Source organism: Symphodus melops, assembly GCF_947650265.1.
Source record: "Symphodus melops genome assembly, chromosome: 17".
In the NCBI taxonomy this organism is placed as follows: Eukaryota; Metazoa; Chordata; class Actinopteri; order Labriformes; family Labridae; genus Symphodus; species Symphodus melops.
In genome coordinates this window covers 22252842-22324778 of record NC_136707.1, presented here as the reverse complement: position 1 = coordinate 22324778, position 71937 = coordinate 22252842, and the positions used below count along the sequence as shown (strand labels likewise).

The following is a 71937-nucleotide window of genomic DNA, read 5'->3' as shown; positions in this document are numbered from 1 at the left end:
CTAACCCAGATGAAAACTCTTCTTATCACTTTAGTCCCTCTCAGCTGGATCAGGTTGCAGATAGTGCGGTGGATTCACTGAGAGTTACTCTGGATTCAATCGACCTTCTAAAACAGAAGGCAATCAAACGACAGAGACTAGCTCCATGGTACAACTCAGAAACCCGTACTCTAAAACTAACGTCACCTCCACCAACACGAAAGAATCTTATTTAATCTGGCAGGATAGTCATAATAGATATATGAAAGCTCTACAACAGGCCCGGACTGCCTATTACTCGTCTTTTTTTGAAGAAAACAACAACAAAGCTAGATACCTCTTCAGCACTGTAGCTCTGACCCTCAGCAGCAACGATTTCCTGAGCTTTTTTGATGATAAAATTCTAAAAATTAAAGACAAAATTAGTAAACTACTACCTTTACCCGGTGCAGATTCCTCCTATAATTTGGCTTGTTGTGGAATTTTTTCCATTACCAAAGAGTGAAAATAAAGAGTGAGAAGATCTATTCAAAAAGGAACCCCAAGATCGATCTGGTCTCAACGAACATTTATTCGAAGGCAAGATAAGCGTTCGAAGACCCCTCTCTCACACGGTGAGGAGAGAAAGAGGCCCCGAGAAAAGGCAAACATGAAAACTTATACATTTCCATCACATTACACAGATCACTCCCCCATCACGCCACATAGAGCCCCTGCCCACCTGGCAGGGCACAATCTACCCCTAGTGTGAGAAAAGAGACTACATGACTATTTACCATCTCCCAAGGCTGAGAAGGAGATGGAGTCCAGTGAGAAAGCGCCTGGGTGACTCTTCCCACATGTACAGAGTGTGAGAAACAGAATAAAGGGAACAAAATGATGGGAAACAAAACACCCAATATGCTGTGCATGTCGTATTCTAAGACATTTCAGATACCGGTACATTTTATATGACAGATTCTATGAGACCTTCGTAGTACAAATGGAGTAAAATTTTCCATAACATTCCTCCCTTTTGATTACATGTTAATCACACCATATGATACTTGGGAAATTTTCTTAAATGTGTGTGTAGTCACAGCAAACCAAACATCAGTACTTACAATGACAATGTGTAACTTCATAAAGGTACAGCATATCAATATTTACGGATTACAGTCTTCTTCATCATCACTATCGCTGCTGGATTCTTACAATTCTTAATAACAGGGGAAGTCATTGAAAGGAGTTGATATTGAACAGTTTGATTCTCTGAGCTCTGGTGCAGGGAATAACACAACAAGTAAACAACAAAATCAGTAGCACAATTCCAATAAACAGCAAATTTATCATGGAAGGAAGAAAGAGCAGGAGTTATTAAGAGGGATATTACATCCTGCAGTGGTACCCAAATATGTACCTTTGGGGTTTTGACGAGTAATACAGACAGAAGGGTTAACAAAGACGTTGAGACCATTTTTTTTACATGTACACTGATCGAGATCGAACACAAAAAGCATTAGTCGGTGCAGTAAAGGTGTGAGGATCACGAAGAACATAATAACTTCCGTTACATTCTTCACCCGGGGTAAGATTCACAGTCTGAGTCTGATTTCTTTTCCAGTGAAAAGGTTGAGTGGAAACGTGTACAAAGGCGGGATAGGGAATCAGCAAGCCGTTAGAAGAAGTGGTATGGGGCAATAATCCACAAACTATGCGGTTGCTGAGTGTTTTGTGTTTCCACCTTTGGTGGGAGACGCATGGACAGGGTCTCCCCAAAGGGACCCCCACAAGGGGAGGCACTAGATAGTAAAGGCAACAGCTCCAATGGTGGCCACACAGGAACGCTCTGAACACCTCAGAGTAATTATGGGCTGGATTAGGGGCAGCTACTGGGCTCTCCAGTAAAGAGGCGGCAGTGGCTGGCGTGAATCCACGTGGCCATCTCTGCGACCTTCAAACGGTGTGGGTCAGCAGAACCTGGTTCGGACCTAACCGGCGCTTGGACTTTCAGTGGCGGTGCCTGTGGTCCTTCACAGCAACCCACTGTCCTGGCCAGAAGGTGTAGAGCTGGAACGGGTAGTGCAGCTTTCACCGCCTGGTGGAGACAGAAAGGGACCGTGACAGACTTTTGCAATATTTCAACATGCTACGTTCTAATAAAGCAGCAGATGTTAGTTAGTTTTGTGGAGTTAGTTTTGTGCTGGTTTCCCCTCCAGTGTTATCTAGATGTTCAAACAATATTTAATAAAAGTTAAGTGAGGTGCGTGCACGTGTGCGTGTACGCATTTACATGAGAACAAGCAGAAGTGCTTTTGTCCAGGGTATCTTGGTGTCTTCACAACATTCAGCCAATCTGCTTTTAAAGTGCCATTTTCACGCTCACAGCGCCACCTGACTGTAGATGGGAGGCACAGAGTGTTTTTAGCTTGAACCCCTACAGAGCACTTACTTCTTGTTCGGGCTTTCTTAGTAAAATGGATGCCATTATCACTGGAGTTAAGGTTTAGGTATGTCCCACCTTGGAATGATCTCTGTCAAAAGAGCTTTTGAGACGGCACTTCTGTCAACATGTTTAGTTGAAAATGCTTCGACACATGGAAAAACATGCAAACCACAGTTTCAAATATGTTTACAGTCAGATTTCAGAGAAGAGCGATGTTTTCATAGTGCTTCAACGTCATGAACTACGCCGAAGGGATAATGGGAGTTAGTGTAGATCAGGGGTGTCCAAAGTGCGGCCCGGGGCCATTTGTGGCCCTTGAGTGGATTTTTTGTGGCCCTTGACTTCAATCGAAGAATAAGAAGATTTTGGCCCCAGGCCTCATCAGAAGGCATATTTTGTTCTTTTTTTCTTTTTCATCTTAGCGAGGGAGACCTATAAAAGCCTGACTATTCTTTCCAAAAAATTAGAACACAACAGTTTCCCACTGCAATTAGTTATTGTGTATTACATTATTTTTTGAAGAGGTCAAAATACAAAAAGTTCCTTCCAATATTTAAAAAAAACAAACAAAAAAACCCTGTGGCCCGTGAGCGATTCTAACGCGACAATTTTGGCCTGAAAGAAAAAAAGTTTGGACACCACTGGTGTAGATCATGACCGCTTTAGATGCTAATTTGCAGGCCTCAGTTAAAGCCACTAGTTCTGCTGTTTGTGCAGAGTAATAAGATGACAGTGAGCCAGAGGCCCACACATTGTTTTTAGAGCAGACAGCGTATCCTACCCTCTTCAGTCCAATGTCAGAGCAGGAGGAGAAACCATCAATGAACAGGATTAGGTCAGGGTTAATCAGGGGTCGGTCAGAGAGGTCAGCACGAGGTGTGCAGACCTGACAGTGACATTGGGGAGGCCAAGCAAGATGGTGGAATAGCGCAATCACCTGGCAGCAGACAAGTGTCATGCATTTTGATCAAGCAAAATAATAAACATTACGAGAAACAAGGACTGTAAGATCGAAGCCAAAAATGTCACGTGAAGCTTAAACAGCTTCTTCAGCTGCTGCTACAGCTCTAAAAAAACAAAACCAGGAAGTTCCACAATCACAGGGTCAAGTTTGGATGAAAAGTAGGCCACCGAGCGGAGTTTATCACCACGCATTTATAACAAGACAGAAGAGAGAAATCCTCCCTATTCGTCCACCATTTGAACAACAGGACAGGAGGGGTCAGAAGACCCAAAGGCAGGTGGCAACTGAGACAGGGCTTGTTTTAACCAAAATCAGAATCAATTTTTATTGGCCAGGTATGTTTAACACCCAGGGAATTTAATTCAGTAGACTGTGCTCTCTCTCTACAAAATAAACATCAAATAATAACAATTTGCTAAAATATAAACAATTGCTCGAAGGAGCGCTCAGCTTCAGGAAGAAACATGCAGAGAGAGACTGTAAACTCTAAACAACTCCTCCTGAGGCTCCATCAAGGACACACAGATAGCTGCCACGTGGGCGCTCTAAAACAACGTTAGAGTCAGTCTGTCAGAGGATTGTTTGTACCATTGTTTTCCATAAACATGGTCGAAGTCGTTAGACGCATGAGAGGTACAGAGTAAGTCAGTAAGTCGCTTGAAGTCTGAGTCAGGAGCAACTTTTCTTTTGTCATTTTAAGAAGTTGCTGGGTCGATTGTCCTAACTGTATTCTCAACTCATAGATATATTTCAGTTCAAATGGGCCCATTGTACAGCTGTAACACGTGTCAGGATCATCATCATTAGGTCCATGATGACAAACCAGAAATGAATGACGTATCTTTAGATTAGAAACCCTTTCTCTAATGGTTTCCCCAGAGGCAGATATAGAATAAATCTATCTGCCACTATATCTAATTGGGGTAGACAAAATAAATCTGTGATCTATGATCACAGAATGAGTAGCCTCAAAATCAACCATAAATTTAACCAGTTTCCCCAAAATTTCTATCGTAAAAACACAGGTTCGTTTTGAAATGCGGGAGAATCAAAATAACATAAGTACCCAAAATAAGTAAATAAACAAAAGTTCCTAAAACATAAGTGAATAAACACAAGTTTCTAAAAAATAAGTAAATAAACACATTTCTAAAAATAAGCAAGTATGTTTCTAAAAATAAGTAAATAAACACATTTCTAAAAATAAGTAAATATGTTTCTAAAAAATAAGTAAATAAACACATTTCTGGCAGGGGTTGTGTTTGTAACTCTAAGTGTGTTAATGCCTCCTGTGTGTGTAACCTATGTGAATCAGTAGAAGCAGGCGCCGTTTCAACAGAGTGTAGCAGTGTGTGTGTGTGTGTGTGTGGTATCTCACGCCCCTGGGCAGGACCCTCAGCAACCGGGTTGACGTCCGCACCTGGAGTCCCAACCTCCCGTCCGTCCCCACCGGTGGCTCCTCCTTCAGCTCCTCCTCGCTGCGGGCAATCGTCCCTTCAACGGTCAGGTTGCCAGCAGTAATAACACACGTCAGAATGTCAGTCAAGGGCTCGGCCCCCTTCGCATCCGTGTCTTTGGGACAGGCCCTGGAAACGGGCAGCAGCTTATGCAACAGTGTCTCTCTTTTCTTTTCTGCTCCCTTCTCGCTCATTCACCACGTCCTGAGCGTGTAAAACGTGTCTTTGGAGCTCTCCATACCGTACACCATGACACCATGTCTGCCTTGCAACATCCATAATCCATAATGTGGTTGCAGAGGAGGCCTGAGTGACGGTTAAAGGCTTCCGTCAGGCAATGCAGGAAATCAGCAGCTTGCTTCTCTGGGCTGCATAACACTCCTGATATCAGCGCCGGTATCAGTGTTTCTGAAGAATTCGTCTCTCAGGTCTCGGGTCAGAGTAGCAACAGCAGCTTTGTATTCCAGTGTCTGTGTTATCCCAATCCGGATGCTTTGCTCTTTGGTCTGGAGCTGGCAATGTTAGGGCTGTCATAACGTTGCGATGTTGGAGAACCGTCCGCTGGGCCCTGTTGACCACAGGGAGGAGGCTGGTCGTCTGGTTCCGGCTGGTCTGGTTCCAGTGGTGGCAGGGACGGCGGCATGGGAGGGTAGGAGTCCAGGTCCAAGTCCGTCACCCTGAGGGCCTGCAATGGTGCCTGCAATGGGGCATATAAGGAGACAGGCGTGAGGTATCACTAGACCTATATGGAGGTGGGCTGAACTGGTTTTTTCTTCCAGTTACATCCCCACCTTAAACGCGTCCCTCTGCCATCCTTTTACATGACCTTTTTTCCTCTCTCTTTTGCAGCGAGAGTCTCACTGCAGTTCCACATTCTAGTGCATTTGCTATGACTCCCATATCTTTCCAAATCCTTAACTTTCACCTTTACCTTTTTCTTTTATTTATACTGTCTTTATTTATATTATTATTATTATTATTATTATTATTATAACTGATTTAAGTTCAACGAAACTCATTCTGGAAATCCATATTCAATCATCCACTCATTCGAAACATTTTTCACCGTATTTGTTTTTTTTTTGTTTGTTTGTTTGTTTGTTTTTTCCCTTTTTTCCTGTTTTCTCTTTTTCTTTTTATATCATAATATTACACAATGGACTGTCGGGGAAAGGCACTTGACACTTAGTGGATCCGGACCCCCTGTTACAGTCAAGACGTCTCTTGCTGGCTTTCCTAACTTTATAGTGCCGAAATGCTAAGGGCACTGGCTTGCCACGAGAATATTCTCACCCTTTGAACATCCCTGGAAAGTCCCCTGATTCTTCACTTTTATAGTGCTCGAAATCATAAGAGCACTGAGTCCCCCGGAGAAAATCCAGAGCTCCTAGCTTCATAAAGTTTGAAATACTAAGAGCACCTTGAATTTCCCACTGGGAAGTCTGATTCCTTTTCTATTTTTTAGTGCTCGAAATCATAAGAACACTGAGTCTCCAAGAAAAAATCCCGGATTTCTATTCTTTATAGTGCATGTAAATCATAAGAACACTCAATTTTCCCCCTGGAAAATCTCCGGTATTTCAGATTTTATTGTGCTTGAAATCATAAGAGCACTGATTTTTCCTTGGAAAGTCCCTGATTTTCTCTCTTTATAGTGCTTGAAATCATAAAAACACCCGTCTTCCCTTTCCCAGAAAGTCCATAATTATGATTTGAATAGTATCTCACCCAGTATTCTCTCGGATCAAGTCCGTTGGATCCAGGCGGCCGTAGACGCAGGAAACGAGATTCCGGCTCCCCTGTTCAAACAGGTGGACTGAGTTTTTTTTCCCTCAGGCTGGCCAAGCACCGTTCTCCCGTTCCCCTCGTGTAGCAGCTCGCTGGATCCTGCCGACAACGCCAAATTGTTGTGGAATTTTTTCCATTACCAAAGAGTGAAAATAAAGAGTGAGAAGATCTATTCAAAAAGGAACCCCAAGATCGATCTGGTCTCAACGAACATTTATTCGAAGGCAAGATAAGCGTTCGAAGACCCCTCTCTCACACGGTGAGGAGAGAAAGAGGCCCCGAGAAAAGGCAAACATGAAAACTTATACATTTCCATCACATTACACAGATCACTCCCCCATCACGCCACATAGAGCCCCTGCCCACCTGGCAGGGCACAATCTACCCCTAGTGTGAGAAAAGAGACTACATGACTATTTACCATCTCCCAAGGCTAAGAAGGAGATGGAGTCCAGTGAGAAAGCGCCTGGGTGACTCTTCCCACATGTACAGAGTGTGAGAAACAGAATAAAGGGAACAAAATGATGGGAAACAAAACACCCAATATGCTGTGCATGTCGTATTCTAAGACATTTCAGATACATTTTATATGACAGATTCTATGAGACCTTCGTAGTACAAATGGAGTAAAATTTTCCATAACAGGCTACAGAAGAAACAGTTGAAAATTCTGATCCTAGCCTTGATTGTAAACAAGTCCCATGCCCGATATGCTGATAAGTAGGGAGAAATCATGCAGGTAGCCTTCCCCATTGCAATGAGAAACATGAAAAAGTCTGCAAAGAGAGGAGAAAGAAAATACAATCGACGCGTGTGGAGTTCCACCCTGCAACCAGGAGACAACGTGCTGGTAAGAAACCTCACCACCAGAGTAAGGCCAGGATAACTAGGTAGTTACTGGGAGGAGATGGCATATGTTGTCAGAGAGAGACAAGGCTCTAATAGACCAGTATATGTAGATCAACATCACAGGGAGAAGGAAGAAAACAAGTTTTACATTGCAACTTACTCCTACTGTACGGACTGATAAAGTTAGTCAACAGCTGGATGTAAGAGCCAGGTGACATGAAGGTAACATGGAGAGAAAGGCAGAATGAGTAAACATAAATACTACAGAACAAGACATTTAGGTATTAAGCTATCACAGCTGAGAGTTGCTCTGGATTCAACCCTTTTAAAACAGAAGGCAATCAAATGACAGAGACTAGCTCCATGGTACAACTCAGAAACCCGTACTCTAAAACTAACGTCACCTCCACCAACACGAAGGTCAGCATGGTCAGATCCAAAGTGCTCATAAGTATCAGACCCTGTGGACAAAGGACAGCCCCAAAACAAAAAAATCAACCGTTCAGCACTCAGCAGCCCCACCTCACGAGACCACCTTCGACAGCTCCTCGCTGATAACCTCAAAAAGATCCCGGAGGAATCAGCCGACTGGCCAGCTCTGCGCCAAGCCATCCACAGCGCAGCTTCAAAGGCATTAGGCCGGTCGAGGAAACACCACCAGGACTGGTTTGACAGCAATTCAGCTGAGATTCAGTCACTACTCAAAATAAAACATGATGCCCATAAACCTCTCCTATCCTGCCCTGGATCTCCAACCTTGAAAGCCACCTTTAATGCAGTGAGATCTGCAACCCAGCGTGCCCTCCGGATCATGGAAGACACGTGGTGGGTGAAAAAGGCAGAAGAGATACAGCGCATGGCAGACTGCAACAACTCGCAGGGCTTCTATGATGCCATCAAAACTCTCTATGGTCCCAGGAAGAGAGCGATTGCTCCAGTTCATTCAGCTGATGGCTCGACTCTTCTTAAGGACCGATGTGAGATCCTCACCCGCTGGGCAAACCATTTCGAGATTCTTCTCAACCTCAATAAACCTGTTGACATTCCTATCCTGGATCACATCCCTGACCTACCACCAGTCGCACACCTTAACATGCCCCCTCAGTTCCTAGAGACCCGCCAGGCCATTGTGAGGCTCCAAAACAATAAAACTACTGGACCTGATGGCATTCCAGCAGAGGTATTCAAACATGGAGGATACCTCCTTACACGCTGCCTGCACCTCCTGATTTGTCATATCTGGGATTGTGAGACTCTCCCACAAGACTGGAAGGATGCTGATATTGTGGTCATCTACAAACAAAAAGGGGACAGAGCCATGTGTGGCAACAGCTGTGGAATCTCCCTCCTCTCAATCGCAGGGAAGGTTCTGGCAAAAATCATGCTCAATAGGCTAGTTAATCACATCTCTGAAGCTGCACTCCCAGAAACGCAATGTGGCTTCTGGAAGACTAGATCCAATACTGACATGATTTTTGTCTTAAGGCAGTTGCTGGAAAAAAGCAGAGAGCAGCAGGCAGATCTTTACATAGTCTTCTTGACCTCAGCAAAGCATTCGACACGATCAACTGTGAGATGTTCTGGAAACAGCTATCCAAACATCCGGAGGTTGCAGGCCTACACGAAGACCAAATCCTGCTGCATAGCTGAACTGCAATACGCTGATGACTGTGCGATTCTAGCACATAGTCCTGAATCCATGCAGCATGCCCTCAACACAATAGCCCATCTCTATCAAACCTTGAAGTTCTGGCACAGGACAGATCAGCCTGGCAGATTGCCTGTGCTCGAGCAGTATCACAAATCCACAATAAAGACCAACTGCAAAAAGCCAAGAAACGTAGGAAAGACACCAGAGGGCAGCAGGAGCTCCTTTGTCCTCTGGATTCCCCTGCTCCTCCTGCGGACGAGTCTGCGGCTCAAGGATCGGCCTCAACGCCTACGAGAAGTGGCACCAACAGCAACGCCGTTGAACCCTCCCCAATCCTGAAGCAAGCTTCATCTTCGGAAACAATGGACAGCTAATCGTTTGTTTCCCTTGTGCATTTTAATGTTTCAGAGTCTTGTGTTTTCATTAGTCTGAAGAGTGTTTCTATGTTACCTGAAAGTTTATTTCCGGTTTTCTTTTAAGTCTAGTCTTTAGTGTTACCTGTTTTATTTTGTTATCTGGTTTAGGTTGTGTTTTCGGTGTCAGGTTTTACTTTGTAGTTGTCATCAGCGTTCTGGTCTTGTGTTCTCTGCTCTGTTTCCCTCTTGTTCATCTGTACATCTGTAAGGGTTGACATGATCACCCTAATTAGGTCAAGTTTCACTCTATTGTCTCCAACACTTAATGCTAATCTGCCCATCAATAGTTGGGTACTTAACGATAATTACCCTAAGCACTCCTGGTTTCACCATATTGTCTAGGTCACTTAATGCAAATCACTGCTCCTTTAAGTTGGTGAGCCAATTTACATTCCTGCATTGACTGTTTAACGACTGTACTCACACCTCTGGCATAAGCTCAAACACCTCTGTACATGCACATGTAACTAGTTTCTAAAGGTCAGCACTTTGTTTCTAAGGCTCTTTAACTGTTTACAGGTCTCTTTTAACCAACACATATTTTTCTCTCCTCACAGGTTATGTACATTATGCTATATTAGTTTTAAGTCTAACTGCTAATGCTAACTGCACAGGTTTAACATATAATTATGTTTATTCTTAGTCACATAGGGGCTGCTAAATCTGTTTGGGGGATTTGTATACAGAGGGGAGGGGGGACAGCGGGTGTGTATTGTAACTAATGTCTTGTGTCCTGCCTGTCTGTATACTGCTACTGGATGCCTTGAATTTCCCTCGGGATCAATAAAGTATCTATCTATCTATCTATCTATCTTGTTTTGATTACCCTGATTGACCTCACCTGTCTTACTAGTCTCACCTGCGTCTGATTACCCCATGTCTATTTAGTCTCTGTGTTTTCCCTCAGTCTCTTGTTGGTTCATTATCTATGGTAGTTGTTGTTGGTAGTCTGTCTGTCTTTGGTAGTTCATGTGTGTTCTCAGCCTTTGTCATTTTGTCTCCCTGCTTTTTTTGGATTACTTTGTTTTGCTCATTTTGGATTTTAGATTGTTGTTTGAGTGAGTTTGTTTTTAGCTTTTGTTTTAATAAATCACCTTTTTTCTGCAATTGGGTCCTCCTCCCCTGTTTTCTGCCTCGCAATCATGACAATCACAGCTGATTGGAACGATAGATAAAGGCAGTCAGCCATTTCTTGGCAGTCAGGTGGCTGAACAAACGCAGACGAACAAAAGTGAAAGTAAGAGACCCTATAAAAGGACGGACCAACGGAGTTACTGTAGTATCATAAACATACAGAGGAACAAATGTAAAGGTAAGACGGTCTTTATTCTGTGATTTTATTATTTATTCTATTGACATTGGTTTGTTTTACATTTTTAAGATGTTTTCAATGATAAATCTCTTTTTATGAAGGACTCCTTCTGATCTTTCCTTTTTCCCTCTTAGTTTGTTTATTTTTCTTGAATGATGTGAACATCAAATTGTCATTTATTTAAAAGTTACTTTGACAAAAAACTCTGAAATGAACTGTTTTTAACTGATGGATGAATTTAAAGATGAATCTATGATCTACTGCATGTTTCTATAAACATGTTTAACACCACATACTGAGGTCGTGTGCGTCTGATTAAATATCAGATAAAAGTTCTGACGTACTTTATCTGAAATATTCAGCTTCATGTTTTTACTCTGCTGCAGTCCAGAGGAATAAAGAACCTTCTAGTCCACTTTATTTATCCAGCTGTGAAACCTTCTGTCACTCATAAACTCTGAATATTTTACACACCAGTAACAGGTAACAGTAATAATCAGATTTATGACTCTAACACAAATCAGTCCATCATGACTTCATCATTCATCTGCAGAGCTGTATTCATCATTGTTGTTATTTACAGAGTTTATGATCTGAATATTCTTCCTTTATTGAGGTAAAGTCATGAACCTTAACACACAACTCTTATATTTTACAGATATGGGACATTTGTATCCCAAACCACCTTCACCTTCTCGTAAGATTTTTCACATAAACAAAAATTAATTCTTAAAGAAATATTACCATTCAGTCAAACGTAATTCTTTTTAAATTGTTTAAATAGTCTGAAGTTTTCTTTCTGTATGTTAACCTGTGAATTTGTCTTTTAGCTCTTTTAAGTCAGCCATGGAGGACTCTGTCAATGTAAGTAAACAGGAAGTCAGGGTGGTGACTCTATGTGTGGTTCATCCACACAGCAGAGCGTCAATAACAATGTTCCTGTTGAACGTTCACTATTAAAAACACTGAAGTAATGAATCTCATGTTCTTCTATCAACAGGAACACTCAGGAAAACATCAAATTTCTGAATTCTTACGAACCTCGAAACAAAGAAGTCGAACATCTCAGGATTCTGCTTCATGGACCGGTCGGTGCCGGCAAGTCCAGTTTCATCAACTCTGTTGACAGTGCTTTGAGAGGCAGAATTGCAACTCGAGCTGAGACAGATAATAACACAGAGAGCAGCTACACTCTAGAGGTAAGAATAAGTGATGACTGTGGTGACTCCAGACTGAGATTATTCACCTTCTCTGTAAACTCCACCCAGTTTAAAACAAACATAATTAATGTGAAGCATGTTATTTAGAAAAAGGCTGAGGCAGCAATATCACACACAGAGAGGTGTTTTAGAAGGTATGGTGATGAATTCAACTGATCCTATAATAATGACATGTACAAAGTGTATTAATGACAAAAAGATTTAAGTTAGCTGTTTGAAGAGGGCAGTTTCTGAAAAGATTACAGATTTTGCATTTTCAACTCATGAAGAAATTGATCATTTTGTGGCAGCTTAGTTTCATTAAGATTCAAAATAAAAACATTTGATCAACATAGATTCTCTCACTGAATAAAATGAAGTAATTATGTTGTTGCTTTAGAGATGTCTATTTTAGATTTATCTGAATGATGTAAATCCTGTCTCCTTCTTCTTCACAGTATAAAACATACAAAATAGAAAAAGATCCTCAGAGCTTCTATTTTGTTTTCAACGACATCATGGGCCTTGAGGGAAAGGACACCAACGGAGTCCAGGTGGAAGATGTCAAACTGGCCCTGCGAGGACATGTGAAAGATGGTTACAAGGTACACTCCTAAAACTTTCTCTTTTCTTGTTAAAGAGCCCTGTGGAGTTCATGTCAACAAGTGTTTTAAATTAATGCAAGCAGCTCCCTCTGCTGTTGAAAGATGAAGCCAATTCAGAACTACAAAAACCTGCAGTTCCTCGAGTTTCCACCGGAGGCAGACAGCAAAAGCCCTGGGACCAGATCCACAAAACAATCTGAGAATCCTCTCACACAAAATTAGACACGTTTCCCTAAATTAGATTTAAAAATGAAGAGTGATCTAGGAACACTCTTCAACAACAGCAAGAAAGGGACCAAAACTTTCATCTCAATAACAAAGTGTAAAACCCGAATATTAAAAAACAAAACAAGAGAACCAGCTCAGAAATAAAATGTACGAGGAAAGGTTAGAAGATTTCACATGAAGATTTTCTATTTATACAAATTTACCTTTTGATTGAGTGAAACATTCATTCTGTGCATTGATAAATAATATCAGAATATCTATTCTTGTTGTTTTTAGTTTCGTACTGATAGCAGACTGACAGAGAAAGACCCGAGCTACAACTCTGATCCCTCTCTGGATGACAAAGTCCACGTGCTGGTCTGTGTCGTTCCTGCCGACAAAGTCTCTCTGTTAGATGACAAAGTCGTGCAGAAGTTAAGAGAAGTCAGACTTGCTGCCAGGGATCTGGGTAAGAACAGATATCACACACTTAGATTTACATATCAGACACTACAAGAAAAACAAACGATTAAAAGACTGAAAATGTTTCATTTCTACAGGAATTCCCCAACTGGCCATCCTCACCAAAGTTGATGAAGCCTGTCCTGAGGTCAACAAAGATATTAACAACTTATACAAGAGCAAATACCTGAAGAAACAGGTGAGTCTGTTTGGATTTGTTGTTGAGTTTCAGTTCTTTTATCATCAGATTTCATCTTTGGTCTGAGCTTTACAATCCCTGATTATCTGAAATTATTTGACTCTGACACAGGTGGAAAAATTCAACATGACACTGGGAATTCCCATCAGCTCCATCTTTCTGGTGAAGAACTACCACTCAGAATCGGAGACGTGTGACGACATCAGCAGGCTGATACTGACCGCACTGAGACAGATGGTAAACTCTGGAGAAGATTACATCAACGACACTGCTGAGGCAAACTATGTATGATGAAGCTTTACAAACGTGTGACAGAATATTTACTTTGTAGGTGGATTTCATTAAACTGACACTATATAAAGGTCACTCAGTCATAGCTGACATATTTAAAATGTGTGTTCAAAACAATACAGGGCACTCTCATTGTGGCAGAAATTATTCTGAATTAGTTTATTCCACACAAGCACCGCAGTGACAATTCATTCAGCTAAGTCATTTTGTGAATATATCATTTAAATCTCTCCACCTTTAGGGTAACTCTTCTTTTAGGTCTGTGTAGATGTAATGCATGTGTAAGACATTATATTTGAATCATAGCCAAGTGTATGTTGTGAACTGAAAAGGAAATATGATTTGATGAGAATCAAGAAATGTTTGTCTGACATCTACTGTTGTGACTTGATTTCATTTAAACTAAAAAGAAAAGAAACCTAAGCCACAGTGAGGGGCTGCTACCGGGAAATTCGTAGTTGACACGTCGTCCTTCGGCTGCTTCTCGTTTTAAATCACACATCTGCGGACTTGTTTTAGATGTATTTATTTACCACTTTAATAAAGCCACTGTTTACACGCACTTTAAGTATTAACGAAAGGAAACGAACAAAAGAAAAGGTTCAATTAATTGCCTCTAAACGGCGGTCAAAAACTGTGTGCTTCTCCCCGGTAAGCAGCACACCTGAGGAACAATCACTTCTTCTTCTATTTATCCTATTTCCACCTTACTGCTGTCCAATACGCCACCTACTGTGGCAATCAGGTAATGACATGAACACACAGTACAGAATGGCTCTAACACACCGGCCCCTAATTGAATGACCACAGACATTACAATTACTTTCATGTGTAAACAAATAGAGCCATAACTTAAGTCACATGCACATAGAGAACCAAACCATAAATAATAATAAAATAAAAAAAACCCTCAACCATTTGTAAACATAACCCGTTTTTGTTTATGTATTTTTATATTTTTCAGGTCACTATCTCATCCATGATTGCTTGTGACTTATGGTAGCAGTGCTCGCTGCTGACATAACAAAGCGGTGTCTCTCCTCCCCTTCTTCTTCTTCTTCAGTTTGACTCTCAGGAAGTTCTTCCTGTCCAGCTCCCTCCCTCCTTCCTTCTTCACTTCTGTTCCCATGGTGCTGTGCTCCCTGTCGTCATGGTGACAGATACTGTCCTGGTCCTCAGTCCCCCTGTCTAGCATCACGTCGCCCCCTTTAGACAAGGACTTCCTCCTCCTGAGCAGCTCCTGCTCTCCGCCTCGCTCGTCCAGCTTCTGCTCAGAGTGGTAGTACTTGATGTGGTAGTGGAGCAGACTGGCCTTCCTAAAAGACTTGGCGCAGCTGGCCACGGGACACTTGAAGGGGTTATGGTTAAGCTTGATGGAGAGGATGGGAGAAGGCTGATTCTTTATGACCCTGTCCAGTGGTTCTCTGCTGAACTTGTGAGTTGTTGGGAGGTGAGTCTGACGCTCCAGCAGGACATCTTTGTCAAGGTGGGCGGGGTTAGGAGGAGCTGACTGGGAGGAGTCGGCTATGATTGGCTCGTTGGGAGCTCCACCGCTGTCACTTTCATTGGTTTTGTTCTTTGTTGGTGGATGGGAGGATAAAGGTTCTGCCTTCCTCTTCTTCTCCTCCTCCACTACTTCCTTCTCCTCTGTTTCCTCCTTCCTCGCCTCCTCGCTGCTCTCCCCTTTTCGAAGTGGACCATTAACTACCCAGCCAAGTAAAGTTCGTATTGCATATGGGCCATTGTCTCTGCTGTTGATGACCTCCCATGGTTCCAATACCTTAGGGGTGTTCGTGCCAATCAACAGTTCAACATCAGCATCAATGCATGGGATCTGTACACCAGAGAGATATGGCCATTTCTGCAGTTCTCCCTGTGTGATAATGTTGCTGGTGGTCACAGGCATTTTATTTTGTGTGAGCACTTCTGGGAGACTGTAGAAGCGGTTACTGCCAAGACCAGCCACCTCCAACCCATTCAGGGTGCTTGCTGAAACGACCCTTTCCTGTCCCATAGTGCGCAGAAGGAAACTAGTTCTCCTACCAGTAATATTCAGCCTTTGCATAAGTTGCTTTGAGCAGAAAGTAGCTGTACTCCCAGGATCCAGGAATGCATACGTTTGTATTATCCGACTTCCCATGATGGTTTTAACTTGAACTGGCACAATAGACAAAATGCTATTCTCCTTTCCGGCCCCTGTATGACCACACGTTTCTGATGAAGGTTGTTTAACATGTGCAGTACCCTCAGTGTGTTCACTTCCTGTGCTGGCTCTTGTCTTTCCAGAGATATGAAGCACCGTAGGATGGCTCTGACCACAATCTTTGCAAGTTAAGCGCCTGTCGCAGTACTTGCTCCTGTGTCCACTACACAGGCAGCCAAAACACATCCCCTTTTCCATCAAAAAGTCAATTTTGTCCCGATGCTTCTTCTCCTTTAGTTTTGGACACTCCTCCAGTCTGTGCCACTGAGAGCAGCAAACGCATGGTTCTTGAATGCTTCCCTTTAAATCCGGCTTTTGCGTGACTGAGCTTGAAGTTTCATATTCCTGAGCTGCATCACTTACAGTAACTGTGGCGAAGCTGTTACCTCTGATGTTGCTGAATTTTGAGTGTAGTTTGAACTTGTCAACACTTTTTACTGCAGGTCCCCCACATACCATGTCTTGGATGTTCCCAAAAAGTGGATCAGAAATGATCTTGACCTGGCGTTCAATAAATGAGACCATATCTTTAAAGCAAGCTCTGCGATTAGACCTTTCTAGTATTTCATGTGCCCATATCCTCCATTTTTCTCTGTACTTATATGGCAACTTTGTCATGATTGCTCTCATGTTTGTTGGCATGTCCAGCTCTTTCACATATTGAAGTTCCTCCATTACGTTGCAACAACTTCGCAGAAATAGTGAAAAGGCTTGAAGGGCTACCACATCTTCTGTCTTCACTGCAGGCCAAGCCAAAGCCTTTTCTATATAGGCTGCACCAATCCTATATTGGTTTCCAAAGTGTTCTTGGAGAAGCTCTTTAGCCTGTTGGTAACCTCTGTCAGGACTCATGTGCTGACAACTCCTGACCAATTCTCTGGGCTGCCCTCTTGTAAATTGTTCTAAAAAATAAAGGCAGTCAGCTTTGCTAGCCTTTGATTCCACAGTATGTTCAAATGCTCTGATGAAGGTTTTATACTGAAGAGGATCACCATCGAATGCTGGAATGTCCCGAGAAGGCAAGGACATTAGGTTCTGTTGTTGAACCAGAGCCGCTGTGATTTCATTTTGTCGGTGCATTATGGTGCACAGGTCTCCTTGTACTGGTACAGAATATAGATGCTGTTGTTCCACTGATGCAGGCTGTATATTGTGGACTGGCAGAGAGGGGCTTTGTTCTGTGTTTCCATACTGCTTCATTCCAAATGTTTCCGGTTTCCATTTTGTTTCATCTTTGGATCCAAGGGTTTGCTGTGGGTTTCCCTCTGCAGAGTGTGTGTTACATCCAATTGAATCCTTTTGGGCTACTGTGAAGCTGTCCATTGGCATTGCATTCCATGTGTGTGGTACAAATGAGTTTGCTGCAGGATTAAATCCTTTTGAGTTTGGGTTTTGTTCTTTATTCCTTTGCAAGTAAGAATTCATTCCATCAGAAGGTGCTTGTGATTTACTGGAACATTCTGTGGCAGCTTGAAAAACTGCTAACTTTGCAGTGGATGCAGCTATTTCAGCATCAATCTCGAGCTGCTCTCTTTGTCTTCTCAGTTGCTCTTCCTGGGCCTCTAAAGCATGCTTTCCCTTTAAAGCTGCAGCTCTCGCGAGAAGTGCAGCCCTTTCTGCTTCCACTTTAAGGCGGGATGAAGCTGTAGATTTGCCACTTTTATTACTGTTTTTACCACTTTTGTTACTTTCTTTACCACTACCTATGCTTTTCCAATGAGAATGTCTACTGGCAACATTTGATATGCTGTCATCAGGGTTAACATCATCTTCACCACCATGATCATGTACCAACCATTTTTCAACCTCAGAAATGAAACCACTTTCAACAATCATTTTTGCAGCAAACCAAGTGTCTTGTTTGTCCCTTTCTTCAATGGACATTAAAGGCAAAAGAGCCACATGAGCATCTTTAGCTTCCCCACACAAAAGCCCAATTTTTTCCAATGTGTGTTTTATCTCATTTGTATTGCCACTCTGCATAAGCTCTTGAGTTACATTTCTTAGGTTTTTAATCTTACTTAATTTATCTTTTCTTACATTTTGTAACTTTTCCACCTTTGCAACAAGAGCTTTGTGTGTTAATGTAATAGACCGTTTACTTTTTACAGTTTCTATCTCATTAACATCTCTCTCTTCCACAGAGGCTGCATCAGCAGCCGCGTCTGTTTTACCGTCCATAATGTCCTTTAATTCACACCGCAACGCACCTCCGAGATGAAAGCAACGAGTTACAGTTCAGTTTACCAGTGTTAGTTTAGCGACCAATGCATTGGATTTACACTCGCAAAGTTGTGTGCACACATTTAGTATGGCCATACAGTTGGTAGCGCTACCTTTTACCTTAGAGACGGTGGGCGCCGTGATGTCGCAATCCGGATGAATGAATCAGCTGATGATCGTTGCGTCGCCAGGCAACGGTTGTAAACATCCTCCGAGCTACAGCAAACACAGGAAATCCAGCGTCGCGTCTTCCTCCATGAACGATAGCAAACTAATCGAACTAGCTGAAGCGTAGTTTTTGACTTGTGTTGTGACTTGATTTCATTTAAACTAAAAAGAAAAGAAACCTAAGCCACAGTGAGGGGCTGCTACCGGGAAATTCGTAGTTGACACGTCGTCCTTCGGCTGCTTCTCGTTTTAAATCACACATCTGCGGACTTGTTTTAGTATTTACCACTTTAATAAAGCCACTGTTTACACGCACTTTAAGTATTAACGAAAGGAAACGAACAAAAGAAAAGGTTCAATTAATTGCCTCTAAACGGCGGTCAAAAACTGTGTGCTTCTCCCCGGTAAGCAGCACACCTGAGGAACAATCACTTCTTCTTCTATTTATCCTATTTCCACCTTACTGCTGTCCAATACGCCACCTACTGTGGCAATCAGGTAATGACATGAACACACAGTACAGAATGGCTCTAACATCTACAAGTGAAGGTAATGTCGTCTTTCTCACTGATTACAAGTTTAAATGTAAAGGAATGTGCAGGCTGTCTTCTGACAGAATAAAAGCAAACAGATGAAATGTTTGTTAGTGTGTTCTGTTGATTTCGTCTGACCTCCGTCGTATGAAGTCTAAGACAAAAACATGGTCTCAGCCCTTTTAAAATCACTTGTAAAGATCAACAATAAAAGGATCGGATGAGACCTCCTCTTGTGATGAGGAAATATTAAGGAACAACAGCTCTCTCTCTCTGTCACTCTCCCAAACATATTTTCTCGTCAAAATGCTCATCCACAGCAGAATCCACAAGACATCCAACCTGATTATTTAGGGTCTCATCAAGGACTTCAGGAGAAATCTGGGAGCAGAGGAGGTTCACATGGGTCCCTACAAGGTTCTCCTGACCACTTAAAAACAGAGGTAGAGATTGTGGGCGGAGCCACTTGGATCCAAGTCAAAACTGCAAGAACAGTCCAGAGACCAACAACGACTTTGATCCAGATGTTCAAACTGTGTTGTGTTGTCATACTGAGGATAAAAGAATATAACCAAGGTGGAGAATGTAACCGCTCCTAAAATTACTCTCTTCAGGGAGTAATCATGTAATGTAAGGCATTACTTTAGAGAGTAATGTGTCATATAACACTGTTCATGACAGAATTCAACATGGGTACGGTGTCTGTATCAATGTGTTTAAAGAGAACATCTTGTCCACTTTTTCAAACAGTGCCCCCTGTGCTCTAAATGAAACATCTGTGTTTCTGAGCTTTGGCCCAAATATAACATGAATCAAGCAGCAGAGGAGGTTTGGGACCCTGTAAAAACCAGCTCTCCCTGAACGCTCTGTTTTGGTGTGTGTGTCTCTTTAAATGTTGTGGACCCCTTTTTTAAAAACATCGTTTGAATGTTTTTTAAAAAGTAAAGTCATTTTTTTGACGCTGTTGTAGGCTCCAAAGTTGTTCTGATTAAACGTGCAAAGTGCGTAATTATTTTCTAAATGAAAATCTTGCAACTGTTTACATTAGTAGTGTACATATTTTGCACGCAGATATTGTCTGATATTAGTCTTTACATAGTAATTTAATTTAAAATAAATACATATATGCTGTATATTCGACGCTTTGCTCAAAATTTTCAGTTTAAAACATGTACAAGGGGAACCTTTTTTTATACTGAATGAAATAGTTTGTTTTGTATGAAGTTAGCTAGAAAGTGAAGTCAAAGACTCTAAATTGTCAGAATTGTTTTATGTTAGAATTTATCAATCAATTCGTCATGAGACAGACCATCCAGACATTTCTTGTTTTTTGTTTGTTTTGTTAATAGTAAAAATAAATAAATAAAAATAAAATAAATAAATAAACATTTTTCTCCCTGCTCCTTTTCGAACATGATTGGATTCTGAATAGTTGTTTATATATATATATATATATATATATATTTCACTGTGAACAGTATATATGTTGACATGTTCGGAACAAATTTGAAAAAAAAAAAAAAAAAAAAAAAAAAAAGCTTTACGACTGTCAGTGTTGTTGTGTTACATTGAAAGATGTCCCCCGCTGATGTGTGGTGGGGGGATGTTTTTGGCAGTAGCACACTGACGCCGCTGTCTGATTGAGTGGCTGTTAGCGGCATTTCTGTCTTCAACGTAAAGTGATCACAGAAACAAATGGCGTGGACGGAAGCTGCTGTGTAAACTCTCCGACCATCAACACGAAGTTTCTTCTTCCGAAGCTGCTAACAAGCTAGCATCACAGACTGCTAGCTAACCCAGCAGGGAGGTAAGATTAGCCGGCTGCTAATGTTAGCTGTCAGGCTATTCTTAGTTGGGTAATCTTAAAGCGATTAGCTTTGACAGCTTTAATCTGATCGGCTTTTGTGCGTCCTGTGATCTCGCCACGCTAGCTGCCGTCTGCACCAACATGTCCACCACGTCGTTGGATAAAGAGCTTCAGGAGCGCCTGAGAGAGGCGTCTGCCATCGGGGACATCGACGAGGTGCGGACACTGGTGGAGAGCGGAGTCAACGTGAACTCCCAGAACGAGATCAACGGATGGTTAGTGTTTGTTTCCTCCTTCCTAAAGGTTTAGGTCTCTGAGCAGCAGCTCATCCGACATGTGAGGCAGCCTGGCACGCCTTTATTCTTATTTTAAAGAGTTGATCTTTCAAGAAGTAAATAAACGAGCCTGCAGATGTTCACTGATTGTGAGAACAATTTAAGTTAATAAAAGTGCATTGTTTTGACTTTACCTTAAAAGATCTATGTAGATAATATAGTTACTCTGATCTTCATCAATCTGTATTTGTTAGCATGCATTCATTACAAAGGCAATTTCAAGACTGTGTGTAAACAGAGCAGGTTCAGACCTCACTGTTATTTCAACATTAATCCAACAAGAGGAAAAACATCTAGAGGTACAAGTTCAACAAAATATCATAGTGCTGGGAGTGTACTGATGTGCGCAGACACTTGTTTCTTCCCTGACATCTCTAAAATTGGGGTAGGGGGGTAAGCGTCCGCCTTCCTTGAGAGCCAGAGGAGTAGCAGTGACGAGGAATATTACAACAAAGACTTTGAAACATCGACCCCACGTGACCTAGGGATGAGCACGAGTACTCGAGTACAGAGATGACAGTAAATTTCCCTCCCTAACGTGACCAAACGAAGGCGACGCAGCACGCGGCACAGTAATCATCTAATCTCCATCATCTTGGTTCCCACGAAGCCAGGATCTCTGTTGGCTGAATCTTTCCCTCTCTGTGTTAATATTGTGTTTCTGTTCAGCCTCAGTTGTTGCTTGTTGATCATCACACGTGTGTGTGTGTGTGTGTGTGTGTGTGTGTGTGTGTGTGTCGTCATCCCACCAGGACCTGCCTGCACTGGGCATGCAAGAGGAACCACAAGCACATCGTGTCCTACCTGCTGAGCTGTGGAGCGGACAAAGACATCCTCACGGCCAAAGATGAGCTGGCGTCACAGCTCACGTCCAAACCAGAGATCAAAAGACTTTTAGGAGGTAAAGTTTTTTTTGTCACTTCTTACACACTGCACACACAGAGGTGTCACATGCTGGGGTTGATGCTTGTGTTTTAAAAAAAACGTCTTTTTAGCTGCTTCGAGAAAATAATCCTCGTCTTAAATGTCGATCTCAACAGTTGAAGTGGAGGAAGTGCCTGAAGTCAAGGAGCCCGAGTTGCCAATCATCCCGAACTACATGTCCAACCCGCCCTTCATTTACTCCAAGATGGACAACAAGGTGGAGGCGCTCCTGGAGCAGCACCTCACGCTGAATGGTTCAGGAGAGCACAGTGAGGACGCACACAGTGAAACGCCGTCCCTGTCCCCGGCTCATGAGCCTCTCAAACCGCAGAGCCTGCTCTCTGACGGGCCCGCCTCCCCCCCCGCCTACAGCCAAGCCTCCACCGCCGAGTTCATTCCCGTGAGCGAGCAGAACGGCGTGTCCACGAGCTCGGCGTCGTCGCACAACCACGCCGCGGTTAACTGCACGGTGCCCATGGACCTGTCCGTCGAGCCTCACCTCGTCAACCACGCCGACTACCCACACGCGGTGACGCACAACGGCACCATGTGCTCGCCCCCGCTGGCCTCGCAGAGTCCCGGCCTGGGCGGCGGCGGCAGCGGAGGCCAGGCTCCGGTGGGCGGCGCCAACCCAACGATGAGCCGGCAGCAGTCCATCCCGCAGCAGCTGAGCTACAGCCAGGCCGGGGGGAACATGCCCGCCTTCCAGCCCTTCTTCTTCACCAGCACCTTCCCCGTCAACGTGCAAGGTGAGAGAGGAACCGCGTCCTTTAACACGTCAAACCTCCTGACGTACACGAACACCAGATCTACTAACAACCCTCCCGCTCAGTATCTGTGCTTTAACAGCTTCCCGCTCTGGTCCCTCTCTGCAGAGTTGGTGCTGAAGGTGCGTATCCAGAACCCCAACGCCCGAGAGAACGATTTCATCGAGGTGGAGCTGGACCGCCAGGAGCTGACCTATCGCTCCCTCCTGAAGGTGTGCTGCCGCGAGTTGGACATCAGCGCCGAGCACGTGGAGAAGATCCGCAAGCTGCCAAACACCATGCTGAGAAAGGTAACGGGAAAAGAGCTCGGACTGCGAAGGAAGCTTCCATGCTGAAAATCCAGATGTACAACTTTACGTACGAATCAGGGCCGACAGATACACAAACAGAATCTGATGCTTCTCAGGATTGTTGAATGTCTCTTTCTTGTTTGTTAAAGGCTCAAACATAGCATCGATCAGATGATCATGTCGGTGCTTTAGATGACTTTCTGCAGTGTTTGAACTCATTTCCTCACGAACTGAACGATGACTGAACTCCTCCTCTCTTCCCGTACAGGACAAGGACGTGGCTCGGCTGCAGGACTTCCAGGAGCTGGAGGTTGTGCTGGAGAAAGCCGAGGGCCTGTCTCTGTTCTCTGGGACCGGGGGTCTCACAGACAGACCCTGCTACAACATGAAGGCCTCTCGCCTCACCTACTAGATGTTCCCCCGAGAGCGCCGGCTCTCCCTGCTTACGACGGGCTCCTGTAGCTTCCCTCGAGCGACCTCTGCTAGCTGCCTAGCTAGGTTTCTTGTTCAAGCTTTTTTCAGCCTTTTGGTGTTTGGCCAACTTCCTATCTGGGGTTTGTCTTTTTTTCTAGTTCAGTAGCTGTTGTCCTCCTCCAGTCCTCCTCTGGCCCTCCTGCTGCTTTAGTGTACCCAACCAGTTCTAAGTGATTACTGATGCATGGTGTCCTCGATTGTGTGCGGCCCCCCTCTCTCTCTCTCCTCTCTTTTCTCTTTGTCTCCACCCGCTGCACTTTGTGCCGAGGCTCCAGCAGGACAACAGAGGGAGGCGTTGGCTTGTCTTCCTTACAGGCTGGACTGGAGTAGTGACTCATCTCTGTACCGGACCGCGGTCAGAGAGAGGAAGCGTCAGAGGACAACGGGGAGGATTCGTAGAAACTCAGACTCACTGAAGATCATCATCAGTACACGAGAAACTAGCACACAGCAAACGGACCTGTAGGGTGTTATCGGACACACAACCCTCCGTGTGTTTCCAGCAGAGGGCGTCCTGTACTGGCTTAAAGGGGAAGGTGATTCATCACACATGGATGGACGCGTGGCTGCTCAACTTATTAAAATCATCTTACACTGTGGAGAAGAAGAAGAAGTGATCTCTACCGTACAGATTCATGTGCTGCAACTTTAAAGCGAGACTCTCTTCGATTCCCCGTCATGAACAATCCCATCTGCTCCGTGTGTGATGTTCAGTTCAGTCGGCAGAACAACTGTGAAGTATTTATTTTGAGTTCTGCTCCCTCTCTCGCTCTAACAAAGGGAGCGCAGAGAGTCCCATCCAAGTTTGTGTACGAAGCGCACACTTGATTTTTTTTTAGCTCAACGTTTAGCCTTATTACTGCTCTTCTCTTTCATCCGTTCCACTTTACAACCAAAAACCAACCCAGCCAAGCCACGGTGTCGAACAGACGCCGCTCTGTCCCTGAGCAGCGTGCAGCCTTCTTCGCCTCGATGAAGTGAAACGCGTCAGATAAAGCAGAGGACACGAGGAGGTGAAAACCTTCCGGGTGAGCGGGCGTGCATGTGTGAACGCAGACGCTCCGACTTCTCCTGGATCATTATCCGTGCTAGCCCAATATGAGATTTTCCACGTGAAGTCGGAGTTTTGGTTTTTACGAGTGTCTCGAACATAACTTGATTTGATCTCAACTTGAACACAAACTCTTTGTATAACTCTGTTTGTGATGCTAACATGTCGTCTGTTTTTTTTATGTTTTGAGCCTGAACAGAGTTTTTGTTGACTGACGTGATCCTCACACTCAAACTGTGTGTTAACACTAAACCGGGCTTTGACAGGTCAAGAGGTCATGCTGCTTTCATCGACACTTTATATTGCTTTGAATTAACAACGCTGGGAATCATTCATACAATCAAACTGTTTGTGACCCAGTGCTAACTGTTTACTCTTCCAGTTCTACCTTAAGCTCTTATTGTATTTCTATGTTTAATGATGTTTTTTGTTTTTTTAATTAATTAATTTGTACTTTTTTTTTTTTTTTTTTTTTAACCAGCTAGGCCTGTTGTGTTTGTGTCAAAAAGTCTTCTATCATGCGAGACAGAGTGCAGCGAAGGGATGAAAAGTACCGAGATGCTGTTTGATGAAGCAAAGTGCAATGAGGGAGGGAGGGAGGGAGGGGGGCGAGCGAGGGCGAGAAGGTGTCCCACGAGCGCAGAGGAAACCCAGAGTGCTTCTTTTATGCTCCCTGCTGTGTTCGATGCTTTATGAAGTTGTGCTAACGACGGGAGGTGGGCGGAGAAGGCGAGACGCCCGTCGGCCTTTAAGTTGAGCCCCGGGCGAGTGAGAGTAGCATGTTTGAAACCTTTTTATAAAACCCTCTTCTGTTTGTGTCGGAGGGAGGGAAACTAACGTTGTACATGTCGGGGTTGCTTATTCTAGAGAAAGCAGAATTCGACTTAACCTATGCATTCAGAGTCAGATATTTTTATATACAGTACGTTCTGTGTACTTGTACAAATAACCTTAGGCACTGTTAAAGTTGTGTTTTTTTGTTCTTGTATCTGTCTTTGATAAAGCATGGTGAATCACTTCCTCTCTACCCCTTTTTTTTTTTTTAATCATCTCCATCTGCCCGGCTTCGATCTTCGTTCTCACTGTCACTGAAGGGACCAGCAGCGTGTTTTATGTCGCAGGTTTTACTTCCTGTGTACCTGCTGGTTTGAAACGGGACACTTGGAGTAAAATCTCTTAAAGTACTCACGATGTGTGTTTCAGGTTAAAGCCACTAGAGGGAGCAGGAGAGCAGATATTCTCATGAGAGGAGCCACACTCTGCAGTATCAGAAGCTTGAACACCTTTTTTTTTTTGCTGCTGATTTCATTGAAACCATAAAGAAGTATTTAAAATCCCGCTCTTTGGATGTTTCTTTAGTAGAGATCTGAAATGTTCTGCCTCCAGGAGGCCTGATGAGTTCAAGTAAGTAGGGTGCTAAATGCTCCTTCTGGCCTGATGCTCTCATGTGTCCACTCCTTCAGATCCATATCATCTATTTATGCCTTTATTATAGAGATGGGACAGTGGATAGAGAGGGTGGGGAACGACATGCAGGAAAGGAGCCACAGGTCAGATTGGAGCCCGGGTCGTTACTTAAGTCCTCTAACATTTTATTTTTTATCTCACGGTTGAATTTTGTGCTCTGCTACATTTTCTTAATAAATCATAAATATTTAAAATAGATGGAAATGTGTCAAAAAACACACGTTATAAATATCCAGCTGTTTGAAAGCGCCCCTCGCTCACTAAGGCATCATGGGTAATGAGCAGGTTGTCATAACGACATTATTTAGCCTCTTTTTTAACCTCTCTGCTCCGTTTTTATCGTCTTCTTCCGTCTGTAAACAGACATTAAGTGAACCGGGACTACAGTCACCTCTGAAGACTGTAATACGAGATGGTAACCTAGCAACCGTCCGCTGTCTTAGTAACGGTTTGTTCTTCTTAACTACAGTGCGTTGCTAGGCAAAACCGGCCAATCAGAATCAAGTATTTAACACACAGCTGTGTAATAACACACTTCAATGTAACCAGAACTTAAAGGAGAGGAGGAGACGAGTGATAAACGAAAAATTGATTAAATTGATGATTAAATTGATTTGTGCAAACTTTCACAAGATAAAAACGTATCAGTTCAGGTTCAGATCAGGTGTTTTTGATTAGAAACTAAACAGTTTAGAGTGTGACACTGGAGAAACGATCAGCGAGAGGGATTTGACGTCTTCTGGAGAAACTTGAAACATTGACTGAAATAATGAGGAGCGCTTCTTAACTCAAGGAAGTGATTTAAGGACAGAAATGTAGATCTATTTGCTCAAATATGTCACTTGTGAAAAACGACACCTGCAGCTCACAAACAGTTTCTGTGTGTTCGTTCGTCTTCATCTGCTGTATAATAATCCTCAATGTCTCATATTTAACGTCGGCTGTTGTTCTGCCGTCCAGCTGTGGTTTCGTCTGCGGCCCCTTGATTCACATTTGACCTGCATCTGCACAACAAGCCGCCGAGTTGTACATCCTGTTATGAACCCAAGAAGACATTTTGTTATGTTCTCTCTCTGATATAAAGAACATAAACAAATTCAGTTATGGTCGTACTGACACACTCGTGGTGTCTGTGAAATGCTTAACCTCTTCAGGGAAATGAATACAATAGAGTTCATGTGGTGAGCAGATGTTCAGACGCTGCGCTCGCTTCAGACCCAAATATTGCATAATTAGAGCAGCATTGTGTTAAAGTGAAATGTGTGTTTCAAGGGACTGAACGTGGAGCAGGATACATTTCACTGAGCGTCTGTGGATCTGTGCATGTCTGTGCGTCGGCATGTAGCGTTGTGTGTCTAGACTGCGGCGGCTGAGGAATCAGCTTAGGGCCCTGCTGAGGCTGGACGTGTCTCTCTCCTTTGTTCCGCAGTGAGACACTCATAATAAGCTTAGTATGAACAGTCATAACACCTTCATTGTTTTGAGCCAGCTCCACCGGCTTCCCAGGCTTCAGGCGAGGTCAAGAGAAGCCGTGGACCCGCATGGTCAGAGACCTCTAAGAGCCTTTTAGAGATGAACGCAGAGGGCGACGTTCCTCACAGGTACGTGCCTCGGGCCGCTCTGCTCAGCCTGCAGACCCTGGTACCGAAAGTGTTCACAAATCCAATATACAGAGCTACTCATTCACAACACCAACGCATGCACGGCGCTGCAAAGCCACTGAGAGAGACTTATGGCAAACAAAGATGTACAGTAGCCTGCATAGTCAAACAAACCGTGTGACCTTGGACTTGACGTCTGAACAACTTTTACCTGCGGCGCTGCGAATCAGAAAATCACAATCAAAAACATGATGCTGGGATTTTTTTCCCTAATTAAGTCAGTCTCATTGTTGCTCGAGCTACGCAGACTCAACACAGAACTTTAAATGATTAAATGTCCAGTAAGATCATTTATTTTATATTGCTGATTGAATGTGTTCAGCTGCAGCCAGCAGGCCCGTCTGAAGAAGTGATGAACAGCACGCAGAATGAAAGAGAGGCTTTGTGCACAGTGAGTGAAACATCAAACAGCTAAAAGACAGAAGAAGACACTACTGCACATGTTTGTCCAGGAGAGGATCTGCAGAGTGTTTCAGGTTTGCCATAATTATCAAACTTATAAGTTCACCACGGTAGCTTGTAAAAATGTTTTTGTCGTCTGGCAGAAACTTGAGGATTAATATCTCTCTCATTTCTTGTTTAGCAGCTTGGATAAAGCAACATGTTTAAACATCTTCTGGAGTCTCCAGTGGTTGCGTACCATCGTTGAGTGCGTACACATTGGGGGCAGAGTATCTTCTTCATGTCCATGTTAAGTCCAAGTTCTGCTTCTCGGTTTGTCTGCTGACACAGACACGAACAAAGCAACGGAAGTTCGCCTTTTTTTTTTTTTCGGTGGATTTTGATTTTATAAAATAGAAGTAAGAATTTTTTTTTTTTATGATTTAAAAAGATGCCTTATGGAGAAACTGGGGTTTGTGTCATTTTGTGTCCATGTTGTCCGTAATGTCCAGCTCTTCTCTCAACATTTTAAAAGAACGCATGGTTCAGTAATTATCGCTTAAACTGAACAGGATTTCATCTTCCTATCCCAAACAGTAGTTCTGCACTTTCCATCTGTTTTTAGATTATTATATATAATGTTTTGTTCCGTTTTAAATAGATCAACATGTTAGTCAATATGAATCAACAATTATTATAAAAAATGTTCATTTGTGTTTAAGGTTTAAAAAAAAAAAAAGTGAGTCGTCATGAATCACTGAAAAAAACAAACTTTGACAAAAAAACTGGACAAATCCTCGGAGTTGAGTTGTTTTGATCCGGGCTCAAAGAGAGGCTGAGGGCTCACAGGGAAGGTCAATGTCAATGTCTGTTTGCAGACAATACATGCGTGGAGGCGTAGAGAATGTCGGAGCGCCCTGCGTGGGGTCCCTCGGGTGGCTTTATTCAATATGTGTCACGCCCTGCAACCCCGAGTGTCGGCTATGCTGGGAATGCAGGGTCTCAAAGGGTGAAGGTTAGGGGTGGAGGGCCGGAGGGGGCAGACACTGAACACACAGCAGGACTGATGTGAATCGCTGTGCAATTGATAGTGCACATACGTGTTGTTTTTTGTGTGTGTGTGTGTGTGTGTGTGTGTGTGTGTGTGTCAAAGTTTTTAAACGCTGTCAGTGTCTCAAATGTTCCTTTTGTGCCCACATGGTTGATCACACCTGTGTGTGTGTGTGTGTGTGTGTGTGTGTGTTTGGAGAGGACTCACAGACAGGGACTAGACTAAGACTGCAGGGTTCGGCCTGCAGGAGCGCTGGGCCTCTTTGGCTCAGCGGGGCGTCAGCTTGGGAAGCACAGACTCACATTTACACACACACACACACACACACACACACACACACACACACACACACACACACACACACACACACACACACACACACACACACACACACACACACACACACACACACACACACACACACACACACACACACACACACACAGCTATACCTCGAACATGGCGAACTGGCATGTTCGTCTCAAGCTAAATATGTAGCATTTTAACACCTTTAACCCAGGTGTGTTCATGACTGATTATCAGTCTGCATCTGAACTGTGGTTAATCCTCTGTTCCTCTTTTTTCCGCCCGTGTTCACAAACAGACATCAGACATGTTTGTTTTCGAGCCCTCTTCGCAGCAACGCTTCCTGGAATTGACTTTTGGAGAAAGTCATTTTTTTGTCACAGCACGATAACAAGCTGTCTGTACTACATGTCAATATTTTGATAGCAGGGGCCTGCGAGGCCTTCAAGCGTACTTAAGTGTCCTTCCACGTGCAGCACATTATGTCCTGACGACTTAAAGTTGGTGTGAATAAAATATGTTGGTCTGAATTATTGTGAAGTATTCTTTGTCTTTGTGATGCATTTAAACACACACACACACACACACACTGGTTTGTGTTTGTGTCAGACTACAATGAAACAGCACACTGACAATAAAACAGCATTAACCAAATGTTTGATTCTTCTTCTCAGTGTGACAATAACAGCATGAAATATGAGTCTACAACACATCCCATGCTGGGGGGGGGAGGCGGGGGGGGCCTTCTCTTTGAATTGATGAGCCGAGTGGTCAAGTTGCACGCCGCATGTACAGAAGCTACAGCCCTCATTGTAGAATACAGGACACAAACACTACGTGGTCATGCTGCTGCATTAGCTACATTTTTCATATTTAAAAAGAACATATTTGCAATATAATAATCAATAAGCAATACATAAATATGACTGGAACTGACCTCATTGTATAATACAACTTCTTCTAATTGAACAGCTGGAGTGTTAGAGTGTTACCTCACTGCACAGTTGGACTACTTGTGACCCTGAAGTTTTACAAGATAAACCTTTAGAAGAGAAGGACGAGAGGAGCATCTGACTCTACTGTGCTGTAATCCAGAATATAACTCCAAGCATGTATTCTAACCCTGCGTTTTTCATTGATCTTATATTTAAAAGCACTTTCAGTAAGTTTTAGTAAAACCTTTTTAAAAGCTGTCTCACTTTCAGAGCAGCAGGCAGAGCAGAGCTGAGTTTGGCACCATCTGCTGGAGAGAAACATTTTGTTCAGATGGACACTGGACTGGACACAGTTTGGATGTTTTGCTCTTCATGTTTTTCTTTAGTTTTATAAATTTATTTGATAAATACTTTTTTTTCTCTAAACATAAATATAAAACTTTTTTTTTTTAAAAACAACACAGAGTGAACTATAGCCTGAGTCCTGTATTCAGCAGCCTGGATCTTGTTTTCTGTTTTTATAATCTGTAAATATTCTTAATGTTTATTTCTTGGATGTAATTGTATAACACATTTACTCCACAGTTCTTATAAGAGTAAACCTGAGTAAGTCCCCCCGTGGCGGACTTTGCAAGCGAAGGGTTAAGGCATCCGGCGCGTAACGCACAGGTGTCCCGCCAGTCCTCTTATGAACGGAGTCTGCATACTGTTGGAGATTTTTTTTTTTTCTTTAATTAAGTTGATCATAACTGTAACTCAGCCGGGATTTGCTGTCCGACTAGACAGGCCACTGTAATTCATAGATCTTAAGTGGGTTTGCTCAGCGCAGCCCTAATCTCTTGCTGCTATTAAACGTGGAGCGACTAACCTGGAGAGCTCTCCACACCGAGACCGGTCCGGCGCGCTCCGCTCAGCGCTTTGTGAAAGCTGCATCTGATTCCAGTAGATACTGCTAGTGTCAGTGTAGTATAACGATTTTCGACTTTTTGAATCTTACTGGATTTGCAGGATTAATATCTTCCGCTCTGTTACGCGCCGGATATGTGGTGGATGCTGTTTCCCCGATGGATTTGGTTTTTTCTGGGACATTGTTTTACTTCACTCCTTTATATGGACAGCTCCCGCGTGAGAGCGATGCCCTTGTCAATGGGCTCTGTGGCAAAGTTGGTGTACTCTCACGCGGGTTTGTGCCCAAATGACCTGAACCCGAACCTGTGGGTGGATGCGATGAGCACCTGCATGCGCGAGTGTGAAACGGACCAGGTGAGGTGACGTGAAAGTTACAGTGATGTAATTTGTTGCTGAAGGGGAAACAATTTATAGACAATCAGTTCAAAGCAGTTCATCCAAGTTTAAGCTGTTCTTGTCTGGTTTATTCTTATCTTATATAATCTTATTTGATTAAATTATATTAGCGGTAAACTGTATCATTGGTTTAGGTCTGATTTCCTTTGTATTGGACAATTGCAAATTATTTTGTACTCAAATCAAATTACAGTTTCTTAGATTACATTTTACTCACGCTTAAAATAACTGAGTGAAGCAAATCAAGTAAAAGTAAAACTGTGTTCATCTTGTATAGTCTCAATTTAAAGTGGGATTTCTCCATTCCCAGTGCAAAAACAACACATGAAATGAATCTGCAGCCAGGTTCTCCGTGTCAACATAAAATGCAACTGCACATTTTGGATGTAATGTGGAATCATGACTGTCAATATCATCGTCAGCATTTAAACAGAAATATAACAAGTCCAACAGGTGGATTCTTGTCGGTGTAGTCCAATCAACGAGTCAGTTCCTCATCGTTGAGGGAGAGCTTGGTTCTCCTTTTTTTGACTTTTTGTTTTTTTTTGTTTTACACAGTAACAGATGCTTAAATCTACTCAAGTCAAATTACTGCTAAAAAAGACCAATACACACAAAAAGTTGCAGCTACAAGAATACATGTAATTCATGATTTTCCACCCCAGGCTGGGTTTGAATAAATAAAGCAAACAAAATATTTTTTCCAGAGTATGTAAAGTTACTTTTTGTGACAGCCATTTTTACTTATCGATAAGTACGACAAAAAAGGATTTCATAGAGAACCTGAAACTACAAACAAGTTCTTTTCTGTTCTCGTTTCTTTTCCAACTGCAGGACTGCGAGTCATTCGAGAAGTGTTGTCCGAACGTCTGCGGAAACAAGAGCTGTGTGGCGGCTCGCTACATAGACGTCAAGGGCAACAAGGGCCCCGTTGGAATGCCAAAGGGCGCCACCTGTGACAAGTTCATGTGCTCTCAGCAAGGCTCCGAGTGCGACATCTGGGATGGTCAGCCTGTTTGTAAGTGCCGGGACCGCTGTGAGAGAGAGCCCCACTTCACGTGTGCGTCTGACGGCATGACTTATTACAACAAGTGCTACATGGACGCCGAGGCCTGTTCCAAGGGTATCTCTATCTCTGAGGTCACCTGCAGGTAACATGTTAAGTATTTTAGATCTCTACTTTTTGTTTTTGCTGTGAAGAGGTAAAGGTGTCTCGTTTTAGCGCTCATGTTCCGTTTGTTAAATGCTAACCTTTTGAGTAATTCATTTCTTGCTCACCCTACCTACAGGTACCACCTGACCTGGCCAGACACCAGTCCAAACCCAGAGGAGACCACCTTACATCCCACCACCGCCCTGCAGACCACCCTCCCAGCTGACATGCAGCTCCCCGCCATTCACAGCGGCCTCACCCAACAGGCCGTGTTCGTGGGTGAGACAGCGAGCTTCCTGTGTGAGGTGTCTGGGAAGCCCCGCCCAGAAATCACCTGGGAGAAACAACTCAAGGGCAAAGAGAACACCGTGATGAGGCCGAACCACGTGCGGGGGAACGTGGTGGTCACCAACATCGGTCAGCTCGTCATATACAACGCTCAACTTCAGGACGCCGGCATCTACACGTGTACAGCCAAAAATGTTGGAGGAAGTGTGTCGTCGCACTTCCCCTTGGTGGTGATCGGGAGAGAGGCGAAGGGTAAGAATGCAGAAGGGAACAGCACCAACCTGCCATTTCCAGCTGAAGAGTGCCTGAAGAGTCCGGACACAGACGACTGCGGAGACGAGAGCATTAGCTGGTACTACGAGCCCAAGAGGAACAACTGCTTCACCTTCACGTACAGCCAGTGCAATAAAAACCGGAACCATTTTGACGCCTACGACGCCTGCATGCTGTCGTGCGGAGGAGATCTGGCAGCTCCCTGCAGCCTCCCGAGCCTCCAAGGGCCTTGCAAAGCCTACGAGCCTCGCTGGTACTACAGCAGCACCCTGAAAAAGTGCCAGAACTTTGTGTACGGCGGCTGTGGCGGCAACGAGAACAACTTTGAGTCCAAAGAGGCCTGCGATGAGATGTGTCCCTTTCCGAAGAACCACAACTGCAAGATTTGTAAACCTCGGGGGAAGATGGTCACCAGCTTCTGCAAGAGTGACTTTGTGATATTGGGGCGTGTGAGCGAGCTGACGGAGGAGCAGGAGTCCGGCCACGCTTTGGTGACCGTGGAGGAGATCCTGAAGGACGACAAGATGGGTTTGAGGTTCTTTGGGAAGGAGCCCTTGGAGGTGACTCTCCTGAACATGGACTGGAACTGCCCCTGCCCCAACATCACCACAGCCACCGGGCAGCTCATCATCATGGGGGACGTTCACAACGGGATGGCCGTCCTGCAGCCCGACAGCTTCGTAGGCGCCTCCAGCACTCGCAAAATCCGGAAGCTTCGCGAGATCGTCCACAAGAAAACCTGTGACTTCCTGAAAGATTTCTCTGCCGTCCAATAGAGTCTCGAATTCTCTCTCCGAGTCTGTCGTGTTGTTTTTTTTGTTGATTAATCCGCGCTCCAGTGACCTCATCAGTCCGACTGACTGCAAGATAACCCGAAAAACTTGTAAGTTAACTTTGACTTTTGAAGTTTTGTGTCTCGTTTCAGGAGCTCTTTTTCCTTAATTTGTTCACGCTGGTCACTAGATCTCGAATCTCCTCACAAATCCCTCGTAGTCGTTACTCCTCGCCATCATCTCACTGTCCAAATAGCTTTCTTGTAATTGGAATCAAGCGTAGACACTTTCAATGGCTGCACTGTCTGGAAACGTCAGGACAGCATTTATTCTATATTTAATCTCTGTAACTGCTCACCAAACTTGTATTGATTCAGTTTCCTATCTTTAGCGCATACTCGTGTAAAATCTCTCGAAACAACGCCGTTTGAAGCCTCAGTGTATCTCTAATAAGCTCTCTGGTTCCATATGTTCTACATCAGGAGTCTTACTTTACAATACAGAAAATGTTTGTGAACTTCTGTGCTTTGTATTTATTTTCCTTGATTTGTTTCTGATAGGGCCAGAGCAGATATATTTTTATGTTATCTATTATATATTAGTGTGCATTGAAAACCTTTATTGAATACGAAGCATAACGAATAAAGCTGATTTAGACAATACTAAAGATGTCCTGGCTTTGTCATGTTGCAGTGCTGCTCATGTGTGCAGCGTCTCTCTCCTGATGCGAATCCGACGTCCTTCCATCCATGTCCTCCACACACACACACACACACACACACACACAGGGCCGAGTCTGAAGCAGGTCAAATTCCGGCCCAGCTGTGGTGGCCTGCAGAGCTGTGTGTTGTGTTGTGTCTGGGTCTGGGGCCCTCACATAGCACACACCCCACCAGCCATCCACTGGCCTTGGGCGGCCCCTTTCATGTGCAAGAGGCCGGGGTGAGAGGGAAGAGGAGGAGGAGCGGGATGTCGGCTGATTCTCTCTCTCTCACTTTCAGTTGGCCACATCTGTGCTAAAGAGGCTTAATGAAGGAGAGCGAAGCAGGAAAAAAAAAAAGGTCATGTTTGAATAGAGGGAATGCTGATCCTGAATGAACGTAAGTCTGGATGAATCTTGATGCTTTAATTATGTAAAAAAAAACACAAAAATAAAAGGGTAAGAAATGTTCAGCTTTTCATGCTTAATCCTCGTGGATACGAGATAAAAGCAAGAAAAGGTCGAGTTAACAATAAAGACTTAAACGTATGAGCTGCTGCGTACCATGAGAGAAACAGGAAACAAAGCGTAAGGATCCAACTGGGTTAAAGTCCCCCCTTCCCCCTCATGCCTTATATCCCCTTCTCACCCCCTTCCTCAGCCTTCGTCCTAAACTCTCTGCCTTCTCAACCCAGCAGACAGCCCGCCTTGGGCGGCGACCTCTGACCCTGCTAATGAAAAAGAGGCCACTGAGGAAAAGGCCACTTTCATTAAAGCTGTCGACAAGTGTTAAGTGACTGGCCGAGCTCCACACAGACCCCTTGATGCTCCGCACATCACAGCCAGCCGCTGATTTGAGTATCAAGTTCACTTGGAGACCACCAGCCAGGCAGCCTGCCAGACAGACCATAATAATAAGCCAGACAGCACAGACGCAGAGGGGGGGAACAATGCCCTCAGTGACACAGCATCATAAAGGAACTCTATGTTCATCGCGATGGAGGACTTTCTTTCATAACATCGAAGAGACTAAAGTGATCATGGCAGCACTTTGGATGTTTCCATGATGTTAAAACGTGCACACTAGAACATGACAGGGAATGCCTCTACAGTACTCTACTGACTCCTGCAGCATTATGGTCACTTTTCCAATGAGGATCAAAGTCAGAGCTGCAAACATCGAGTCGGGTGTGGCGCTACAAGTAGCCTCAAGATGCTAAACAACATTATGGGTACATTTCAAACACACACACTCACTCACACACATGAATGCACCTCTTCAGATGCCATGAGACATGTGGGATGCAGTCACACCTCCACCTCTGTGACATGAATGACTCGCTAATAAAGCTTCAGAACTTTTTAATACAATATATTTAAAAGGATGCAATCTTTTGGTTTTATTATCCGTACTGCTGAAAAGGGAACAAACACAAATCTATTTGTGAGTCCATTACAAGTTGCAAACTCCTGCACACAGTCTGACCTGCACGAATATACAGTATGTGCAACGTAGGCCGCGTGTGTGCAGGTTTACTTACAAAAATAAAAAAAATGACCATGACATGATGGCAGACGTGGTATCGAAGCATGTACACTGCCTTGCATCAAACTTTAAAACTCCATTACAGTTTAAAGTGAACAATAACAATGAATGAAACCATGTCACATAAGCATCTTCTTAAAGGTGCATCATGGAGTTTATGTGGAGAAATGTGCAGATTCATACAGGTTCATAACTTTAAACAAACTGTCCTCAGAGGAGAACGTGCTCCCTGTAATGCTGTTCAAAGAAACTCTCCTGGTCGCTTTTTTAGCTCCAAACAGTGTTCAGAGAATCATTTTTTTTACTTTGAGTAAAGTTTGTGTATTTAGTTCAGAAAATACAACTTTCAAATTTCACAACAAAGTCTACATTAAAAAAAAAACAAAAGAAAAACATGTTTTTTTGTGCAGCAGGTTGTCCACTAGGTGGCAGCACTATCCTTAAAAAACGATCACTGTAAAGTAGTTTATTCATTTATTCATTATGGATGTTTCTGTGTTTTCTCTTCATAAGCAGCTGATTATTAAATACATCGTGTTGAACATTCAAATGTCAGATTATATGAGATAAAATGAGATTTTTTTATGCATCTCAAGCCAAGTTATTAAAATCTTTGGTGCGAACACAGACCATCAATTATGTGAAATCCAAATGTATAAAATGTAATAGGTTTACTGGATATTCATTTTGTGATTTAAAGGAGTTTTCTCTGCGACTCTGCAATTTTCTTTGCTGGAAACATCTTTGAGTTATGTCGGCCGTTAAAAACACAAGTTACAGTTCAACTCAGTTTAAAGATGATTTTAATCAGTCTCCTGTGTGTTACACAAACAAACACACACACACACACACACACACACCTACACACACACACACACACACACACACACAGTGTCACTTGCCAAACTGCTCCCACAAGCAGTCAGCCAGATGGTCTGTTTAAACCCAATGCAGTGTATGTGTGCTATACTCTCATATGTTTAACCTCTCTAATTCTCTCTCTCTCACACACACACAAACACACAAACATATACACACACACACACACACACACACCACTCACCAACAAGCACGTGTGCATTCACACAATTTCTAAAGCATCTTTACAGGCCACAGCTGGGCTGTAGTGTTGGGTTTGGATAGAAAACAACCAGATGGGAAGGGATGGAGAGAAACAGACTGCAGGAAGACAGAAAGTCATAATTCACTACGATGAAATGAAGAATACTGGCACATGACTTTCACACACTCTATAAATCCATACATGCACATGCACAGACTAACGCACTGAGTGCCTGCAGTCAGAAGATTTATCTGTCACTGTGTGAGGAGCAAGAGCAGGAGGAGGATTTTCTGCAGTGACACAAAGGACGTGCATGTTGGAACTGAATAAGAAAGTTTAAATATAAGACAAAAAGAACGACCTCACAAACCACTAATGCACTGCTAACCTGTTAACACTGGTTGACAGAAAGCGGTTCGAGGCTGCAGGATGATACCGAATAAAAGCACACGTGTAAGTCCAGAAGAAGGAAGGTAAGAAGTCAGAGGAGGAGAAGAGGAAGGAGGGGAATATGAGGGGGGCTGGGATGAGTGAACGACGAAGGCAGAAAGGTCATCGTAGCATAAGGAGGGTGTAAATTGTCCAGAACATAAAACTGCTGCTGAGGACTCTAGAGGATTCTTGTTCCCCCCCTTTATCTTTGTGCTCTTCTAAAAATAGAAGCTGCTCAATGTAGGGGAAAACTAGGACGCTGTTACCTCTCATTCCTACACACCATCCTCCTTATTTCCACTATATAGAAAGACAGACACTTGCTTTATGTTTGCTTGTGTCACTGCTCACGGGGTCTTTAAGTTTGGTTCACCTCAGTGTGCGATCGTTTTCTTCTCGTTTGTTTTCATTGTTGCACCTCTGATCTCGACAACATTGTAAAAGAAGGAAAGTAGATTTTACAGCTTTAAAGTTGAGGCTGATGATTATCCACCGTGACGCGGGCCTTGACATTAATATAAATGTGCACGTGCAACACAAACACACAGTGCACTGAATAAAGAAAAGATGCATTCAAAGTATTTTCCCTCCTCAAAGTGTGCCTGAGGCTTTCAGTTTGTCAAATTTAGACGTGCTGTCGGTGCACGCAGGCAGGCTGTCTCTTTAATGAGACGTCTCACCAGCAGCCTGCTTTTGATTCATGTCATACACTCGCTGGTGCATGCACTCAGCCTCCTCGTCTGTTTATGGAAAAGTCAGATTGATTATTGAGAACAATGCAGAAATAATCCTGATACAACTGTCTGTTTCGTGTGGGTAGCCTGTTGGTGCAAAAGACTCAAAGCACTCGTTTAGAACTGGATGAAACAGAATTACACTCGAAGCCTGTCATTAACGCGAACGATAAGGAAGCAGAGAGACAGAAAATCCAAACAGAAGTGACTCAACAAGAGATAGAGTGCAGGGAGGGGCCAAAGAAGACACCGAGGGAAGGGAGGGGTGCAAGGATAAAGGATGCTCAGGACATAATGTTCTAATCCCAAACAAACATCACACACAGCGACTCAGAGGTTTTACTTTTTTTTTGGGATGGGATGAGGGGTTTTTTTGTCCCAGTGTGACCCAGCAGCATGTCAGCAGAGATCAGCTGCTGCTGCTGCTGCTGCTGCTGCTGCTGGAGGAGGAACGAGAAACATCCAGGGTGACTGTGCTGAGCGAAGTGTATCAATGTGAAGAATCTCCTCTGGGAGGCGAGGGGAAGGACGCCGGAGCTATTAGTGACGCCGGGACGACTGTGAGCGTTTTGAAATTTGAAGTGATGATGTTATCAAAGGACCAGCGTGCAAAGGATGAGAGAGACGACCTTCTTACTGCAAATATCTCACTGTTAAAGGAAAGAGGCCTGCACATGCTGCTCCATCTGATTGGTTCATTAAGATACAAACAGAGCTGAAACTGCTCAAAGTTCAGAATCACAATAATTCATCTACTCCTAATAATCTCCTTTTAGCTGCACGCCAAGGTCAGTGGCGGGTCGTTTAATCCCATTGATGTATAACATACTGTATATTTATGACATGAAGGAGGTTTGCAGGACACGACTGCGCCTGTGCTGTTTTCACCCGGGTTGAAGACACACAGACCACATGGCCTTTCAGTCACTGTAAATAGCAGCGTTGAGCTGACGGCCGTGATGACATCACAGCCTGCAGTTGCTGTGGCACCTGAGAGGCCAATAGATGCACGTCTCAGCCGAGATGCTATGAAGCTCTGCAGACACTGGAGGGAGTGCTAGACTCACGTCTGTCAACGTGACTCTTGGACGTGAAACATAAACTTTAAAAGGAGTCAGAAACAAGTCCAAGCTAACGTTCTGTGTTCTTTAGAAGGAGGGAAGTAGTGACAGCAGCATTTAGCACGGAAGCACTGATGTTTGGGAAGAAGCTGTTTACTTGTTGGATGATTTTTTTGGGGGGGGGGGGTTTCGTCTTTATCTGGACAGGAAAGACAGTAAATGTGGTGAGAGAGAGCGAGGGAAGACGTGCACCAAATGTGTCAGGATCAAGAATCGAACCTGCGACCTGTTTGACGAGGACTGTGGCCTCGGTTCCACTCCACCAACTGTGACAGGAGCCTCAGTGCCTGTAAGCAAGGCACCAAACCCCCCCCCCCCAACAACTCATGGGCGCCCCCTGTGTGCAGCCCCCACACTGTGTGCGTGTGTGTGTGTGTGTGTGTGTGTGTGTGTGTGTGTGAGAGAAGCAGGAGGAAATCCACTGAAGTAAATATTGTGCATGCGTTCTTTAGATTAACCCTTTAAAGTAGCAGGGTTGGGGTTAGTTTTCCTGAACCTTCCTCTGTTACTGTTTCAGCATGTTTGGTGTCTGAGTAATGTTGGCCCTTACATAACAAGTCACTCACTGTTAGCCTGTTTTAGCACAAGGGTCCACGGCTAGTTGAGAAATATGCACGTCAGATACTTCCCTTAGTAAGTCATCGTCTCCTTAAAATGATAATAATAAAAAGATATAATTCATGTAATGATACAGTTTACGATCTTATTTCTTATCAATAGCTGAACTACCATAATCTCGTCTGATAATCTGTGACTGACACATGGTCGATTATGCGGTGACCTTTGGTTTCCAGCATTAGAAATAAAGTCCTGAAGGAATGTGTGACGGCGACAGTGAGCCTCGGTTCACAGAGAACATTGACTTACACAGAACGAGGGTTTCCACACACTTAAACACACGCTCTTCATCTTTACTGTGCGGCCTTCTTTCAAGAGAAACATTACATAAGTGTTCACTGCTTGAGATGGAAGGAAATGCCCGGGCCTGTCAGAGACAGAACGAGAGAGAAGTCGCAGTGGAACTATTTTTGGATGGCTGTCAGGTTCTCCACAGTTTTTGCCTCTGCGCCACGAAGGAGTATGAATATTAATCAATGCTTTTATCATTTGTTATGGAAAGACTCCCTCAGAGTTTGAATGGAAGGAAAGACATAAATCCTTTTCTCCCTCAGCCACATTACCATATGAGGAGAAAACATTTCTCAAGGAAAGAAGGCAGAGGGCTCGTTTGAAGATAAAAGATGACGTGTGGAGGAAATGTTCGGCTGCACGGCTGAATAATTTCTCCTTTCACGTTTGTTTAGAGAGGGGATGATAAGTCATCAACAGGTAAAAAGGTACGATAAATGATGTTTTCCACAGATGGGCCTCTGAGAGGCAGGAGTGTCTGTCAGTGTGTGTGTTTACTTGACACACATGTGTGTGTGTGTGTGTGTGTTGGCTGCAAAGCAAACGCCTCTAAGCTGGCTACAGCCGAAATCCTCACGTGCAGCTCACGTCTAATCAAGGCTTGTGAGTGTTTGTGTGTATTCACGTGTGTGTGTGTGTGTGTGTGTGTGGCAGATCCTGACGTCACGCTTTCATCCTGAGCAGCTTAGACAACATGTCAGTGTTATTAAACATCCAAATCACATGACACCTGACCTCTGACCTTGGTGATTCCTGCACTGCACAGGCTGACAGTGAGTGTGTGTGAGTGTGTGAGTGTGTCGTCTGAGCAAATCCTTTAGCAGAAGCTGCACAAGGAGACTGGCTGATCTGTGACTCACATGAAGGCACATATCACACTTTATGCTTTTTCTAGAAATATATTTATCCTCTTTGTGATGTGATTCTGTCCATGGCGGCGTCAGGGCTCTTCTCCCATACGGCGTTCGTTCATTCTAATATCTCTCCTAATGTCTCTTCAGAGCCTCAATCGTCTTCCTGAGCAGCCATTAGTTTCCTCCTCCAGCTGCAGTCGACTCTGACGTGCCAAGTGATGAGTGTTCATTTGGAAGGAAGAGTAAAGAGGAGGTAACAAATTGTTGCTTTTAAACGTAGCTCTATGCTCTTCCTGCGTGGAGGTGTGTGTGTGTGTGTGTGTGTACTTCTTATTAGGTACATAATAGCAGATGGCACGTGCTGTTGTCTGCCAAAGCTTCCGCGTCTCACTGTGTCAAACACACACACAAACACGGACATATGCAAACACATGCAGAGTCTATGAAAATCCCCCTTGAAGGCTCATATGCTCAGGATCTTTCCTACGGATGGAACAGAAGCTCAACGTGCTGCTGAAGCTTTTCTGTTTACCTGCAGCCCGACGAAATGATTAGGACCACATTCTTCCACTTCTGTTGTTGTTGTTGAACAAAGACAACTCAATGCATCCGCTATAGGCCCTGGCTTCTGTGGGAGAATAGCTTCGACACTGATTTCTCTTCCTTCAGTCCACGTGACATTTCTGAAGTGGGAAGTTGTAAATGGCTGCAGCAGTTTTGGATGTTGTTGTTTTTTTCCCTTCACGTTAGGGGATTGTGCTAAATAGCACAGCTCCTGAGGTCAAAGGTCAAACTCAGATTCTCACAAGATTAAAGACGCAGTATTCAGGAAAGGAAGGAAAGCCTCAGCGTACCGGTTCATAACTTTGAAACAAGGCCGTTATACAGTCTGCGGTTTGTTTGTTTTTACCTTTACAGGCGTGGATTCGCTCAGCTCGACTTCATTTTGGTTTGTTCATAATTTAAAAGGGATACTTCACCCATTTGCATGAAGCTGTGTATCATTAGAAAACTGTGAACCTCTACAGCCTTACTTATAATGTATCCGACTACATCCAGAAGGTCTGAGGACAACTTGTCCCTCTGATCACAGTACACTTCTACACACACAAGTTAAAGACTTTTTAATAGCTGATGATTTTCTTTTGTTTCCAGAAGAATCAGTGATGTTTTAGCCCTGACATAAAGAAGAACTAGTGGCGTCGAAGGCCGACTGTGGTGTCGTCTCACGTCACCTCAAGACGCGTTTTTTCTAGTCCCAAAAAGTTGCACTTGAACGCACCGCACAGACTACAGTCGACGGCCAACCGCCACGCACGTTCTTTAAAGCGTGAGAGGAAACAGCCAGCAGGCGGCGACAGTCCAGGTGCAGGTGATGCAACTAGTATTCTGCAGTGACTTCATTATTTCCGGAACTTTTCAGTTTGGGCTATTTGTGTGTGAGGCCCATAGTGACAGGTGCGGTGTATTATTGGGTTGGCGAGTCAGTTTGTCTCCCGACTGTTTTAAAGATAGAGGTGTGGCTAAACCATTAACACTGCTCTGCATTCATGGGATACTCTTTATGTATTAAAGGAAACACACGCGTGTTCACATAGATCCTTAAAACACTCTAAATGTGGCCTCAATAACAAGCTCACGTGCTCCACCGTGTAATGAGTTTTACAATCACACAGCCCTCGTCCTTCAACCCGGGGGTAATGCTCATGTGCTCCTTCCACCATCACACTTCCAGCATCCAGGCTTTAGTGTGATACACACCTCACTAACCCCTGTGAATCACTCGCATCCAAATGGCCTGCTGCACTATTTGCATTCATACAGCTGCCATAAAGTGTGACGTATGGGCAGTTTATAGCTTCACCCTATGAATAAATGATGACCAGTCCCCTGGAGCCAACCATCCCATGCAGGTTATATCATAACATGGGTGCATGCGTGTGTGTGTGTGTGTGTGTGTGTGTGTGTGTGTGTGTGTGTAACAGCTGTGAGAAAAGCCATGAGAGGGGAGTTGATCTCCTGCTCTGTAAGCTCTCATGTTATGATGTCTCTCTCCTAAAGCATGCTTCAAGACAAGGCATGCACGCACAATATACTATATATATATATATACACTCAACAAAAATATAAACGCAACACTTTTGTTTTTGCTCCCATTTGTCATGAGATGGACTCAAAGATCTAAAATTCATTCCAGATACACAATATTACCATTTCTCTCAAACATTGTTCACAAATCTGTCTAAATGTGTGATAGTGAGCACTTTTGCTTTGCTGAGATAATCCATCCCACCTCACAGGTGTGCCACATCAAGATGCTCATCAGACACCATGATTAGTGCACAGGTGTACCTTATACTGCCCACAATAAAAGGCCACTCTGAAATGTGCAGTTTTGTCTCACAGCAAAATGCCACAGATGGCGCAAGCATTGAGGGAGCGTGCAATTGGCATGCTGACAGCAGGAATGTCAACCAGATCTGTTGCTCGGGCATTGAATGTTCATTTCTCCACCATAAGCCGTCTCCAAAGGCGTTTCAGAGAATATGGCAGTACATCCAACCGGCCTCACAACCGCAGACCACGTGTAACCACACCAGCCCAGGACCTCCACATCCAGCAGGTTCACCTCCAAGATCGTCTGAGACCAGCTACTCAGACAGCTGCTGAAACAATTGGTTTGCATAACCAAAGAATTTCTGCACAAACTGTCAGAAACCGTCTCAGGGAAGCTCAACTGCATGCTCGTCGTCCTCATCGGGGTCTTAACCTGACTCCAGATCGTCGCCGTAACAGACTTGAGTGGGCAAATGCTCACATTCGATGGCGTCTGGCACGTTGGAGAGGTGTTCTCTTCACGGATGAATCTCGGTTTACATTGTTCAGGGCAGATGGCAGACAGCGTGTGTGGCGTCGTGTGGGTGAGCGCTTTGCTGATGTCAATGTTGTGGATCGAGTGGCCCATGGTGGTGGTGGGGTTATGGTATGGGCAGGCATCTGTTATGGACGAAGAACACAGGTGCATTTTATTGATGGCATTTTGAATGCACAGAGATACCGTGATGAGATCCTGAGGCCCATTGTTGTGCCATACATCCATGAACATCACCTCATGTTTCAGCAAGATAATGCACGGCCCCATGTTGCAAGGATCTGTACACAATTCTTGGAAGCTGAAAATGTCCCAGTTCTTGCATGGCCAGCATACTCACCGGACATGTCACCCATTGAGCATGTTTGGGATGTGCTTGACCGGCGTATACGACAGCGCGTACCAGTTCCCACTAATATCCAGCAACTTCGCACAGCCATTGAAGAGGAGTGGACCAACATTCCACAGGCCACAATTGACAATCTGATAAACTCTATGCGAAGAAGATGTGTTGCACTGCATGAGGCAAATGGTGGTCACACCAGATACTGACTGGTTCTGAGTCCCCAGACCCTCAATAAAGCAAAAACTGCACATTTCAGGGTGGCCTTTTATTGTGGACAGTCTAAGGTACACCTATGCACTAATCATGGTGTCTGATGAGCATCTTGATGTGGCACACCTGTGAGGTGGGATGGATTGTCTCAGCAAAGCAAAAGTGCTCACTATCACACATTTAGACAGATTTATGAACAATGTTTGAGAGAAATGGTAATATTGTGTATCTGGAATGAATTTTAGATCTTTGAGTCCATCTCATGACAAATGGGAGCAAAAACAAAAGTGTTGCGTTTATATTTTTGTTGAGTATATATATATATATATATATATATACCGGTATATATATATATATATATATATATATATACACATATATATATACCGGTATATATATATGTATATATATATATATATACATATATATATACCGGTATATATATATATATATATATAGTACAACATACAAAATAGCACACTTTGTATATTCAGCCATAAAAATTCAAAGGTTCATTCCTGAGGCATATTTGCATGCAAACACGCACACACATGTAACAGAATGATTAGAAAGAGATTACACAGACTTCAAAACATGCCTAACCTCAGAAGTAAAGAAAGAGGGCACACACACACACACACACACACACACACACACACACACACACACACACACACACACACACACACACACACACACACACACACACACACACACACACACACACACACACACACACACACACACACACACACACACACACACACACACACAGGGAAAACATGGGAGGAGATATGCAGCCCTGAGGCCAAACGACAATGGAAGACATGTCCCAATATGTGGAACAAAAACAGAACAATCTTCTAGAACATATGGAAGGTATACATCAGTAGGTCTCTGTTGCAGATAGGTCATTAGGTGGAACACTTTTCTGCTTATCAATACAAGTCCCCTCTCTCTCTCTCTCTCTCTCAGATCCATTGTAATGCAGCACAGAGCACCCCACACATGGCCTTTACAAAGGCTGCTTGTACTCTAGTAGACCTTGGGCTGGGAGCCTTTGTAACGAAAGTCTGTGACCTCACTTACTCCTTTTAGTACACGGACACACACACATACACGCACACACACACACACACACACACACACACACTTAACATGCTCCCCGGGGTGAACACATAGAGGTGTGCTGTGTAAAAAAGGACATCCGCTCCCGTGTAATATTGTTCCATTTACAAACGTAAGCTCATGCCCCGTGGCACATACACCAAGACACACATACATAACACACACACACACACACACACACACACTCCCTGTGCCCCAATCCAGCTTTTCACAATGCTAATGGCCTTGGTGCTGTGAAAGCACAGAGCAATAAACACAATGCTGGCCCACACGGCATGTGAGTGTGTAGGCTGCGTGCTGAATGGATCTGTATGTGTGTGTGTGTGTGTGTGTGTTCGGCGTGGGTGTGTTTGTGTGTGTTTGTGAAGGAGCCAGGCTTTGTCACAACACTCGACACAGAGCTTCCAGAAAAGACCACGTTTCAATATGGTTTTGTAAGGATGTGTCCGTTGGGGCTGAAAGAGGACGAGCTGTTCACTGACGTTTAGTTTGATCTCTGCTTTTTATTCTTCCGTCCGTCTTTGGACTTTGAGATATTTCAATATTCCTACTTAAACTGAACTCATGATTCCTGGATAATGTTTGATATTTACTTTTCTAAAGAAGGGACAAACTCTGCTGTTAAAGATGGCAGCCAACGTGAGGATGTCTGTAAAATGCCCGACGTGCACAAACACATGCTGCTAAAAAAAAAGGCCATTCTTACATTAGAAATGTAAATGTTTCCAGCCTGGTGCAAATAACGATTACAGCTCATGTCTTTATCGACACACACTAAACAGGGTGACTCCTCCGTTGACTGACAGGAGGGCACATGTAGCCACTTGTCAGGATGATTAAGACCCGCCTCAGTTCCACCTCATGTTGAGTAATAATGAGCGTTAAGGCTCTGACAAACCAGAGAGATAGTTTGAGCGTGGGATCGCGCTCCTCGCACTGGTGTTTGTGTCAGACTCTGTTTCTACCCGTCGGCTCCCATCAGACGTTTTTTCTGGCCGAGTCGACATGTTGAATTGTTGATTGGCTATTTGGAGGTTTCATCCATCTCCAGCTCTCGACACAGGTTCACCTCCGCCTTCCGCTAAAAGATCAAGGGCGGCCATTTTCAACCTTTTATCAGACATTATTCTCCATGAGTAGGCCACCTGTAACACGAGTGGCGAGCGAGAGCGGCGTGAAATTGGTCCTCTCGTATCATAACAAAGGACTACCGCCCCCTGCTGGCATGGAGAGTTATTCCCTCTCACGTTCGTGGGCGTGTGCCGGTCGTCTGCGTTCTAGTGCAACTTTTTGGCGAGGACAACAAGGCGTCGTTTGACTCTGATAAACTGAAATACAGTCAACTGTTATTATTAATCAGGTCAATCGGCTCGGTTGTTGTTTGACTCGACAGCTTTAACTGCGTGATTATATTTATATTTAGTCATCTGTGATTTATTGATTTTTCTTTCCATTTTTCTTCCTGCTGTAAAGCCAGAACAAACACCTGGGAATCAATAAAGGCTTATCAATCAATTTAAAAACAATAGCAAGATGTCTTTATCATCACCTTTCCAACGCGATGTTTGTGTTTGTGTCTGATTAAACTGTTCAAGGTGTTTCTCCTGCTGGGAACAATAAGGTGACTGTACTGACATCTTCGATCAGATCACTGTTTTATACGCATATTCAGCACACGCATCACCTTCATCGTGTCATTGGCTAAAAAAAAAAAAAAAAAGTATTTTCAAGAGGAATCTGAAAAACGCCAATGAGCGTGCAGTTTTTTCAGTCTGTCCACAATCGAGTGGACAAACCCTTGACCACACAGACGTGTGTAAAGCAGCTGTGCTGGCAGTTGTCAGTGTAGTAACCAGAGAGAAGAACAGAACAGAACTTCAGCAATAATGCCGCAGTGGGTCCGTCGTCTGTATGTGTGTGTGAGAGAGAGAGAGAGAGAGAGAGAGAGAGAGAGAGAGAGAGAGAGAGAGAGAGAGAGAGAGAGAGGCAGAGCCTGCTGAGCCAGGCCTCTCATTATGTGCGATGTAATCTGAGCTTTCGGGGCCTGGGCTAGCCCTCCGACCGCGCTGAATGGGGGTCGAGCACCGGCCCCCACTGTCTTTCCTGTGCTTTCACTCTGCTTAGCTCGGCAACTCTGATTATAAACCGAGAGGGTGGGGCGGCTGTGTGGGGCCTGCGAGTGGCCCAGGTCTGGTTGGATCACGGTGGTGAAATGTAGCGCTGGGGTGGGGTGTGATGGCTAACTTAGCGGGTCGTTTATCTACGCTGGATGGTTGATTAGAGTTTGCAATTAGTGCTATAATATGAATTCTCCCTCACAGCGTCTTAAAGGGATACTTCATCCCTCTTCATACATGAAGCTTTGTATCATCAGAAACATGGTAGTAGTGTTGAATGGTCGTGAATCCAGCCCTCATTTTGCCCTGAGACGAGAAAAATGTGTTTTTCTTTGCTTGAAAGTTTTCTTCATGTGATGCAAAAAGCGTCATATTACAGCTTATCCCTTTAAATGCAAAAGAAAGTGGAGTGGCAACATTTTGGCACTGGATCTCTGTCGTATGAAAGTGTAGAAAGATTTCCAATATAGTGTGTATAAATATATATTTAAAGGTGGATGATGTGCTGGAGAATCCATACATTTAAAGGCCATTGGAGACAGATGCTGTGACAGTGTGTAACAGCGTCCTGCGATGCTGAAGTTGGCCGAGCACAAGCAGAGGAGCACAGATAACCTTGAGTTACCTCGGTCTAAATGACCGCTGTACTGCACAATAGAGATGATTAATGCCCACTTTCAGCACCACATACACACACACACGTGTCCGTGTCACATCACGTGCAGCGTACGCGTGTCCACGCGTGTGTGCGTTGTTAGGGTGACCACCTTGTCCCTTGGATGTAATGAGGCAAAGAGAGCAGCGTCCCATGGCTCGATCTGAACTTGCTGCTCGGGCATTAGCGAAGCACAGCAAGCACACCATTCGTCGTTTTAGCTAACAGTTGTCTGAACACTTAAAAAAAAAAAAAGTCAAAATAACCCATTTATGGCATGAAATAACACATTGATTTCTGAAACACTTCGAGCTCGTCAGGCGGCTCTGTTTCCACAGGCAGAGGTGGTAAGTGATCACTGCAGGGGAGGAGTGTGTGTGTGTGTGTGTGTGTGTGTGTGTGTGCTCGCTCTTGTATAATTTGCCAGGTATATATGTGTGTGCGTCTCTGTGTGGAAAGGGGGCGTCGTTTACCCAAGGGGATCTCTCTGCGTACCTTTATGTGCTCCTGTGTTTACTCTCTTCCCGTCGTAATTGAAGGAGTGACTCAGTGTGGCGCTCTCCAGGGAGCAAATTATTAATTTGCAAGCCTCGTCTGCCAGACTGCAGTTTGAGGAGGAAAACAGATGCACTGAGAAACAAAAGGGAAAGACTTTGGGCAAGTTCTTGAGTGGGTTGGATATTTATATGAATCCTTTGACTCGTTTTATTCAGAGCGTTTGTCGTCTAAAATAGGAAGCTATTAGTTGTAACATGAATATCCCCCCCCCCTCTCCCCCCCGTCCCCTTGGCTCCTTTTCATTTGGGTTTTTTCTCTGCCTTTTTCTCGATTCTACCTCTGTATTTTCATGTGTTGGAGTGAGAGAGGCCTGGTGGTTGGCAACCCACACTGCTTGTGAGTCAGCTGAATCACTTACACTTGGCACAGCCTGTCATTAGAGAGAGAGAGAGAGAGAGAGAGAGAGACAGAGAGAGAGAGAGAGACAGAGAGAGAGAGACAGAGAGAGAGAGACAGAGCGAGAGAGAGAGAGACAGAGACAGAGAGAAGGAGAAGCAGGCCCATGACGGAGGGGGCAGAGTGATAGTGACCGAGCGGGGGACGTGCTGAAATCCATGTTCCTGGTATGTGATGGGTGTCCCTGTTGAAAAGATTGATGTGCGAGCAGGTGCGACGCTCACAGGACAGGAAACAAGTAAAAGGTCGTGATTAAAGCAGCTGGTCTGGGCGCCAAAACCTGACCATTAGCATATGTCCGAATATGACAACAAGTAAACATATTCTTTACAGATAAGTGTGAGGAAGACTGTGGTAACAGTGGAAGTATATCAACTAAATGATGTTTGTGTGACATGTTAGTCCTTAGATGTTAAATTAAAGCTAAACGGGATCTTGTATTAAAAGTAATACACGGAGAATCTCCCTCCAGGTATTCTCCTGTTTCCTCTGAGATGTTGGTTGGTTCACTTCCATCCACGACGACACAGATTTGACTTTCCACGTCTTGTTTGCTTCATTTAACATTGTTTGTCCTTGGCGTGTGGGAACGTAGTCCCAGAGGAATCGTTTGTTTCTCTTCCTTTGTTTGTCTATTAGGATCGACATCAGTCTTGTTGGTCGATCCCAAATGCACTTAGTCTGGATTAATGAGCCCGCTTTAGAGAAGGAGTGCAACGTAATGATGTTTGTGTTTACATGTTGTTTTTAAATGATTGAATTAGAACACATCAGCGATAAACATCAATATGGTAAATATGCCAGAATCAGTACAACAGCATGCCCAAACCCTCATGACTTTATCAGACACCAGATGAACAGATGCAGTGGTTCAACATTCGTCAACACGTCTTTTTTTCCCAGGCTTTAAAATTTAAAATCTGCTCCTTCTTTCATCCTCACATCGGCTAAACGTCCAGTGTCCAGCAGCAGAAACCTTCTGACTTCAACCAAAAAACAATACAAAAATAAATGCAACAAAAGGACAATGTCCCGTTCCTCTGCACGTCTCCCACAGCGCCTCCTCTGGTGAAGCACATCCAGACACCGTTAGAAACCCAAAAAGCATCGAACAGCCAAGAAATGTGCGGCTCATTCTGCGCTAATGGAAGGCTGCTTTCAGTTTCCCTGCAGCTTCCAGCTCTAATGACCAGCACAGGTACTCTACATGCTAAAGCACTGAGTGCATATCCATAATTACAATTTCCCGTTTTCTCTCGCTCTGTGGTGTGCACACTGACAGATTGAGATCATGCATGAGCGCTGACTCACACATCAACAGTGGAAAAAAAAAAAGACGTGCACTTATAGTTGACCATGCACACACAGAGACCCGTGCACGATTTCCCTACTCAGAGTGCACAAAGCTTATTATATCCAACCGCCCACATCCCTCCTCTGAGGAGACACTGCTTACATTCATAGCCTTTGATTTCTCTCCGGCCTCAGCTAAAAAAACTTCTCCTGACCACAGAGGAGGGAAGGGAAAGAAAAGCGAGAGTGGACGCAGAGAACCAAACAGAGAGTGATAAGAGAGAGACGTGCAGACTGAAAACGCCGGGGAAAAAAAAGAGACGGAAAGAAAGCGTTGTTTATGAGGGTTTTTATGTCTCTGTGCTCGTGGCTGTCCCTGGCTTTAAGAGCATTCCTGTTTGTGTCAGCGCTAGTAAAAGCACACATTCTTTACTCAACCAGATATTTGTGGAAAAGAAAAGTACAGGTGACACATTGATTACTTGTTTGCTGAAGTAAAAGTGAAGAACAGGTTCGTACAGTCCTCACAAAAGGTCCTCCGAACAACTTTTGAGTTTCTGCAAAGCTGACTAAACCCTGTGTGAGACCGTCACACTAATTGTTCTTAAAACACTGAAGATAATAAGAACATTCATTTTGCTCAATTGTACTCAAAGTTAAATGTCTTGCTGCCCTGAATTTGCTCCAACACTGTCGCCTGCGTCTCTGCAAGTTCTCACTCAACATCCTTTTCACGAGAGAAATATTTTGCGCAGAAAAAACAAAGCGTTCATCGTGCAGAGGATGAATGTAAATAAACAACCCCGTCCTGTAACTTCCTGCACCCTCAGCCAGTGTTTCAGCCTGGGTGACAATAAGTCAGCTGGTGATTTGTGTGTTTCTATCTTTAGAGGAACACGGGCTCTGCTGACCAATCAGTAGCTGTAAAAGGAGACGCAAAGAAGCGGTGGGTGTGGTGGAGCTCCCGTGTGTGTCTTCAGGGTGTGAGGACCATCGCACATGAGCCTGACCTGCTTTTACACACACACACACACACACACACACACACACACACACACACACACACACACACACACACACACACACACACACACACACACACACACACACACACACACACACACACACACACACACACACACACACACACACACACACACACACACACACACACACACACACACACACACACACACACACACACAGCGCTCAGGTTGCAGATTTGAAGCAACACGTTGATACACACTTATATTCAGATACATCCCAGAATGACTCGTCATTTTTAACTCCCAACGGCGTGCGTCCCCGTTAAATAAATGAAGACATTCACATGAATCATATCTAAAAATAGATGAGGTGAGGTGACTGTCCCCTCACTTTGGGAGCAGAGCTGTTTACTCGTGTTCTTAATCTGAGCAGGCCGCATCAAATGTCCCCGTGTACGGCTTCAGCAACTTCTATTTCAGTCCTTTATGGAAAAACAATCAATCGTACCGAGAGAGAGAGAGAGAGAGAGAGAGAGAGAGAGGAGAGAGAGAGAGAGAGAGAGAGAGAGAGACAGAGAGAGACAGAGAGAGACAGAGAGAGAGAGAGAGAGAGAGAGAGAGAGAGAGAGAGAGAGAGAGATTGAAGCTAACTGCTGAATATTTGGAAGAATTTGAGATTTAGGAAAATCTGCTTATCGGATTTCCTCAATAGATTTAGACAAAAAGATTGACAGCGCTTTCATGTCTGTTTGCTTAATGTTAGGCTACAGACGGCTCATGGTTAGCTTAGCTTAGCATCAATACTGAAACAGGAGAGACAGCTTGCTGGGCTTTTTTTCCTAAGATGAATAAACTCTTCCTAATAAACCAGGTTAAGGTGTGCAGACTTGAACATTCAGCTCCAATCGTCTCGTCATGATTTTAAAGTTGTCTGTCAAGCCACCAGTCCACATTTCAGCAAGGACACAAGATTGCTGAGTATGTGCAAATTCAAAATCATAAAAAAAGGAAGCAGTAATCTCTGCTCTATGACGCTGAGAGTACAAGTCCATTAAATGTGCAGAAACCATGCGCCCGCTCACGGGAAAGACTTGTCTTTCCAGCTGTCAAAAACTGACATTCAAATGATTCAGAGTTTAATGTTGAAACTTGCAGTGACGTACAATCGAACGGGAGAACTGAAGATGCTGCAAATAAATTAGTTTTCATAAAAACAGAATTCAGCTTTTTTCTACAGAAACAACAGAAGACAGACGTCCGACCTAAAACTTGTTGTTGCAAACATTTTGAAAGGTCAAAGAAGCCGGTGACATTTCTCCATCTGAACGTCCTCTCCGACTGAACACATAAAAAACAACAAGCTGTCTTTGTCTGCACAATATGAGCCACACGTGTGAAACCTCAAAGGATCCCGCTTCAACACAACACTAACCAAGATTTAGATTCTCAAACTCTCTGACTCGATATTGACTCAAATCAATATCCTTTTGTGAGCGAGGGGCCCGAGGCTCTCAAACCTCATTACGCCCAACAGATCTGCATTTTATTGAGAAGCCTCGTGTCGTTGACAAACTGAGTCCCATCTGTCTCTCCAGGTAACAAAGAGCTGACAGAGAGGGAACAAACGTTTTCTCTCTCCTCAGATAATTCACTTTGCAAGACGTCAATTATTTGGAAAAAGTAAAAACTGATGATCGAATGCAGGTGTGCACGCAAACAAAACCTTGTTTCATAAATATATGTGTCAATACTGTTGAACCACTAGAGAATAAGTGACACACTAATAACTTCAGGTCAGTGGATCAGTTACACAGACGAAGCTGAAAACAAAGCTCGCTCTTTTATGACTGAAATGTTGCTCTATTTAAGAATGAGGACAAAACATTTCTCTTGTGTCACATCCTGCTCTTATCTAACGTTTAACTTTCAACAACAAACCTGCAACACAAAAATCTCATCATTGGAAAAACAAACATTTCTAGTCTCCTGTTTCATCAGAAATAAAAATAATGAGTTTTTAAAAAATGACATTAAAATTAAATGTTCTGCAGGTCAGCTGAATCTCTCAGCTCGTTTAACTCAAATATTTTAATAAAAGTTTTAATCTTTTACTTTGCACTGTAACTTTTAAATCCTTTTTATTTTCTTCCTTAAATTAATTTTAATTGAATTATTTTATTTGAACAAATTTTAAGCTTTAATAATTTCAGTGATTTTTTACTTTTTTTTAAAAAATTTTATGTGTATGTATCTTTTCTTTCCTCTGTCATGATGCTTTTGTGTAAAGCACTTTGAATTGCCTTGTTGTTGAAATGTGCTATACAAATAAACTTGCCTTGCACATCAAATAAAGTGTTGATGAGCCTGTGATTAAATATCACTCACGTTAGGTTTCATGCAGGATCAGCAGAAGTGAGGCAGATTTTAAAGTCTGGTTCTTCCAGTCTTCATATCAGACCGGATCAGCAGGTTCTGTGATTCTGTGATCTGTGGTGCACATCTGGAGAACAGGCGTCCTGCCTCCAGCTGCATGTGTTCATGGGCACAATATTTACTTCTGATTTGATATGCGGATGAAAATATTGCCCCCAAACCAGCATTGTGACATCTTTCATTAGACTCAATTCTGTTCAGTCTGGAACCACTGCAGGGCGATTCTTCCTGTCAGGGTTTTTATCGGAGGATTTCTGCCTCTGCACGGTCAAAGGAAGACTGCAGGTCAGCTGACACGCAGATGTCAGGTTTTCTTTATTTAACCAACTGTTTGATCTGGGTTAGGCTGATAGATCCAATATTTGCTGTAAGCAGACAGTGTTCTTAAATAATGCTCTCCATGTTATCCAATGAGGACGGAGTCACAGGCTACATCCTTCTTTGTGCTTTCATCGATTTTTTTGTTGAATTTGCGTCCTTTATAGAAATGCAATCCCTTTCCACACACACACACACACACAGAGTACGCACACACACACACACACACACACAAACAAACAAATAGCATATAATCAGTGTCTGCAGCTTCCTGTGAGAGGGAAGACCGAGCCTAAATGATGATCTTTATGTTGCGGTTGACTGAAAGCTTTTGGTCCCAATATAAGACTTCATATGTATTTTGTGAATGCATGTGTGTGTGTGTGTGTGTGTGTGTGTGTGTGTGTGTGTGTGTGTGTGTGTGTGTGTGTGTGTGTGTGTGTGTGTGTGTGTGTGTGTGTGTGTGTGTGTGTGTGTGTGTGCGTCAGCGTGTACCCAACCATTACCAATTCTATTGTGTGAGACTGTCAAGCCACCATGAATAAGACTGGAGCTTCAATTGCAGGGTGAGAGGAGGAACCTGACACTTTATGGCTCAGGCACAACGTTATATTTTCATCTCTGGCTTGACTAAAGTTTCCACATTCCTGAGTCTGCTCTGACAGGGAGGTGACAGTCAGGATACGCAGCGTGTGTGTACGAGTGTGTAACAATGGATCCGCCAACTTTCCATGAAGCGAACGTCTATGCATGTGCAGTATGAGCAGTTTGAATCCACCTGGCGTGGCTCATCGACTTTATAAAAACAGAGACGTAGTTTGAATGTTTTGAACTTCTTGCTCTCAGCCAACAGCTTGGTGGCATCACCACCGTATCCTAGGCAACCTCTTTAATCAGCAGCATCACTCCGTCGAGCGTCACCGTCTGAATCACTGTATCCACAGCTGATTGTTCTTCTCATCTGCTCTCGCTCAGCATCCTCCACCTCCTCTCTTGCCTCGGGCTACCTACAGCAGACGATCCTGCCGAGTTATGCTAACAGCAGCTTTTCTCCTCGCACAGCCCCAAATATTGACTTCAATAAAGACTGCCTTCCTCTGCCTACCGGGGACTTAGCTGGCTCACCGCTGCCTCTGACTCGGCAACCTGTCTCATGATGTTACAGAGCTGTGCTTGCAGCTGTCAGCCTCTTCCTACCTGTTTGCCCGAGGAGGAGACTGATTCATCTCAGAAGACTGTGTGTGTGTGTGTGTGTGTGTGTGTGTGTGTGTGTGTGTGTGTGTGTGTGTGTGTTTGGAAGAGGTCACTGGGAACGTCGAGTTCCTTTATCAAGGTAAAGAGTGTTTTGTGCTGTGAGGACTGCAGTCAGAGCCGAGGTCAGGTTATCAGAGAGTGTGTTTTGTGCTGAAGGTAGATGGCCAGTATGTCATTAAGCTGGGGAAGTAACTTTTGAGTTTGCAAGATTTTTAAAGCACCAAACTGTACAGACGCCAAAGTCCCTCGCCCTGAAAGAACGATGCATGAAAGGCAACGTTTAGAAACATGACTTATGGTTCGTTCATGAATTATTGTGAAGCTCTACGTCTAAGCTCTGACACATAACACAGTCCTTTCAGACAGAAAGTGCATGCCAATTTAAATAACAAATCGAATGTTTTCTGTGTTAGCATGCATGATGACTCAGAGCACATGCTAGTTTTTAGGAATGCAAAGCTTTACAGTCTGTGGCCTCGCTCCCTGCAGCTCTGCCCATCGCTCTTCACCATTCCCCTCCCTCTTCCCTCCGTTCTCTCATTTCTCCATCCATCCATGTCCCTGCTAACCTCTCCATCATGTCACCGGCCGTTTCTTTCTTTCCTCTCTGCCTGCTGCTGACGTCTGCAGGAGCTGTGGAGAGCAGCCAAGAACTTCCTTAAATCAAACCAATTTCTAATGAAACAAACTCGCAGACACGCGCATGTGTGAGCGTGGATGTGTGCCAAGTGCACACAGGATTTGTGCACAATCACACACGCATGTATACTGTAGAGGATACACGCACACACACACAGGTTCACACAAACATTGATTCGTGCAGGGTTTTTTTTATTGGAATTGCAAATTAAATCATAAGAATAATGACACACTGCAACAACTCAGTGTTTGAGACTTGATGCCTTCTGGAAGTACAGAGCTGAGCTCACACAGTGAAATGTGCCCTATTTTAACTTGTCTCCTTTAGCTATGCCAAGAAATTCAGAGAAATGCCTCTACTTTTACTCTCAGCTCTCTTTTTTGTGCTTCGGGTTATTTATTTTTATCAGGTTCTATTTCCCCTTGAGGGAGTCCTTTAACATCAGACTGCAAAAAAATACCTTTATTCCCAAATCTAATGCACTCAGCAGTGAATAAACTCTGGTTACATTTCTGTCTCCAAATATAGACAGCAAGTCACAACACAGTGTTCAGTGAAAGAGCGTCACGCCGGAGGGAGTCAACGCAACTTTTGTGTTCTCATCAAATCTAAAAAGTGTCCAGGTTGTTCGCTCTGGCTTCAGTACTGTACACAGAAGACAGCCCATCTGCTCCACATTTCGTTTTTACTTCAGAAGTTCACTCTCATGAGCCCTCAAATCTGTGATACCTGACCCATATTTTCACATCTAACCAAAGGAGAAATAAAAACACATTTTTAGCTCCAAAGACAAACACTGATGAAAACTGTGTGCACCATTTTTCAGCAGCCTTTTCGCCTGATTTCATTCTACCTCTAAAACTCCGAACATCAATTCTCGGGCACATTCAGTGCAGCACATACTTGCGTGCTTGGTCAGAGGAAAGTATTAAGTTTAAAAAGTCTGTTTAATCACAGCTGCGCTTCTTCAAGAGTGACCTCAGGATCACATTTCGCCGGGCGACATGACCTGGCACAACCTCTCTGCAGTTTCTCCACCTCCATTTCCTCCTCATCCTTGTTTGGCTGCGGTGGCCGCCAGAAAACTCTCAGCGCTGCCAGTAATCCTTTGCGATGGCTGACAGCACAGCAGGCACTATATCTCAGGATGGGATTGACGTTTTAAAGGTCTGCTGTGGACTGCTATCAGCCTAAGGGAGGGAGGAGCACGAGCGAGGGGTTAAGTATAAATCAAGTCTGAAAAGCAGCTTCTGCAGAGCGGCGTGTACAGAGGAGGCGCTTTGGAGGTTGCTTCGCTTCCAAAACACCAAATGTTTCCTCCCAGTGAAGGAGTGGGTAACTAAAAGTGTCCTGTGCGAGTTGCTTACTATTCACTCTCTCCCCGGGCCTTGCAAGAGTGTCCTTAAAGGGATAGTTTGGTATTTTTGAAGTGCCGTTGTATGAGGTACTTGTCAATAATGAGTGTATTACAGGAGATTCAGCTCGTCCCCGGTCAGCGTGACAGAATAAAGGTTTGGCCGTACCGGTGCAGACGGGGCGGTTAGATTTATCTCATTTAAAAAAAAAAAAATCGATGACAAACAAGTTCAAACTATATTTAGAGATGGTCCGATCCGATCTCACCAACGGGATCAGGTCCGATAGTGAAGTAATTTGCATATCTGATAAAGGACTGGTGACGTCGATCCACATGACTGATTGATCATTGTGTGTTTCACTTTGAAGACGTTCAGGACGAACTGATGACGAAGTGCATGCAAATCGTTTCCATGACGACGTTTCCAGACGGGATGGAACGGCTCCTTCTGTGTGATCAAAAGTACAACGAGTTAAAAAGGTTTAATTTGAAAAGCCTGACAGCAGCTTCCTGTTTGTGTGTGAAGCCAGAGATGAAATGCAATGCTAGGTTTACTACAGTGTTGTGTAGCCTCACACACACACACCACAACAACAACAATAACATTAGGTATAATATATAATCATCCATATCGGTACATCGGATCAAAACTGAAATTTAAAAAACGTATCATGCATCTCTAACTATATTGAGACATCTCTCAGTGCTTTAGCTAATCAATTTATGAGCTTCAAAAATAGCAAACAATCCCTTCAAGATAAGATATCCTTCTACAAGGACAATGAAATACTGTTGGATCAAACCTGAAGGTAAATGTAGACGATGTACAAATACTAAAATATACGAGACCTAAACTTGCCACCTCAGGTTAGCAATGTGAGCTTACACTGGTGGGACTTAAAATGATTTGATCCAAACCTGAGATTGACTGAAAATCAGTGGATAAGTGTTCTTGTTTCCTTCTCCTAATCATTTAATCCTCCTTAAAATAAAACTGTCTTTGTATCCACTTTCAATAAGCTGCTGGTATAACTCAGTCCGACTCTGCACCAGAATACATGAAAGTCACACCGAGCAACACTCCACTTGTTCCCAGAGGAGGTCGTTTCTCCCCCTCTGTTTGCATGAACACAAAGAGTTCTCGGGGAACAACCCGCTGAATCGAGGTCACGCAGACAGGATCGCTCCTCCAGGTGATGAATGACGGCAGCCAAGTCGTTTGTGGTTGCCTGAATTATATTCTGCACCTGCGTGCACGCGCTGACGTTCAAGCGGAGGGTAAATTGTTGACACAGAAGTTACAGACCATAATTATGTGACGTCGACGTCGTATATTAATGTTTGCTGTTCTCCAGATGATTCCATGTTGGTAGTTATTTAGCAGGAAATGATTCTCCCAGAGAAAATTGGTTTCATTCATAATGCGTTCAGGATGTGCTGAGATGCACGTTTTTCTCTTCCAGATCTGTTGGTGCCTTTTGCCTTTATTCGAGACGACTGCCGAGAATAGAAGGAAACAGGGGAGAGAGAGCCGGGTTATGGTTGAATGAAAGGAAAAGGAGCGACAGGCCAAACTCAAACCCAGACGGCCACCTTGCCTCCGTACACTATGACCTAACCACGACCCAAAGACATCACCAACTTTGTCAAGTACACGTGCTTCAAAGTTTCCTCTCTCATATGATCATTTACAGGCAAAAGGTCTTTTGACAAAGTGTGTCCAAACAGAGAAGAGTGGGTCCAGTTTGCCTGTGAGAGAGAGAGAGAGAGAGAGAGAGAGAGAGAGAGAGAGAGAGAGAGAGAGAGATGACATGTGGCAAAGGTACACGGGGAACTAGAACCCATCATTAGGCCAGCAGCACCCCCAAAAAAGTCTCTTTATCTCAGGTGGGTGTTTTTTCACTGAACAGTTCATCGTTGTTTTTTATTGCTCTGCTTCTCTCTCTCTCTCTGTCTGCAGACGTTGATGCCTTTTTTTTTTTTTTTTTTTTTTTTTTTTTTTTTTACAAATCTTGGTCCACGCTGTGACTCAGACACTGCTGTGTGCTTGGCTCACTCTGTGTGTGTGTGTGTGTGTGTCATGCTGTTTGAGACAGAGAGAGAGAGAGAGAGAGAGAGAGAGAGAGAGAGAAAATGGGCGAGTAGGCGAGAGAGAGAGAGAGAGAGAAAGAGAGACATTAAGTGATAAGTCCCCCTCTCCTCGTAATTCTCTATCCAACCTTGCTTCAGCACTTACGTTCTTATGCAATGCCACCCACTGAGGACCTATCAGTGCCTCCTACACACACACATAAACACACACATTCAGCCCACACACAAGGAGTGGCCTTCAGCATCTTTGTTCTGAGTGGGAGAGGAGTGACATCATGTCGTCCACCTGTGCTGCGTTCAAAACAAACACCGCAGCGTAAACAGGTTGTGCTGTGATCCAGGAAACACTTTCTTTACTGACCAGTTAGCAAACAGACCTAACTGATTAACACACCTGCAAACCAAACACAACAAAGACAAATGCAATTACAGAAAGAAAAAAATGCAGTTCTTCAAGTGTCCACTTGAGGCTTGATGCAAGAGCTGCCGAAGTTCCATTAACACTGATGTCAAAATGACAATTTTTACACAAAAAAAGATTAGCATAACAAGGTGCGGGAACTTAATATCATGTGTGATCTGCATCCTGCAGGTTTTCATGATTTGTCCATTTCAAACTTAACCAACTGGAGATCCTCTTGACTGGATATACACAAGTATGTCCTGCTGTAGAAGCCCTCGTAATCACATGCCATCAACACGATTTAAACATCATCAGTGTAAGTAATAAAAAACACAAACGAAGGTCAGGAAGTAAAACAGAAACATAACACAGTGTATGTTTTAGTGTCTAATATTGATGTGCATATTGAAGCAATACTCTTTCAGATATGACAAATATTGGAAAAAAGCAGCGAAGGCACAAAGAGACGATCTGTAAAACTGAACAATGTGAGCACAACGTTGTCACAGTTCTGCTTTCAGAGAGGCTGCATCAAACTGCTCTTCACAACATGTGACATGTGTTTTAGTCACAGCGCTCCCAGAGCTTTATGTTCATCGGATTATAATGATCGGTGTGTGTGTGTGTGTGGGGGGGGGGGGGGGGGGGGGGACAATGGCACAATGCCATGCCATGCAACACCGTATGAAATGTATCTGACTGACAGCAAAGCTAACACAACATGCTTTCCATGCATGTGGAACATACACTCATAATAATATGAGCTGTGTGTGTGTGTGTGTGTGTGTGTATGTGTGTGTGTGTGTGTGTGTGTCACATGTGTTTGCTAAAGTGCTAATGGTCCCTTTAAGTTAGCGATGAGGTGAGAAGTGATTGGTTCCTCCAGAGCTCCATATGTGTCAGTGTTTAGTGCCAGGAGCAGAGGAGTTTGCGTCACTAGACGTACACACACACACACACACACACACACCTACACACACCTACACACGTGTACACACACACACACACACACACACACACACAGTGATTAAGTGTATCATTATTTCGGATGCGTCCTCTTCCCAAACTGGATTCCACAGCGAGCCAACAGCCCTCTACTCCTTCTCTCTATTTGTGTCACAAAATTGTTCAGCGAGTGACAAACGATGCAGCTGCAGTGAAAAGCCTCCGATGATACCTGACGGTTCGTGTTACTGTCATGAGCCTGGATGTCATTTATTTGGGGAGCTGAAACAGGCAGAAAATGTAAATATCAAACTGTCTTCTTGCTTTAAAAAAAAAGATCAGTTAAAGGCAGGGTTAGTGCATTTCTACAGACACACTTTTGGGTGTCTTTAGGTCCTGACAGAAATTAATAACTCAGGTTCTCTGAAAAAGAAACAAAGAAAATCCATCATCTGTATCAGTTTGTAAGTCTGTAAAAACTTCGACCAATGTCTGCCACGAGGTGCCAATCTGACGAACCAATCACACGCCTCCCTGCTCGTTCTCTACCCCATGCATGCACGAGCCCACACCCAAAGCACGTCACCGACGAGTTAATACTGTGAGTTTGCTTTCCGCTGAATGAGACATGAAACGATTTACTTTCTAACAATGAAAAAAAAAAGATGCGCTGACGTCCACTTCTGGAGAAAACGGCGCTTGTGCGTGTAAGTGAGGGGCGTGGCTTTAGAGGGAGCACAGAGGGGAGGCGGGGGCACAAGTTTTTAAAAATGACCAACCCTGACTTTAACCACAAAAACTCCATCTGTCAAACTCCGGTGAGCGTCTCTTCCACACAGGCTTGGGAATTAAAAAAATAATTATGTTTCATCATCATCAGAAGTGATCTAACACGGACACACAAATCACGTTGTCGTCTGCAGACTGAAATAGAGCAGGTCAGAAGGAGGAATCTCTATCATAACCTTCAAGTCCCACTTCATTAGAGCCTCTGTGCACAGCTCTGTCGGTTCACAGCAGCGTGGTACATTCCCCAGATCGTTGCACAGATTCGGCCACATTTTGGGAGGTCACTCGGGGGAAGCTGAGGGGACACGATCGTGCATTTTGCTGCAAAGAAGATATGTTTCATGGCCCGTTAAGTTCACCATCGGGAAGAGCCCCAGGAAGGGGACAAACTGTGTCAGTGTTCACAGGAAGGGAAGGAAAAGTAGATAATTCATGTTTGTAGTGGAGGGCAGCCAAAACATCTGTTTCAATGCGGCAGTGAACTTTAAGAACAGTTGCAGGCAAAAGGAACAAATGTGTTAAAACAGCTGTTATAATTGGCTCTAAATCTGTGGAGGAGACTTTGAACTTTCGCTTCAGCTTCTTTCAAAGAAAAGTGGTCGCTATACAAACTCAACTTTGACCTACATGACCAGATAAGCTAGCTGGCTAATGTTAGCTAGCTTTAGATGGACTTTGTTAACAAACTGCCAATGCTGGGTCTGTTCTGGGGCGCACACCCCATGTGGTCTTCGAGGCAGGCGACCCTGGTTCCCCAACTTCTCCGCGCCTGGTTCCTAACTCTGTCCACTGTCCTGTCTCGATAATAGAGACATAAAAAGTCCCAAAATAAATCTTTTTAAAAAAGCGTCTGTTTCAGTTCTCACTTTATGAGCTCTTACACAAAGTCTACATTTTTTAAAGACTGGTCACTGCTGGCCTCAGTGGCTGCTCCTCAGCCAAAGATTCAATACCAAACGGCACATCTGAGTCAAAAGGAATTTCCTTTTTTGGCTTGAAAATGAACTCACATTCAGTGTAGTGTTTACAGCAGCGAAGGAGGAGAAAGTGAAACGGGGCCGTGTGTGTTCAGGCCTGCACGTGACCGTCCCAGGCAGCCTAATTAGTGGGATGGTTAAAATTCCTGAGTCCTGAGTCAAACCGTGCTGCTCCAGCTGTGGAGCCATTTCCTGGTGATGTCCGAACAGGTTTGCGTCAACAAGAGAGGCCCGATAATCTCAAAAAACTCTCAGCTGCATTACTGGCTGACAAACCTTCCCCGTCAGACACCGAAGAAGGAGACAAAACTGACAAAGCAGCACTCGTTTGTGATTCCTGCGCTGCTCCGTCCTCGAGTGTTTGGACCTACAGTCCCGCTCGTCCACAAGAGAGCAAGCTGTGCAAACTGAATCCATCCTCACACGGATACTACATCACTTCCCTACAGTATAGGAAGTAAATGCATGACGTATCAATCTCATGATTTAGAGTTTAACGTTCTTAGCTGTTAAGTTAAGTCGACTTGGAGTTCCTTTCTTTGATATGTGGAGAGTTCAAAGCATTCGGATGTATAATTCAAGAAACTCCAGACTGACTGTTTCTCGTCAACGCAGACTTTGTCGTGACATCATCGATGGTTAAATTGGATTAAGACCTTGTCGAAAGAACATCTCATACGCGTATGTTCTCAGGACAGACTCAGAGTGTGTCTGGATGATGCACAGGCCTGTTCTTGTGTAAGGAGACAAACCATGCATCTGTGTGTGTCCACATGATTTTCTTGATTATTTCCATTTCTCCTCTCGATCAAACACTTACAGAAACAAAGGATATACCTTTGTTGCAATAGTCTCTGACCTGTCTTTTTAACACACACACACACACACACACACACACACACACACGTGTATACACTAAGAAGAGATGAAAAGCAGATACCCCCTTCCCCATACCTCCTCTCACTCTGGACTCCATCACTGCCAGCGCCACAGATCTGCAGATTTCACTGATAAATCTCTGCTTGACAAGGTGAGGCTGATTCATGTCGCCTGCACATTCCTCGTCGGGAGGTACTGTGTTATCTTTGCAGACACAGTGACGGTTTTAATGTTAAAATTATGTCTCTTTCTATTCCATAAATAGCAATGCAATCCTTGAAGAACAGCCATTTCCCCAAAGTGGTAAGAACATTTTAAACAGAGCCTGCCAAATCCATTATTTCTCATTTTTTCCCCCATATGAGCGATCTCGACTAACGGCCAGATGCCTCCGATGAATCTTTTTGAACCTGTTCGAGGAGAGCATGTAAGACTCCAGTTAAAGCCAGAGTTAATGTGCAGGTATGGAGGTGTTGTTATAGGCTTTCTGTCGAGCCGAAGTACGTCACTCGGAGATGTGCAGGGGAGGGAGGGGAGGCCAAGGACTGTGTGTGTGTTTGTTTATGATCTCCTTGTGCAGATAAGAGCTGGGTGTGTGAGTGTCAGCTGGGGAGATCTGCAGCGTGCAAAGTAAACGAGACAACTCCCACCGCGGAGCACAAACACTAAATACAGTTTACTCTGCGTCTGAGTGTGTTTGTCAGTGACGACACAGGAGCGTAGGGAAGTGTTGATAAAACGTACAGCAGACATGCGATGGATCTGTCGACATACAAAATCTTAAAAGTACAAATGCAATGACAAAAAACATCATTAGACTTCTACAGACACCTCCATGTTAAACCTTTGTTTCTCTTCTTTTAAATGAGCACAAGCGACGCTCTCTCTGCCGACAAGCAACAGCTCATGTGTTCTGAATGTGTGTGTGTGTGTGTGTGTGTGAGCAACTGTTTAAAGCAACTGTGTCAGTGCTCTTGATATTCAGCTGTGAGACCGGTCAACAAATGTTGTCCTTTTCGCTGATGAGTGCTGGAGGCGAGACGTGCAGCAACAGAAGTCTAACTGCTCAAAGGTCTTCAACACTTACTCTTAAAAAGGCAAGAAAGCAAAGAAGGAGGAGGAGGAGGAGTCAGAAGCACAAACAGATAAGTTTGTCCATGATGTGCTGAGATAACTTGTCCCCTCCCTGGTGTGGTGAAGTTCTGAGGAAAGCAGGACTCCTTCTCGCTTATCGTTTCTCAATCAGCTCGAGCGTGCTTCCACAAATAGAAACGGGGGTGAGGGGACTGAAAAGCTATTAACTGTGTTTTTTTTCTGCTGAGGAGGGTGACATTACCATACGGCCTGTCGCCTGGTGGGGACCACAAGCTGTGCTGAGCTCCACCTGTTCTTATGACAGGAAATGGGGGCTGTGGGTGCTTGCTTGGCACCAGATTAGCATCCCTAGCCGTGCTGGCAGTGTTTCACTCTCACTTTTTCCCTCTCCCTGTCACTTTGCTCCATGCAGTTTCATCAGGTTTCTGTCTCTTTGTCTGTGCTGCTCTCCCTCTCTTAGACTTGAGTCACTCGGTTTGCTCACCAGGAAGGCTGGCAGCGACTTAGACAGAGTTACTTTCACACGTCTCCGGGGGACGACATGACCTTGATTTTAAAATCTAAATGTGGAATATATTCACGTCCTAAATAAAGCAACAAAAACAAATCAGCTTGCACTCTGATCACACTTATTCAGCTGACGTAACATCCACTGTATAAATTGTGCCGGTGTAAGATTTGGGGGGGGGGGGTCACCAGAGGAAAAAGGTTCATCTGTATTTCTGCACGACGCTCAGCAAAGTTCTCCACGTGCAGCTTCTGTGCAGCACTTTCTCGCACCGTGTGTTTTACTCCATGTTTGTGATCCTGCCAGCGACCTGCATGCTCGTTGATCTCTCAGCGTGCAGGAAGTCAGACCCACAGCGCTGCCCACCTTCACTGGTTATAGACTTCAAATGAGGATTCTTCTCAGTCAAACCAGCCCTCCACTCGTTTGTCTTCAACTGCTAACAGTGTACCTGTGTTTTCTTTACATGCAGGACTCTGACCTGATGACAGAAAAGTGGTTTTAAATACAAACACGCTTTGTGCAGAGAAGCTGCAACCTTGCACGACATGATGAATCCAGAGGAATTTTTGATTTGTGTCAGTATCGTCAATTCTGCTCGTTTCCTTTAAAATCATCCAACACTAACCGTTCAGTTTTTTATTGTTTGTTTCAGTGTAGTACAAAACCAACAACCTGACGTCAATGATTCCTGCAGGTCGACGGAGGCTACACACTTTTAGTTATTTTCGACGACTCTGTCCTATTGATTCCCTCCCTCGCAGAGAAAAATCTCACTTCAAAATGGATGAAGTGAGAGTTGACAGCCATGACTCCCTCTCTCACACTGGCTTACGGGCTGACAATCTTTCGTTTCACTAACGCACACACACAAACAGCAATCAACAGAGATAATAAGCAGAACTATCAGGAGTGAAATAAAAACAATAAAAAATGATTAATGATACGTCAAAATGATCCGTTCCCCTCCTGGGTTGTTCTCTGTGCACACGAGGAGAAAAACAAACCCTCCCACCAGACCCTGTTACACTCAGTACATGAGAGACTGAGATAACACCCCCACCCCCCCCACCCCCCCCTTACAAACACACACAGGCTGAACTTTACTCAGCCTACACCGAGCCCCGAGTGTATCAGGGGACACGCAGATAGACGGGCGATGATGAGCTGGGCCCGGGGGAGACTGTGATATGTCAGCAGGGTCAGGGTGATTGTAGTCAGCCTGTGCTGGCACAGATAGAGTCCAACATCGTCTCATCACAAGCAACCGCAGCGACACCACAGAGGTCATCGTTTCATCACCTCGAACCCAGGCATGAAGAAGCACTCAGCTCAGACGCAGCGGGGAGGGAGGCGTTACCTGAAACTGGACGCCGCTCACATCCTCCACATCACATTAGCTTCCTTTTTTTTGAATATAAAAACAGATAAGCGGACGAGGGCTGTGTGCGAGGGTTAAGGAGGCCCATCTGTTACAATAGAGTCATATTAAATGACGCAGTTCATAGTTAAGTTGACAACAGGCCTGAGGAGTGTGGTGCAATACCCTCCTAGGATTCAAACGCTTGGATCTCATTCTACCTCACGTAAAAAGAGCTGCCAGTAATCCATTAACAGGCCACATCCTCCGGGACACTGGGTGAAACGTTACTGAGCAGATTTGCATTCGGCTACACTCTCCTGAGCAGGTTTTAGTGCTGATGCGTTCTATCATAAGAGTTAATAATTTACTCTGATTACTACTTGGAGGGAGGAGGGGGAAGGAGGGAGGGAGGGGGGGGTGTAATCTCATCCCCCCACCATCGACAAGGTCAGATGGTGAACAGCACCGTGGAGCGAGCAGGGATGAAGTCGTCTTACATGAACGCACTTCAGCAGGTGTTTTGCTGTGATTTGCCTTGAACCCGTCACTCACACAGTCTGAAGATACTGAAACATGTCCTTCTTCCACCTGCAGCGTATCTGCGTCTGCATCAGAGAGCTGAGCTCTGCCGGTCTCTGCCTCTCGTCTGTGGAGTTAATATGTGATCCTGCAACATGCTGCATGATTTAGCAGCCTGTTAGCTAACGGCCTCGGCGTGCATATGAAGCCAGGGCTTTAGTTTACGAGGTTATCAGGCTCCACACAGTCACACTCCATGATATGATCCATCCATGTGTGTGTGTGTGTGTGTGTGTGTGATGACACTCGGCCCGAGGGCATCCGTTAGCCTGCACAGCCTGCATGCTGAAAACAAATGTCACCGAGGGGTTTGTGGACGGGGACGCTTGTGGACTAATAAATGTGATATGTGGAGAATATGATGGTGTCAGAGGACGTTATCTCATCGAGTGTTTGTCGAACGCACAAATCAGACGAGATCTCTGCGTCGTTAATGAACGCTAGCTACCGACATAACAAACCATCAGTTAGCTTACGGATTCTTCTGACTTTAAGACAGAAGACACGAGACGTGTTGGGACATGTCCCTTCAGTGTTCCCCACAGATCAGCTGATCAACCACGACGACCAATGACGAACTGAACCAGAGGAATTATTTTCAAGCCTTTTAATACAAACTTAATAAACTATCAGTCCCTCTTAACATGTAAGACACTGACTCCAAATACTTTGTTATACCGTTTGTTTTTATCAAGTATTGCACAATGTAGGTACAAAATTAATATACGATTACATTTTGTCCATAATATAGCAAAAATCTTTAAACTCTTAACAGAAAATACAACTCTTATGTTTTTTTTTCAAAAAAGCAAATATTCTTAAATCCCACCACTACGGAATATTCTGTACACAATCTTTCGAATAGTCAATGTTTTTTTATTTTTATTTGTTTTTTTATTTGTTTTTTTTGTTTTTTTTAAAGATGGATTCATTTTTATAATTTCAATAAAAAAAGAAAACATAAAGTTGCTGCAGCCATCACAGATCACTGGAGTAGTAAAAAGATATAAATGCAATACCATGTCGTAGAAACAATAGATACTCTGATATTTTACAAACTCTGTACTAAATTAAATTATACAATTAGAAAAAAGACCAGGAAATCCCACTTATTTATGCCAATTTCTTGAAAAAATTGGCGGTGTCCAGTTTTGTTTAAATACTGAAAGAGGCCATGACTTGTGGTGGTGTTTTTTTTTTTTTCTTCTTTTCTTTATATTCTTAAAACAGTAACATAAAAAAAATAGTTTTGTGCTTGGTTGGCAAAAGAAAAAAAACAAAACAATGATGCATGTTTAGATAACCAAGCGTGGACATCTCGTACTAAAGGTAAATAACTCAAGGGGGCAGAGGAATTCACCCTCGGGCTCATGCTCTTAGACTCGTGACAGATCGTACAGCTGGCAAGTCTCTTTTTTTCCTTTTATCGATGACATTCTGTTCTTGTTTACTTTTTTTTTTTTTTTTTTTTTTTTACTTTTTCTAAATGTGCATTTTGTGTTTTTCTCCCCGTCACATTATCTCTGGTCGTTTCTGTGTGAAGTAGTAGCTTAAGTAGTACCTTTACTAAGTACTAGTTGGCCATCACTGGCTGGAATTGCTGGTTAGAATACTGCATGTTGTTCAAGCTGAAATTCAAGCCATCCATAAGGGACTTGTCGTTAAGGCCACCGTAGGCCGCAAACACGTCGAAGGCATTGCTGTACTGCAGCGGGCTGAGGCTGAGAGCGCTGTCCCCGGGGAAGAGAGCGCTCTGGCTGCCCTGGCCCTGAAGGCTGGGGAACACAAACTCCTTGGCATTGGGGGACAGGGCGGAGGGCTTCTGGTGCTGCTGCTGCTGCTGCTGCGGCGGCTGCACTCCCAGGCCCAACCCGTACAGAGAGTGCATGGAGGTGGAGATGGCTTTCTGTTTCAGCAGACTGTTCACATTCAGGCCCAGGTTGGTGGGAGAGGTACGGGCCACCTTGTTCCCAGCACTGCTGGCGCCGCCGCTGCCGCCACTGCTGTTGTTGTTGTTGTTGGTTCGTCCGCTGCTCTTCATTTTAGTGGAGCCAAACTTGGTGGCGGCGAAGGTGGCTGTCGTGAAGGTTAAAGGCTGCGTGGAGCGGGGCATGAAGGTGGGGCTGACGGCAGCAGAGTGGCCGAAAGGAGGAGAGGGGGAGCTGGAGCCGGGGGAAGCCCCGCTCACGGGCTCGTTGATGGGCATGAAGACCTGCGCGTCAGGGTTGAAACTGTTCTTGATCTCCTTGTCCAGATCAAGCCCCCCACTGTTCGCTCCACTTTCATTGCTGTCGTCAACGTACAATACTTTGACCGGCCCCTTCTCCCCGATCTGATAGGACACCTCGAAGGGGTCAATCCACACGCTGAGGTCCTGGGGAAGGTTGTTGCGGACATCGTCAATGTCCAACCCGCTTTCTTTGGCTGCCTTCTCCACCACCGGGTCCACCTTCTCCCCGACATGGATGCATCTGAATCCTGAGCCCTTGTATGGCTTGTCTGGGTACCAGTGTCCCTCGTATTTCTGCTTCAGCTGCCTCTCCAGCTCCTCGCCGAAAATGTTGACCCTACGCCTCGGGAGCTTGTTGTACAGGTAGGAGATGATGAAGTTGAGAGCTACTTGGATTTCAAGCTGCATAGCTAACTGCTGACGTTTACCAGGTGCGTGAAGATTCGACGTGTCTGACCTTGAAAGTGTCCGCCGGGTCTGCTTCGTTTATCCGTGGTTAACAAAGCAGGATGGCGAAATAACCAGGAGTCGAACAAAACAGTTCCAAAGCAAAGTGCTGGTTTTGTAGAAGAGGCGTCCTTCTACAGGGTGTGATAATTGTTTCCTGCAACAAGTCAAAGAAATAAAAACATTGTTTAAAAAAAACAATTGAACAAAGTCAGATTTAAAATGTTAAACTTTTCAGTGGTGAAGATTCAAGACGGACAGATCTGTTCAGGTCAGTGCTCCTCTTTGGCTGCTTGATGTCACAGAGGTAGAAGCGAGTGATCTTTAATTATTAACGAGGCTGTCTGAAGTCGGAGTGCGGTTTACAGTTTTGACTGCTGCGAGCTCAGATGTCGAGTGTCACACCACAGGACAACAAAGCAGAATTTTACAGCAACAACCAGACAGGATGAAACTGTGCCGCTCGTCGAGCCCTGTGTTTACTATCTTTTCAGTTCACAGGAAATTGCAAATATTAGATTCACCTGAAGCTAATAAAAGTAGGTATTGAGTACACAGAGCTCGCAGGAGGACTAGGGAATCCTGTTACATAACACCAGATATCCTCCGTGCAGCAGGGAGACTACATTCAGGCTGTTCAAATCAGAGGAAACGCTCAATTTCAGCGAGAAGGTGCCTCGTCAACAAGGCAAACTGCAGGATGTGTTAGAAAGGGAAGCATCTAGGTGGACTGTTAAGTTTCCGCTCGTGTCGTCACTGTGGACGGTGCGTTACGCGTAAAGCGCAGCGGATCAGTCGGAGCGCTTCAACGACTACAAACAATGTCGAAATGAGACTTAACCCACTGTGGCTACACCCATATGTTTGGCTGCTGCACACAGAGGGAGGAGACGACACGTTAAACGGATGAAACGTAAATGTCACCCACGTTGCAGCTCAATTCAATTAGTCGTCGTCTTAAGAGAAGAGCTGGACTGAGAGGGGAAACCGCAGAAAGAAAAAAAAAGAAGAAGCTTGAAATTGATTTATTTAAATCACGTATGGAGGAAAAGCATCCAACACAGGACTGAAAGGCATCTTTTAACGCCTCTCTGATGAATGCTGCCCCCAAGAACAAAAACCCAGAGGAGATTCCTGACGATTGCGAAATGGCTCCAGGTCCTGATCACAGCCTGTAAATATGAAGATCCTGATTCGTTTGATCGGTTTCATCGAGTTTGAACGGATTTGGAGACAATTTGGCAGAATATGCACTGCTTAGAAAAGCCTGCAGGACACTGACACATTAAAATAATAATAATAATATAGCCTACAATAACGGTGAATTTGCGACAGCTGACGCACGTCGAGTCTCTGCAGAGACATTGTTGTCATTAATCTTTCAATCAGAATTTAACGGACATGTACCATAGTTTTGTCGCATAAACTGTATTGGATACAAATCATCTCTTTTCTATCTTTCTCTCTCCCTCACACACGCACACACACACCCCTCCCTAAGTTCGTGGACTGACGCAGCAAATCAGCTTATGAATAC

At 44.1% G+C, this 71937-nt stretch overlaps 4 protein-coding genes across 5 annotated transcripts in view; 3 read left to right on the top strand and 1 right to left on the bottom strand.

Moving 5' to 3' along the window:
- Positions 1-12556: 12556 nt before the first annotated feature.
- On the top strand, positions 12557-13804 carry LOC306837708 (interferon-induced protein 44-like; the record flags this gene model as incomplete). Its single annotated transcript, XM_079365451.1, has 4 exons — positions 12557-12645; positions 13150-13321; positions 13413-13513; positions 13625-13804. The coding sequence occupies exons 1-4, from the start codon at positions 12559-12561 to the stop codon at positions 13802-13804; spliced, it is 540 nt and encodes a 179-aa protein (XP_079221577.1). The 5' UTR covers positions 12557-12558.
- Positions 13805-20489: 6685 nt separating this feature from the next.
- ankrd40 (ankyrin repeat domain 40) lies at positions 20490-25595 on the top strand. The gene is made up of 6 exons (XM_079366064.1): positions 20490-20738; positions 20863-21013; positions 21826-21974; positions 22114-22746; positions 22873-23054; positions 23323-25595. The coding sequence occupies exons 2-6, from the start codon at positions 20880-20882 to the stop codon at positions 23464-23466; spliced, it is 1242 nt and encodes a 413-aa protein (XP_079222190.1). The 5' UTR covers positions 20490-20738; positions 20863-20879; the 3' UTR covers positions 23467-25595.
- Positions 25596-30817: 5222 nt separating this feature from the next.
- On the top strand, positions 30818-34833 carry LOC306838699 (WAP, Kazal, immunoglobulin, Kunitz and NTR domain-containing protein 2-like). The gene is made up of 3 exons (XM_079367034.1): positions 30818-31643; positions 32520-32836; positions 32975-34833. The coding sequence occupies exons 1-3, from the start codon at positions 31422-31424 to the stop codon at positions 34173-34175; spliced, it is 1740 nt and encodes a 579-aa protein (XP_079223160.1). The 5' UTR covers positions 30818-31421; the 3' UTR covers positions 34176-34833.
- A 33482-nt stretch (positions 34834-68315) lies between these two features.
- LOC306837795 (protein Tob1-like) overlaps positions 68316-71937 on the bottom strand; it is a 35614-nt gene continuing 31992 nt past the window's right edge. For both annotated transcript variants that reach the window (XM_079365598.1, XM_079365597.1), the window contains exon 2: positions 68316-70557. In XM_079365598.1, coding sequence (XP_079221724.1) covers positions 69297-70361 — 1065 coding nt within the window. In that variant the 5' untranslated portion in view covers positions 70362-70557 and the 3' untranslated portion in view covers positions 68316-69296. The remainder of the gene's footprint in view (positions 70558-71937) is intronic.

Excerpts from the sequence above, each read along its gene's own strand:
- ankrd40 (XM_079366064.1), top strand. The coding sequence starts at position 20,880 with ATGTCCACCACGTCGTTGGATAAAGAGCTTCAGGAGCGCCTGAGAGAG. Across the intron at positions 21,014-21,825 it reads CAGAACGAGATCAACGGATG|GACCTGCCTGCACTGGGCAT; the intron begins GTTAGTGTTTGT and ends TCATCCCACCAG. Across the intron at positions 22,747-22,872 it reads CTTCCCCGTCAACGTGCAAG|AGTTGGTGCTGAAGGTGCGT; the intron begins GTGAGAGAGGAA and ends CCCTCTCTGCAG.
- LOC306838699 (XM_079367034.1), top strand. The coding sequence starts at position 31,422 with ATGTGGTGGATGCTGTTTCCCCGATGGATTTGGTTTTTTCTGGGACAT. Across the intron at positions 31,644-32,519 it reads GCGAGTGTGAAACGGACCAG|GACTGCGAGTCATTCGAGAA; the intron begins GTGAGGTGACGT and ends TTCCAACTGCAG. Across the intron at positions 32,837-32,974 it reads ATCTCTGAGGTCACCTGCAG|GTACCACCTGACCTGGCCAG; the intron begins GTAACATGTTAA and ends CCCTACCTACAG.